Raw genomic sequence first — 60948 nt, 5'->3', positions numbered from 1 at the left:
CACGGTGGCCACCCGCTCCTCTCTCTTGCTCCCCACACCCCCATGTTTCTGCTGTCCTTTCCGCAAGCTTACAGAACCTCCCCGCTCCCAGCCCACCTTAAACCTTCCTCCCGGCTCCCCACCTCTGAGCTGTCCCCTCCTTCCTGCCTCTGACCGTCTTCATTTCCCCTTCTTTCTTCCAGACTCCCGACCAGAGCCCTGACCATGGACCCCTGACGCGGCTCCGACTTTCTGAGTTCAGTGGAGACCTCCCCACCCCCGGCCCTTCCTGCCCCTCCCGCCGCCAGCTTTCAGGCTCCCAGAGGGAGGGGTGGGGAGGGGGTCCTGGGCTCGCGGGGCGGGGGGCATCCATCATGATGCTCAACTCAGACACCATGGAGCTGGACCTGCCCCTCACCCACTCGGAGGCCGAGTCCGGCTTCAGCGACTGTGGGGGCGGGGCGGGCCCCAACGGGGCGGGGCCCGGGGGGCCGCGAGGGGGCCCGGCCCGGGGCCTGGAGCCCGCAGAGCCGGGCCGGAAAGACCTGCAGCACCTGAGCCGCGAGGAGCGCCGGCGCCGGCGGCGCGCCACGGCCAAGTACCGCACGGCCCACGCCACGCGGGAACGGATCCGCGTGGAAGCCTTCAACCTGGCCTTCGCCGAGCTGCGCAAGCTGCTGCCCACGCTGCCCCCGGACAAGAAGCTGTCCAAGATTGAGATCCTGCGCCTGGCCATCTGCTACATCTCCTACCTGAACCACGTGCTGGACGTGTGAACGCCGCCTGCCTCCCCCGGGTCCACGCGTCTGCCCCGCGCCTCGCCGGGGTCCCTGCGCACCCGCTCCCTGCTTAGAACGGCCTCTCCTTCCTGAGCCCCCGCACCTCGGCATGGCATGTACCCACGGCCCCGGGCCCGGGCAGAGTGCCCACATGAAGGCGACTTTCTCTGACTCACCCAGGCCCCCGGAGGGCTCCTCTCTGGGTACCTTCCACGGGTCGTGGTCGAGGCCCCGCTGGTTAGAAATGTTCACTGGGCTGGCGGGTATAGTCTTGGCGTCTCCCCCTTGGCTCGCTGCCTCTCCTACTCCTAGTCCCAAATTTTCAGAGACTTCCCCGACCCCTCCCCAGACCCCAGCTCTGCCTCCCACCCTCGTTCTACCCCGCCCCAGCTTCTCCTGCCCATAGCAGGGAGGGGGCATGGGAACAGGAAGGGGGAAGGCTGGGATTGGAGTGGGGTGGGCTTTTTCTCAAGCATCGCAGTCTAGCCCTGGGAGGCAGGGGCTCGGGGAGTTACCTCTTCTGAGGGGCATCTCAGTAGCTGGGAACTGTGGGAAAACTCCCTGTTTTCTATCTCTTTCCTGAGGCTTAGCTTATACAGACCTCGGTTCTTACTTGGTGGTGAGTGCCTTGCCCTCTCTGAGCTATTTGGCCCTCTCCCTTCCCCTTCCACCCAACCATCCCAGTTTGCTTCTTTCTTGTGTTCAGCTAGAGAAAGGGAAACCTAGATCTTGGGGTAGGGGAGCGTGTCCCCAGACTCAGCCCGGAGTATCTGCAAAAGGCCCAGCAGGGGGTGGGCTGGATCTGCTTCCTCCTTCCCCGCCCACCACAGAGACGTGAGAAACCCCACTCTGTCTGATGCAGGGGTTATGCCCTGTTATTGCCCTCCGGGAAAGCTCAGCTCTTCTGCCCGTGACTTGTTCATTGTATTTTTTTCTCTTTCCTTAAGCTGCCTTTAGCAGGGGAGAGACCCCTACCCCACCCCTCCTTGAGGCCCTCTTGTCCCCACCGCCCCCCACCCCACGTTGCTGAGCCCACCTGCTCACTAGCTGGGGTCAGTGACAGAATGAAGGGCCGGAGAACCCGTGTAGAAGAGATGCAGTCCCACACTTCCCATGTTCCACCTCCCTCACACCAAACTCCTAGCTCTACATGGATGTTATTTATTTACGTATTTATTTATTTATTCATCTATTTATTTACTTATTTATTTATAAATATTACTATTTATTGCCGAGTCGTGCACTTTGGGGTAGAGTGAGGAGGCTCCTGGCAGCCCTCGCCTGGCCTCTCTTACTTCCTCCCTGGTTATTCCCTTCCCTTTCTTGTTCCTCCTGCAACTCCAGGTGTGTGGGGGATCCCTTTCCCTCACCATGCCCGTATCCCCTTCTAGGATCCATCTGTCCTGACACCCTAATCCTCTGGGATGATACCCCCTTTACCCTCCCAGCGCTCCTGGACCCTCCGTCAGCTCCCTTCATCCCCAGGCAATCCCACCCCAGTCCTGCCTGCTTCTTTTCTCTTTCCAGCCCTCCCCAGGATCCTCACTTCTTCCTAAGAACCCCTCCCCAACAGCGGGCCCTCAGGGGCCTGTGTCCCGTGTGTGAGTCCCTCCTGTTGCAGTTCTGATTTCATATACAAGGAAAAATTAAAGTGACCTCATTCTAGCACCAGGTACAGCTGTGGATCATTTGACTGGGTTGGCACGCTGGATTGCAGGTTATGGTAGGGAAGGCATTGAGGGTCCCAAGCTTTGAAGACTTCTTATGGGGTCACGAGAGCTCATTATGGTGGGAAAATTAAAAAAGAAGAGGGATGGCAGAGTGTGCAGAGGAGTGTGTAGCAGGTCCCAGGCTCCTCCACCTAAAGTGGAGTACCTCCATCTTGATACCCATCCAGGGACACTTTCTGACTCTTCTGATGTGCTTCTGCTCCTGCTCTCTGTGGATCAGAGAAGGAGCCGAGTGTCCCAGTGGAACCCGTGTTAAAGGTGTGTCTGTGGGTGCCTGCTGCTGCGCTGTGCAACAATTCACGTCATGGCTATGAATCATTATTGCCTCTGAGCTGGGTCAAAATTCCTTGCAGTCACAGTTCTTGGCCTATTTTGTGTTCCTCAGCTTTTGGATACAGGAAAGAACACAGTGGAGCACCTGGGACCAAGAGGGAAATAGGGGCCGGGATATAAAGGAGAGCTGAAGGAATCTCAGAGGAGTCCGGGGAGCACCTCTAAAGTTACCCTAGAGACGAGGGAACTGGAGTCCAGAGAAGACAAGAGCCCACAGTCAGACAGCTGGTTAGGGGAAGAGAGGAAGTTTAAACCCAGATTGTTTCGTGTCCTATACTGCCAGTACCTCTCTGCTTCTCTGAAATGACCCAGCCTGCCAGGTGGTACTCTAGGGACTCCTATTTTAACAGGAACTTTGATAAACTAGAGAGTATTCAGAGTTGTGTGGTCAAGAAGGCAGCACACACTTCACTTCTGTAAAGCCTGGAAATAGCTTCACAGAAGGAACAGGTGAAAAACCGAGGATATGTGTCTTTACAAGTGTAGAGAAAGTGAATGTTGCTCAGCTGTGTCCAACTTTTGCGACCCCATGGGCTGTAGCCCGCCAGGCTCCTCTGTCCATGGAGTTTTCCAGGCAAGAATACTGGAGTGGGTAGCCATTTCCTTCTCCAAGGGATGTTCCCAACCCAGGGATTGAACCCATAGAACAATCCAGGTCTCATGCATTGCCGGCAGATTCTTTACCGTTTGAGCTACCAGGGGAGCCCTTTACAAGTGTGCATTTAGGGACAATAGGATACCCATCTTCAAATGTTGAAAGAAAAACAAAAACAGACATTCTATGAGGCCCCAGGAGGCAGAATGAAGACCAGCAGATGGAAGTGACAGGAAACAGCCTTCTAACTCCAAAAAACTCTGCAACATCTGGAGCTGTCCAGCAGTGGGAGTGCCTGCCTAAGGAGGAGGAGTGCAAAAAGGCAGAATTACCAGTGAGCCATTTCTGTGGAGAGGAACCACTGGCTAGGTAAACTTGAAGATCCTTTTCAACCATAAGGTCCCAACACTGGGTGGAAAATGCTGGGCTGTTCTTCCGCACCTGATGGGGGCTGCTTTCATCTTGATGGGCAAAGAATGACATCAGAAGCAGGAGCCGTTTGAGTTAGACTCAGGGAGGAACTCCTATAGAGGAAGAGGCTGACATCTTCCCTTCCCATCTGATTTGTATGAAATGCGCTCTGCCTAGAGCCTGGCAAGAGGGAGGGCTGAACAGAGACCTGGGAGAATCTGAGGCCTACAAGGGGCCAGGGTTGGAAGGGAACACAGAATTTGCTGACTCCAACACCCTTGTTTAAAAAGCAAGTAAAATGCAAAGGTGATGGAACTCCACGAGGGTGGATTTAGAACCGGTGTCTTCCATTCCTGGCCCTGAGGGCTTTGTGCTTTCCCCGGCACAGCAACCTCCGTCCCCTGAGCGCCCTGCCTCTCTCTCAACACTTTGTCCTGCTGGAAAGCAGAAGGGGTTACTGGGCCCCTCCCCTCAAGGATCCCCGAGGGCCTGGGGGTGTTGAGAGGGGGCAGCTGCAGCTGTTCTACTGCTAGCTCCGAATTTCTTCAGATAATCAATTGGCCTCGCTGCCTCTCTGCTCCCCGGGACTGGAGATGAAGGAGATGGGAGTGGGAGGGGGAAGGGAGCAGGGGGCCAGGCCCTGGGAGAGGAGACTGTCAGGGAGGTAGAAGTCGCTGGGTGAGGGGGCTAACATTCAGGGAGGAGGGCTGAACGGAAGGTTTTAGAGGAAGCATCTGGGGTCCTCATTTCACAGCCTCCAACGTGCTGTGGGGCCAGTGGGTGCGGAGGGGTGGTTTGGAGGCACCTGGCAAATGGGTCTTACTTACCCCTTCCTCCTGCAGTCCCTTCCCATCCAGCCCCGCCCCGTTCAGCTTTCCAAGGGCTCTTCCATCCCCGGTTTCCTGCAACCTTGACCCGCCCGTGCTGTCCGTCATAATTACTCCCCTCTGCCCCTGTGTCAGTAAACTCCACCCCTGGTGACAGACAGCAGGGCCCCAGGGGTTTGAGAGAATGAAGGGGACCTCTTAGCCATTCCTGCCCTCCTCACCTCACACACACACACACACACACACACACACACGCACGCACGCACACACACACAGACACGCACACGCACGGGCACACACACGCACATACGTGCATGCACACTCACACATGCACACGCACACACGCGCGCACAGACACACGCGAACACACATGCGCACACGCGCACACACACACATGCACACGCACACGTGCGCGCAGACACACGCGCGCGCACAGGCACGCACACACACATACACGCCCGCACACACACATACGCACACACACACATGCACACACACGCGCGCACATGGTGTAGGCGGCCAGGCGTATGGCCCCTTTGTGCCCACACAATGGAGACCTGCCTGTGCCCTTTCATCTGGGCACAGGGCTCCTCTCCCTCTGGCACTCACCTTCCTTCCTTCCCAGTATGGCGCTTGCCTTCTTTGCCTTCTCTTTCTGACTCTTGCTTTCTTATGTCTTTTCCTTAAGCTCTTGAAATCTGATTGAGTGAGGACTGGAGGCAGGAGAAAGAAGCTGACAGGAAGATCACAACCCCTGAATCCTAGTTTACCAGAGAGAAGAAGGAAGGGAGCAGAGGGGGAGCTGGGGAGAAGGGAGGCAGTGTGTTGGCCACAGCAGAACCAGCAACGTTGTGCCGGAGGGGAGAGAAAGCACTGTGTCCTAGCTCCATGTTCAGCTTTTATAATTTGTGCCATACTGAGCAAAGCACATGCCTCCCTGCGCCTCAACTTCCTCATCTGCAACATGGGAAGGTGAGACCTGCCTCGCAGGGATGTTGAATCATCACTGATTCAATGGACATGAATTTGGGCAGACTCCGGGAGATGGTGAGGGATAGGAAAGCCTGGCATGCTGCAGTCCCTGGGGTCGAAGAGTCGGACACGACTTGGCCCCTGAACAACACAGGGGTGTTAGTTAGGAAGATTAAATGCGATCATCCTGGCAGTGCTGAGCGTGAAAAGTGCTCACTTAGGGCACCTCAGGGGCAGTAAGTCAGGGGGCCAACGTGTACTGTTGCGCAGCTTGTGCAGGCACCGAGTGCCGGGCCAGAGACGAGCAGGGGCCGCCAGACCAGCTGTGCCCTCCGTGCCAGTGACGATGCATGCAGCCTCCGAGAGGCGGCCTTGGAATCAAGCTCCTTGTGTGGGCTCCTGGGCATCAGTCAGGAGTCCAACCAAACACTCGGGAGTCCTGACCGCCTTGGAAACCAGGATCGAGTAGAAGGGGAAGGAGACTTGGGGGCGCACTAGAGAGGGGGATCCCTCAGCTGAGGCTTCTCTGGAAAGTTGAGTAGAGCCAGAGTCTGACATCTGCTAACCTGAGGATGGAGACATTGCAGTTGGGGAAAAGATGGAGTGGGTGCTGAGGAAGCTGAAAAGGAGGGCGCCCCGGGTCAGGGAATAGGATCAGACCTGTGTTGGTTGGACCTCTTGCTCCTCTTCCCCTGTTCCTTCACTTAAACAGGTTCCTTTAAGCCAGTGCTGACTATTTCTTGTGGAGCACTGCCCCCTGCTGGCCACATTTCTCCCTCTGGCTGGGAGCTGCTGTGCTGTTGCTTACTTGCTCAGTTTGCGACCCCACGGACGGCACTGCATCCCGCCAGGCTCCTCTGTCCATGGGCATTCTCCAGGCAAGAATGCTGGAGTGGGCTGCCATGCCTTCCTCCAGGGGACCTTCCCAACCCAGGGACCAAACCCAAGTCTCCCACATTGCAGGTGGATTCTTTACTGAGCCACCAGGGAAGCCCTTATAAACACACATATACATGCTGTGCTGTGATTAAGCGTTTATACGTGGGAGCTGCTAAGAAACGGGAAAAGAGGAGGCCATGCTAGACTGGGGACAAAGGATGAAGGAGATGTGGTGGGACCTGCAATCCAAACTACTGTTCTTGCCAGAGGTTTCTGGAAGGTGAATAAGGGTTGATTACTGTCTAGGGATAAATAAAGATAGAAATTCAGAGGTGTTTCATTTATATATAACAGTGAGCTATAATTTTTAAATTGTTTTTTTCCTGTGTCCATTTTTATTCATTTTGTGTGTGTATGTGTGTTTTCTGTCGCTGGGGACGCTTGACTGCTTCTTCGGTGGCTGTATGTGCATATGTCGGTGTGCTTGTTTTTCTGTCATTTTTAATATTGGAATCTAAGTGACAATTGTCAGGTATGGCGCAGAGGCCTGAAGCTGTTTAACTTCCTCTCCTTCCCTCTAGGTTTGACTTCTGCCTCTCAGCTCCATCAGCCTCATGGTTGTTTACAAGTGACAGTCTTCCTGCCCTGCTTTGATTATTCCAAGTAGGAGGGCCTTGTTTTGCTTTAATCTGGGACTGTTGGGTTTCACCTGGTTCCCAGGTGAAGTGAGAGGAGTGAGAGGGAGCTGAGATGAGTACCTCTCCGCCATCCTTACTGGAGATTAAACTCCAGCCTTCTTTTGTAACCTTGTATCTGTCTCCTTCACAAGTCAATCCCATTTAATTCAGTACATTGTCCATTTATTAACTAGCCAATGTGTGCTCGACACTGTTGTAGTTTCTGAAATACAGGCCTACACTCTCCCCACTATCTGCAGGGGAGACCGACATGGAAACATGCATTTCCTGAGGATGAAAAGCCTATGCAAGGAACAGAAGTCAGGATTTATTCAGAGAGAGTGTTGATGAGGAAGGAAGCAGGTAAAATCTGAGCTGGGTTTCAAAGACTGAAGGGGATTTGCCAGATCTATGAAGGTGCTTGCAGAGAATTCTGCAGTGTGTTGCCAGGACCCCCCTTTGCAAATCTCCTCCTTCACTGGACAAAGCGTTCGCCTCGCCAGACTCAGCAGCGTTGACTCACAGCCGTCTCTCCAGAATTGCCTGCGGAGGAGGAAAGCCGTCTTGCTTCAGGCTGCACTCCCTCCCTAGGTGGTGCAGGCAAGTACTGCTTGGTGTGTGGGTTTACGCAGCCCCATTCTGGGGACAGCCATGAAGGGCTAGCCCAGCTTGAGATTCCCCTTGGGATTGCCAGATGCCTCTTCTGCAGTTGCAGTGTATTTCAACTTCTCTTGCAGCTTAATCGAGCCTCTCTTACACCTAACAGGTATTCCCAAGTTCCCTCCGGGAAGCACCCTCCTGCATATACCTCAGTGTGTAAGAATCTCTTTCCCAGGGAACCCTCCCTGAGATAGCGGTATTCCAGGCAGAAGACACTGTAGGTATGAAGGCGTGGAGGCCTGAAGAGTACTTGTGGGCAACAGCACATTATGAGCACTCTGGTATTGCTGGGACTTAAAAACGCAGCGGGTGGGTGCGACAGGAGAGTAATGAATGGCGATGGTGCCTGCTATGCTGGGGAGCGTGTCTTTTGCCACATAGAGATGGGGAAACAGTAAATGCTGTCTCTGAGTGCGTGTTCAGTTGCTTTAGTTGTGTCTGACTCTTTGTGACTCTGTGGGCTGTAGCCCACCAGGCTCCTCTACTCATGGGGTTCTCCAGGCAAAAACACTGGAGTGGGTTGCCATGCCTTCCTCCAAGGGATCTTCCTGACTCTGGGATCAAACACATGTATCCTGTATTGCAGGCAGATTCTTTACCCACTGAGCCACCTGGAAAGCCCAGTAAATGTTGTCTAGTAGGGTGGATAAATGCTGTCAGATTTGCAGTTTAGAAATATCACTTTAAGGACAGTTCTGAAGACAGACAAGCAGGAGTAGGATCTGTGCTGTGAACAGTTTTAGAGGGTCAGCCGAGAGAAAAAGAGAGTCTACTTAGGCAGCAGCAGAGAGAATGGAGAGGACAGATTTAGGAAAGCTGTTTAAATGTAGATTCAATGGGACTTGGTGATTTATGAAATGTGTTAGGTTAGAAGACAGCTCCCAGGTTTCTGGCTTGGGAGCCGGAATGAACGGTGGTACTACCTTCCCAAATAGACGAAATGGAGGAAGAAACTGTTGCAGGTTGTGGTGGGGATGGCGGCAGCAGTGATGACATACTAAGGACACGATGAACAAGAGCTGTTGAGGATGGATTGCCTGGTGGTCGGGGGCTAAGACTCCACCCTCCCAATTCAGGGGGCTCAGGGTCTATCCCTGGTCAGGGAGCTAGATCCCACATGCTGCAGCTAAATGTTTGCATGATACAACTAAGAGGTTCCTGAGTGCTGCAACTAAGACCTGGTGAAGCCAAAGAAATAAGTAGTTAAAAAAAAAAGAGCCATTGAGGAGCTGTCCAGAAAGAAGCTAGTTCTCTGGGTTTGTGACTAAAGAGCTGGACCTCTTTACTAGGATGCCTCCCAGAAATCTCCACCTTCATGACCCTTATTGGTTATGGCCCCCTTATTCTCTCCACCCCTCAACCCAACTTTTCCTTTGGTATTCTTAAATGAATAATGAACCATCCACATGCAATTGCCCTGACTGTCACACTTTTCTTTCCCTCTGCTCCCACCTCCAATCCATCATCAACATCTATCCATTCTGCTTTCTAAAGGAGACTTGGAATTATTTTTGTATTTCCACCAGTACCAGCCCTGCTTTTGTTTGCCTGGACTATGGCAGCTGCTAAGCTGTCTCCTTGCTGCTTGGCTTCCTCTCCTTAAATCCACCCGCCAGACTGCCACCAGTGATCCACCCCCAATGCATATCTAATCAGGACAGTTCTAGACTCAAATCCTTTCACTTCAGTTCAGTCACTCAGTCGTGTCCGACTCTTTGCGACCCCATGAACCACAGCACGCCAGGCCTCCCTGTCCATCACCAACTCCCAGAGTTTACTCAAACTCGTGTCCATCGAATCGGTGATGCCGTCCAGCCATCTCATCCTCTGTCGTCCCCTTCTCCTCCTGCCCTCAATCTTCCCAGCATCAGGGTCTTTTCCAATGAGTCAGCCCTTCACATCAGGTGGCCAAAGTATTGGAGTTTCAGCTTCAGCATCAGTCCTTCCAATGAATACCCAGGACTGATCTCCTTTAGGATGGACTGGTTGGATCTCCTTGCAGTCCAAGGGACTCTCAAGAGTCTTCTCCAACACCACAGTTCAAAAGCATCAATTCTTTGGTGCTCAGCTTTCTTCACAGTCCAACTCTCACATCCATACATGACTACTGGAAAAACCATAGCCTTGACCAGACGGACCTGTGTTGGCAAAGTAATGTCTCTGCTTTTTAATATGCTGTCTAGGTTGGTCATAACTTTCCTTCCAAGGAGTAAACGTCTTTTAATTTCATGACTGCAATCACCATCTGCAGTGATTTTGGAGCCCAGAAAAATAAAGTCAGCCACTGTTTCCATTGTTTCCCCATCTATTTGCCGCAAAGCGATGGGACCGGATGCCATGATTTTAGTTTTCTGAATGTTAAGCTTTAACATTTCACTGTCCTCTTTCACTTTCATCAAGAGGCTCTTTAGTTCTTCACTGTCTGCCATAAGGGTGGTGTCATCTGCATATCTGAGGTTATTGATATTTCTCCCAGCAATTTTGATTCCAACTTGTGCTTCTTCCAGCCCAGTGTTTCTCATGATGTACTCTGCATGTAAGTTAAACAAGCAGGGTGACAATATACAACCTTGACATACTCCTTTTCCTATTTGGAACCAGTCTGCTGTTCCATGTCCAGTTCTAACTGTTGCTTCCTGACCTGCATACAGGTTTCTCAAGAGGCAGGTCAGGTGGTCTGGTATTCCCATCTCTTTCAGAATTTTCCACAGTTTATTGTGATCCACACAGTCAAAGACTTTGGCATAGTCAATAAAGCAGAAGTAGATGTTTTTCTGGAACTCTCTTGTTTTTTGGATGATCCAGCGGATGTTGGCAATTTGATCTCTGGTTCCTCTGCCTTTTCTAAATCCTTTAGTGGCTCCCTATTATTTCTAGCTGACCCATTGGAAAAGACCCCGATGCTGGGAAAGATTGAAGGCAAAAGGAGAAGAGGGCGGCAGAGGATAAGATGATGAGATAGCATCACCAACTCAATGGACATGAATCTGAGCAAACTCTGGGATAGTGAAGGACAGGGAAGCCTGCTGTGTTGCAGTCCACGAACAAAGAGTTGGATGTGATTGAACAACAACAGCATTATTTCTAGAGTAAAATCCAACTTCTTCAACATGGCATGAAAGTCCCTTCACGGTGCAGCTCCTGCAAACCTTTCCACCCCAGCTCTTAATACTACTCCATCCTTCACACTTTGTGCTCTGATGTTCTAAGAAAGTCTCTGACACACTCCACATTGTTCCCAGCTTCTGTGCCTTTGCTCCTGTGGTTCCTCTGCTTACCGCACCTGTGTCTGTCCTACTCATCCTTCAAGACAACAGAGATGTTCTCTCTTCCAGGACACCCCAAACTTGGCTCCTTCTGCTTCCTCTTAGCTTTCAACACATGTTTCTGTGCACTTCTCACTCACCACATTGAAGTGTACTGAGATCATCTACCTACTATCACATGGGTTTTGGTGTGACCTGGAGTGAGTTACTTGAAATCTTCAAATATCTGTATTCTTATTAGAGATAACATGTAAAGCCCTTTACCCCATGCTAATGCATAACAAAGGTCAATAAACAGTGGTTATATTAAGAGAAATTATGCTTTTATTGTTGCTATATTGTCTGAACACTCACCTGTTACCATTTACTTTGAGAATATGTATTCATCTATTCCAGTCCATTTGACTTTTCAAATGAAGTTCTCATAAGTTATTTTCTATACTATTTCCAACCACACACAAGAGTCTACATTTCTTCATACCCTTCATAGTAAAGGATATTATCATTCTTTTTTTATTTTTTCCAACTTTATGGGCAAAAGAAATATGAAATTTTTCTTCAATTAGAATTTTCCTTATCTGAGGTTGATGATAATAATTTCATATGCTTATTAGATGTTTGTGTTTATTCTGTGACTTGCCCGTTCATATCACTGACTTATTGAAAAAAACTTCTTCATTTATGTTTTAAAATTTTTATGCAGTATTTTTCCTTTTACAAATACAATTGAGAATGAGGTGGATGAAACTGGAGCCCATTATACAGAGTGAAGTAAGCCAGAAAGAAAAACACCAATACAGTATACTAACACATATATATGGAATTTATAAAGATGGTAACAATAACCCTACATGCAAGACAGAAAAAGAGACACAGATATATAGAACAGACTTTTGGACTTTATGGGAGAAGGCGAGGGTGGGATGATCTGAGAGAACAGCATCGAAACATGTATATTATCAAGTGTGAAACAGATTGCCAGTCCAGGTTGGATGCATGAGACAAGTGCTCAGGGCTGGTGCACTGGGATGACCCAGAGGGATGGGATGGGGAGGGAGGTGGGAGGGGCGTTCAGGATGGGGAACACATGTAAATCCATGGCTGATTCATGTCAATGTATGGCAAAAACCACTACAATATTGTAAAGTAATTAGCCTCCAACTAATAAAAATAATTGGAAAAAAAATACAATTGAGGACTTCCCTGGTAGTTGAGTGATAAAGAATCCACCTTCTAATGCAGGGGATGCAGTGTGATCCCTGGTTGGGGAACTAAGCTGCTATACTGCAACAGAGACCTGAAGCAGCCAAGTAAATACATAGAGTAAAATAAAGGAACACAACCGATTTTAAGTAAAACAGAAATGTTTCTGCTCTTCTCTTGTTCAACTGCAATAATTTTATCAAATAAATTCCTCAGTTTGTGGCATGCTGAATAATTTGTCCATGCCTGCCTTTTTTTGCGCCCTCTTTTCCCATCCTTGACCCTATTTTCCTTGCCACCCCTCCCATAGGAATCTGCTCATTTATTTAGTGCATGTCTTTGAATCTCCCTTTCATCCCCTTATTAATGAATGAGTGTATCCACGATCAGTGCATTACAGTATTTTGCATGTTTCTATATTTCAGGACAATATTGTGATGTATTATATATCTCATTCTTTTTTTTATTTTTACAGAACATTGTGTTTTAAAATCCTATTCTGCTTTTCTTGTGAGATGGAATTTAAAACTCAATATATGGGCTTCCCTGGTGGCTCAGAAGTAAAAAAATCTGCCTGTAGTGCAGGTGGTGCAGGAGACATGGGTTTGATCCCTGGGTCAGGAAGAGCCCCTGGAGGAAGGCATGGCAACCCACTCCAGTATTTTGCCTGGAGAATCCCATGGACAGAGAAGCCAGGCAGGCTACTGTCCACAGGGTTTCAGAGAGTCTAACACGACTGAAGTAACTGAACATATGTTGAACTAGTTCTTTTTTTATCCGCATATACCATATGCATATTCTATTGATACCATGTATTTATTATATAAGATCTTCCCCCCAGTTTTTTTCTGCAAAGGATATCCTTAAATATATCAGTTATTTATTCTTTGCAGGGTCATTTTTTGTGATTATATCCCTAGGAATGGAACTGGGTTATAGACTGCACACATACTTAATTTTATGAGACACCTCTAAATTGTATTATAAGACGTATCAATGCATCTTCACACCAGCAGCTTGTGATGATCTCTGATTCCTACCACCTCACTAGCATCTGATATTATCCTGCTTGTAAGTTTTGCTGTTCAGGTAGATGTAAAGTGGTAAGTATTGTTTTACTGTTTTGTTTGATTGTTGGGAATTTTCTAATTGATTGTAGGATTATAGGATTGTAAAATCTATAGAGTTATAGATACTATTTTGCCATGCAAAACACTTTTATTTAGTCAAATTTATAGTTGTTTTCTTCTATGGACTCTGTATTTTAGGCCTTGGCCTTCCCTGCCCCAAGATCATAAGATAAAAAAGAAACTCCATGGCTTCCTTCTAGTATTTTTATTATAATTATTGTTTTGGTGTTGCTGCTGTTTACCTTTGGCCCTTCGATCTACCTGGATTTCACTAGATATAAGAAATGAGATAGGAATCCAATTTTGCTTTTTCCCAATGATTAGCTAATTATCCCAATGCCATTTATTGAACAATTCATCTTTTTTTAATTAAAAGAACAATTTTATTTATACCTTTGCAATATTTTTATATATCACTTCTTTTTTTTCAATTTTGAGAATTACTTTTATAATCTGGATAAGTTCTTTATCAAATTTGTGATTTGCAAATACTTCCCCTGAGTCTGTGACTTATCTTTTCACCTGTTAGATGTGTCTTTTGAAAACAAAAGTTCTTAATTTTGGTAAAGTCAATTTATCATTTTATATCTTTTAAGGACCACGTTTTGAATGTCATATCCAAGAGCTTTCTTCCCATCCAAATGTCACAAAGATTTTCTCCTACATTTTCTTCTGGAAGTTTTATGTTTTACATTTAGTTTTGTGATCAACTTTGAATTAATTTTTGTATATGATGCAAGATACGGATTGATGTTCTTTTCCTGGATATGTAGATACCCAAATGCTCTATAGTAAAAAGACTACCCTTTGCATGTTTATCAATGATCAGTTGACCATATGTATGTGGATCTATTTATGAACTCCTTATTCTGTTTCACTGATCTATTTATCTTGTTTTGCCTATGCTATACTGTCTTGATTACTGTAGCTTTATAAAATTGAATTTATATAATATAAATTGCTCAAATTTATTCTTCTTTTTCAAAGTTTTTTTGACTGTTCCAAGTGCTTTGCATTTCTATATAATGTTTAGAATCATATTGTCAATTTACATTAAAAAAAGATTGCTGTGATTTTGTTTGGGATTGCATTGAATATTTAGATCAATTTTGAGAGAACTGAAATATTAACAACACTGAGTCTTCTGATCCATAAACAATGTTTATCTTCCCATTTATTTAGGTCATCTTTAATTCATGGAGAAGGAAATGGCAACCCACTCCAGTATTCTTGCCTGGAAAATCCTATGGATGGAGGAACTTGGTAGGCTACAGTCCATGGGGTCGCAAAGAGTTGGACACAACTGAGCGACTTCACTTCTTTAATTCATCTGAGTTTTTTAATTCATCTAGTTTTCAGTGCACATCTTTTCTCAGACTTATCTTAAATATTTTATATTTTTTGATGCTATTATAAATTATAATTTTAATTTTTTGAGTGTTTTTTGCTAATGTTATGGGCTAAATTGTATCTCGCCCAAGAGTTATGTAAAAATTCTAACCCCCAGTTCCTATGAATGTGAACTTCTTTGGAAATAGACTCTCTACAGATGTAATTAGAGTTAAGATGAGGTCATACTTAAGTAGGGTGGGTCCTTAATCCAACATGGTTGGTGTCCTTATAAAAAGGGGGAAATTTGGACACAAACATACAGCAAGGGAAGATAGTGTAAAAATCCACAGGGAACAGATGGCTATGTGACAACAGAGGTAGAGATTGGAGTGATGCATTTATGAGCCAAGGAACCCATGGCTTGCCAGAAAACAACAAAAGTTAAAAAAAGCAAAGAAGGATTCTCTCCCAGATCCTTCAGAGGAGACATGGACCTGTCAACCCCTTGACATCAGACCTCCAGCTTCCAGAGATGTGTTGCTGTTCAGCTGCTAAGTCACGTCCAGTTCTTTGCTATGCATGGACTGCAGCATGCCAGGCTTCCCTGCCCTTCACTGTCTCCCAGAGTTTGCTTAAACTCATGTCCACTGAGTCAGTGATGCCATCCAACCATCGCATCCTCTCTCACCCACTTCTCCTCTCGCCTTCAATCTTTCCCAGCATCAGGGTCTTTTCCAATGAATCGTCTCTTCACATCAGGTGGCTGAAGTATTGGAGCTTGAGCTTCAGCATCAGTCCTTCCAGTAAATATTTAGGGTTGATTTCTTTTAGGATTGACTGGTTGGATCTTGCAGTCCAAGGGACTTTCAAGAGTCTTCTCCAGCCCCAAAACTCAAAAGCATCAATTCTTTGGCGCTCAGTCTTCTTAAGGGTCCACCTCTCACACCCGTACATGACTACTGGAGAAACCATACCTTTGATTATACGAACCTTTATCAGCAAAGTGATATCTTTGCTTTTTAATATGCTGTCTAGGTTTGTCACAGCTTTCCTTCCAAGGAGCAAGCTTCTTTTAATTTTGTGGCTGCAGTCACCATCCATAGTGATTTTAGAGCCCAAGAAAATAAAATCTGTCATTGCTTCCACTTTTTCCCTTTCTATTTGTCATGAGAAAAGAGTTCCAAAGAATAGCAAGGAGAGATAAGAAGGCCCTCCTAAGTGAACAATGCAAAGAAATAGAGAAAAACAATAGAGTGGGAAAGACTAGAGATCTCTTCAAGATAATTGGAGATATCTAGGGAACATTTCATGCAAGGATGAGAATCATAAAGGACAGAAAGAGTAAGGATCTAATGGAAGCAGAAGAGATTAAGAAGAGGTGGCAAGAATATACAGAAGAACTATACAAAAAAGATCTTAATGACCCAGATCACCACGATGGTGTGGTTACTTACCTAAAACCAAACATCCTGGAGTGTGAAGTCAAGTGGGCCTTAGGAAACATCACTAGGAGCAAAGTTAGTGGAGGTGATGGAATAATAGCTGAGCTATTTCAAATCCTGAAAGATGATGCTGTTAAAGTGCTGCACTCAATAGGCCAGCAAATTTGGGAAACTCCGCAGTGGCCACAGGACAGGAAAAGTCAGTTTTCATTCCAATCCCAAAGAAAGGAAAGGCCAAAGAATGTTCAAACTACTGCACAATTGCACTCATATCACATGCTAGTAAGATTATGCTCAAAATCCTTCAAGCTAAGCTTCAGCAGTACATGAATCAAGAACTTCCAGATGTACTACCTGGATTTGGAAAAGGCAAAGGAACCAGAGATCAAATTGCCAACATTCATTGGATCATCAAAAAAGCAAGAGAGTTCCAGAAAAACATCTACTTCTGCTTGACTGACTATGCTAAACCCTTTGATTGTGTGGATCACAACAAACTGGGGAGGATTCTTAAAGGGATAGGCATACTAGAACACCTTACCTGCCTCCTGAGAAACCCGTGTGCAGGTCAAGAAACAACAGTTAGAATTGGACATGGAACAATGCACTGGTTCAAAATTGGGAAAGGAGTATGACAAGGCTGTATATTGTCACCCTGTGTATTTAACTTATATGCAGAGTGCATCATGTGAAATGTGGGCTGGGTGAAGCACAAGCTGGAATTAAGATTGGCAGGAGAAATATCAACAATTTCAGACAAGCGGATGATACCACTCTAATGGCAGAAGGTGAAGAGGAACTAAAGAGCCTCTTGATGAAAGTGAAAGAGGAGAATGAAAAAGCTGTCTTAAAACTCAACATTCATAAAACGAAGATCGTAGCATCCAGTTCCATCACTTCATGGCAAATAGATGGGGAAAAAGTGGAAACAGTGACAGATTTTATTTTCTTGGGCTCTAAAATCACTATGGATGGTGACTGCAACCACGAAATTAAAAGAAGCTTGCTTCTTGGAAGTAAAGCTATGACAAACCTAGACAGTGTATTAAAAAGCAGAGACATCACTTTGCTGACAAAGTTTTGTATGGTCAAAGCTATGGTTTCTCCAGTAGTCATGTACGGATGTGAGAGGTGGACCATAAAGAAAGTTAACCTCCAAAGCATTGATGCTTTTGAATTGTGGAGCTGGAGAAGACTCTTGAAAGTCCCTTGGACTGCAAGATCAAACCAGTCAATCCTAAAGGAAATCAACCTTGAATATTCATTGGAAGGACTGATGCTGAAGCTGAAGCTCCAATACTTCGGCCACTTGATGTGAAGAGATGATTCACTGGAAAAGACCCTGATGCTGGGAAAGATTGAAGGCCGGAGGAGAAGTGGGTGAGAGAGGATGAGATGGTTGGATGGCATCACTGACTCAATGTACATAAGTTTGAGCAAGCTCCGAGAGATGATGAAGGACAGGGAAGCCTGGCGTGCTGCATTTTATGGGATCAAAAGAGTTGGAAATGACTTAGTAATTGAACACCGACATCTGCATATCTGAGGTTTTTGCTATTTCTCCTGGTAAACTTGATTGTAGCTTGCTTTTTGTTCAGTCCAGCATTTCACATGATATAATCTGCATTTAAGTTAAATAAGCAGGGTGACAATATACAGCCTTGTCATACTCCTTTCCCAATTTTGAACCAGTCCATTGTTCCAGTCCAGGTAGTACATCTGGAAGTTCTTGATTCATGTACTGCTGAAGCTTAGCTTGAAGGATTTTGAGCATAATCTTACTAGCATGTGATATGAGTGCAATTGTGCAGTAGTTTGAACATTCTTTGGCCTTTCCTTTCTTTGGGATTGGAATGAAAACTGACTTTTCCTGTCCTGTGGCCACTGCGGAGTTTCCCAAATTTGCTGGCCTATTGAGTGCAGCACTTTAACAGCATCATCTTTCAGGATTTGAAATAGCTCAGCTATTATTCCATCACCTCCACTAACTTTGCTCCTAGTGATGTTTCCTAAGGCCCACTTGACTTCACACTCCAGGATGTTTGGTTTTAGGTAAGTAACCACACCATCGTGGTGATCTGGGTCATTAAGATCTTTTTTGTATAGTTCTTCTGTATATTCTTGCCACCTCTTCTTAATCTCTTCTGCTTCCATTAGATCCTTACTCTTTCTGTCCTTTATGATTCTCATCCTTGCATGAAATGTTCCCTAGATATCTCCAATTATCTTGAAGAGATCTCTAGTCTTTCCCACTTTATTGTTTTTCTCTATTTCTTTGCATTGTTCATTTAAGAAGGGCTTCTTATCTCTCCTTGCTATTTTCTGGAACTCAGCATTTAGTTGGATAATCTTTCTCTTTCTCCATTGCCTTTGGCTTCTCTTCTTTTCTCAGCTGTTGGTAAAGCCTCCTGAAACAATTATTTGCCTTGCATTTCTTTTTCTTGGAGATGGTTTTGGTTCCTCCTCCTGCACAGTGTTTTGAACGTCTGTCCATAGTTCTTCAGGCCTGCTGTGTACCAGATCTAATCCCTTCAGTCTACTGGTCACCTCCACCATATAATCATAAGGGATTTGAGAACTGTGAGATAATAACTTTCTGCTGTTTCAAACCATCTCAGTTTGTGATATTTTGTTGTTTTGACAGCTTTAGGAAATTCATATAGCTAGCATTCAGAAATGTAATTGATTTTTGCATATTGATTTTATATATTGAAAACTTGCTAAACTTAGTTATTAGTTCTAATAACTTTTTAAAAAGATTTCATTGAATTTTCTTTAAAGATGATTATGTCATTTAAAAAATTATTCATATATTTATTCCTTTATTTATTGACTGGGCTAGGTCTTCATTGCTGCCATGGGCTTTTCTGTAGTTTCAAAGAGTGGGGGCTCCTCTCCACTTGCAGCACATGGGTTTCTCATTGCAGTGACTGCTCTTATGCAGAGCATGGGCTCTAGGTGTGTGGGTTTCAGTAGTTGTGACGCATGCGCTTAGTAGTTGTGGCATACAGGCTCAGTTGTCCCACGGCACGTGTGACCTTCCCAGACCAGGGATCAGACCTGTGCCCCCTCTAAGCTAAGCTAAGTCACGTCAATCGTGTCCGACTCTGTGCGACCCCATTAGACATCAGCCCACCAGGCTCCCCCGTCCCTGGGATTCTCCAGACAAGAACGCTGGACTGGGTTGCCATTTCCTTCTCGAATGCATGAAAGAGAAAAGTGAAAGTGAAGTCGCTCAGTCGTGTCTGACTCTTAGCGTCCCCATGGACCGCAGCCTACCAGGCTCCTCCATCCATGGGATTTTCCAGGCAAAAGTACTGGAGTGGGGTGCTACTGGCAGGCAAATTCTTAACCACTGGACTATCAGGGAAGTCTGATCATGTCACTTCTGAATAAAGACAATCTTACTTCTTCCTTTCCAATCTTTCCAATGCTTTTTGGGTTTTTTTGGCATATTACACTGGCTAGAACCTCCAGCATAATGTTGAACAAAGGTGGGGAGAACATACATCCTTGCCTTTTTCCTGACCATAAGAGAACCAATCTTTGAATATGATGTTACCCATAGTTTTTGTAGATGCCTATTATTGCTCCAAATTTATTAAAAGTTTTTTGAAATTAGAAATTGATATTGAATTGTTGTCAAATTTTTTTTGATAGATATTGAGATGACCATATATTCCCTCTGCCTCCTTTTTAATCTTTTAAAATGTTTTCAATGTCTCAAACGTTAAATCCACCTAGAATTTTTTGGTCCAGATGTATTATCCTTTTTACATGATGTTGGATGTTATTTGTTAAAATTTTGTTAAGGATTCTTTAACTATTTTATATTGGATATTGGTCTGTAGTTTTCTTGTAATTTCTTTGTCTTATTCCAGTGTCAGAGTAATGCTGGCTTTATATAATGACTTGGGAAGTATTCCCTGTTCTACTTTTCTGGAAGAGCTTGTATAAAATTGATATTGTTTCTTTTTGAAATATTTGGTAAAAGTCACCAGTAAAACCATTTACACCTGGTGTTTTCTTTGTGGGAAAGTTTTTAACTACAATTTAATTTCTTTCATAGTTACAGAGTGGTTCAGATGATCTATTTCTTCTTGAGTGAGTTTGACATATTGGTACTTTCAAGAGATTTTTACATTCATCTAAACTGTCAAATTTATTGGCATAGAGCCACCTTAATACTTATTTTCTAATATCCTTTTAACATCTTTAGAATCTGTAGTGATGTCACCTCTTTCATTACTGATATTAGTCATTTGTATTTTTTTTTTCTTGTTTTTCTGATCAGTGTGGCTAGATTTATCTATTTTGCCTGTCTTCTCAGAAAGCTGTTGGTTTCATTGATTTTCTCTATTAATTTTCTATTTTCTATTTCATTGATTTCTGCTTGGTTTTTATTATTTCCTTTCTTTCACTTACTTGGGTCTTAACTTGCACTCTTCACCTAATTTTGTAGAGTGGAAGCTGGTGTCTTTGACTTGAAGCTATTTTCTTTTTATTAGTAGGATGATAAAGCTGTAAATTCCCTTTCAGTACTGCTTTAGATACATCCCACAGATTTGATTATGTCTGTGTTCCTATTTTCATTCAGTTCAAAAATTTTAATTTCTCTTTTGGTTTCTCATTTTATCCATGAATTACTTAGAATTGTGTTACTTAGTTTCCAAATATTTCAAGATTTTCCAGCTATCTTTCTATTATTGATTTATAATTTAATAGTACTGTGGACAGGGAATATATTTTGTACAATCTGATTCCTTTAAAATTTATCAAGCCTATTTTTATGGCCCAAGATATGGTCTATCTTTGAAAGTCTTCCATGTCACTTGAAAAAGAAGATTATTCTGTTGTTGTTGAGTGGAATGTTCTATAAATGTCAATTAGGTCAAGGATGTTGATAGTGATGGTCAAGTCCTTTATATCTTTATTGATTTTCTGTCTTCTTGTCTTATGAGTTGAGAGCTGTATATTGACATTTCTGATTATAACTGTGTCAATTTCTCATTGCGGTTCTATCAGTTTTTGCTTCATGTACTTATTTCTGTTATTAGGCATATAAATGTTTAGACTTATTATGTCTTCTTGATAAATTGACCTCTTTATTATTAAAAAATGATCCTCTTTATTTCTATTAATACCTTTGCCTTTTGGATAAGGGTGAATGTAGTGTAAGGTACATGGGATGAACAAAGGGGATGGAGGCAGGAAAGTATGAATTTGGTTCAGGGAAAAATAGATCATCCAGATGGTCTGAGGAAGAGTGGCAGGAGTAGATGTGGAAGGTACTTGTGCTGTTGCCAGCTTCCTATAGACATCCCCACCCTGATGGCCTGCAGACATTTAAGACACCTGTCACATTATCTACCCTTCAGACCTACTCTCTCAGCAGCTCCTAATTTGATGTGTGGCATCACCATCTTCCTTAACATCTATACCAGAAACCTGAGTCATCTTAAATGCTTCCTCTTTTCTCAGCTCTATGCATCCCACCTGCAGGTTACCTCTGAAAGCTGGACTTTCTCTTCTATCCCCCTACTCTTGCAGCCTGCTTGTTCTGTCTCACTCCTCAACTACTGCATTAGTCTTCCTTCCACTGGTGTCTCCATTTCTAGATTCTTCTTCCTTCCAGTCATCCTTCACTCAACCACTAACTTCCTGAATCCCCTGAAAATGGATGTGAAATTCTATGTGCAATTGCACCCCCCACCCCTCGCCCGGAGAGAGCCTGTAACTTTCACCAAAGTCTCAAAGAGAGCATGGGCCCACAAAAAGCTAAGAGCCATGGCCTTGTAGCTTTGTTTCAAGTGAAACAATGAATGTTCAGTTAATATGGTATGGTTGACAGACTACTGAACAAGAAATCAGGACATTTAGTTTCTAGTTTTGGTGTTGCCATTTAATTAGCTGTATGATTCTGGGACAATGAGTTACCTGCTCGACCCGTTTCCTTATCTGTAAAATACAGAAAGATCCCTTTGACATCAAACATTCTAGTTTATCTCCTCTCATATGCTTCTCCTTTCTGTTTCACTAGACAAACATTTACTGCTGAGTCTCACTGAGCCAAGTTCTGGGTGTAGAAAGATACATTAAGCACGGCTTCTTTCACTCCAGAAGCTCACAGACCAGCAGGACAGAGAGAAAAGTAAATAGAAAATTACCATAGAATGTCGTAAAAGGCAGAGCTCTGGGAGCTCAAAGGAGGTTCTCTGGGGAAGGGAACATCTAATTCTGTTCAGGAAAGTTAAGGAGGAGTCAACGTGGAGATGTGGGGCATCCCTGAAGTCTCCAGTGGTAAAGAATCTGCCTGCCAATGCAGGAGATGTAGGAGACGTGGGTTTGATCCCTGGGTTGGAAGATTCCCCTTGAGAAGGAAATGGCAGCCCACTCCAGGCTGCAAGCGTCGGACACAAATGAGCACACAGCCACAAAAAGAAGACCAAAGCTGAGTCCTGGAGGATATACAGAGTTTTCTAGGCAGAGAGGAGGGGGCCGGGGTTTCAGGAAAAGAAAACAGCATGTAAAGGGAGTAGTTTGTTTTAGTCGCTAAGTCTTTTGTCATACTATGTAAAGGCAGGGGCAGTAACAAAGCCCCAAGCTGGCAGAACAACACTAGAAAATGTGTGTGTTGCAAGTTTGAGATTTGAATACACAAGGAGCAACAGGAGATAAGGCTGGAGGGGGAGACTCAAGGTCCTTACACAGAGTGCCAAGAAGTTTTGACTTCATCTTGTGGACAGTGGGGAGTCACTGAATTGTTTTAAGCAACGGTGGGATAGACTGATTTCTCTTTCAGAAAAATCACACTGGCAACAGAGAGAAAGATAGAGTAGAAGGGAGTGATCCAAGTTTGGAAGTGAGAAAGATCTGAATAAGCCAAGGGACTTAGGATGGGGGAGGGAAGATAATATGTTTCACTTAAACCTATTACATTTAGTGTACCCAAAGAATAGGCAAGTTAAAATGTCCTAGAAATATGAGTTTGATGTTCAGAAGAGAGATCTGGATTTAGGAGCATTAATAAAAGACCCCAATTCTGGGAAGGATTAAAGGCAAAAGGAGAAGGGAGTGGCAGAGGATGAGATGGTTAAATAGCATCATCAGCTCAATGGACATGCATTTGAGCAAACTCCAGGAGATAGTGAAGGACAAGAAAGACTGGTGTGCTGTGTCCATTGGGTCACAGAGAGTTGGACACGACTTAGCGACTGAACGACAACAATAAACAATAAGTAAGTACTGACTGAGGCTAAGAGAGAATGACATTACTTTGGGAGAACATTTAAGGTAAGGAGTCAAGGGGCCAAAGGCTGAATCCTTTGAAATATAGATATGTGAAATCAGGAAAAGGAGAGTTATTGAGAGGAAGGCTGGTTATAAGGAGCTGAAGAGTGAAGGATGGTGGTAAGGAAGCTATTCTTTTTTAAAAATTTTAATTGGAGGATATTTGCTTTACAACATTGTGTTGGCTTCTACCATACAACAACATGAATCAGCCATAAGTATACATACATCCACCACCTCCTGAACGTCCCTCTCACCTCGAACACCATGCCACACCGCTAGGTTGTGGCAGAGCACCAGGATGAGCTCCTGTGTGATAAAGCAACTTCCCATTAACTATCTGTTTTACATATGACAATGTGTGTGTTTCAATGCTACTCTTTCAATTCATTCCATCCTTTCCTTCCCCCACTGTATCTACAATTCTGCTCTGTGTCTGCATCTCTATTCCTGCCGTGCAAGCAGGTTCATCAGTACGATTTTTCTAGATTCCATATGTATGCATTATTAGTTTTTCTCTTTTTGACTTACTTCACTCTGTATAAGAAGCTCTAGGTTTATCCACTTCACTAAAACTGACTCAAATTTGTTCCTTTTTATGACTAATATTCCATTGTATATATGTACTGCATCTTTACCCATTCATCTGTTGATGAATATCTAAGTTGCTTCCATGTCATAGCTATTATAAATAATGCTGCAATGAACACTGGTGCACATATATCTTTTTTGATTATGATTTTCTCAGGGTATAGGGCCAGCAGTGGAATTTCTGGGTTATATGGTAGTTTTATATGAAATAGAAAACTCTATTTAGTTTTATAAGAAATAGAGGAAAACAATAGAATGGGAAGACTAGAGATCTCTTCAAGAACATTAGAGACATGAAATGGGAATATTTCATGCGACGATGGGCACAATAAAGGACAGAAATGGTATGGACCTTACAGAAGCAGAAGATATTAAGAAGAGGTGGCAAGAATACACAGAAGAGCTATACAAAAAAGATCTTCATGACCCAGATAACCACGATGGTGTGATCACTCACCTAGAGCCAGACATCCTGGAATGTGAAGTCAAGTGGGCCTTAGGGTTAATCACTATGGACAAAGTTAGTGAAGGTGATGGAATTCCAGTTGAGCTATTTCAAATCCTAAAAGATGATGCTGTGAAAGTGCTGCACTCAACATGTCAGCAAATTTGGAAAACTCAGCAGTGGCCACAGGACTGAAAAATGTTAGTTTGCATTCCAATCCGAAAGAAGGGCAATGCCTAAGAATGTTCAAACTACCACACAATTGCATTCATCTCACACGCTAGTAAAGTAATGCTCAAAATTCTCCAAGCCAGGCTTCAATAATACATGAACTGTGAATTTCCAGATGTTCAGGCTGGATTTAGAAAAGGCAGAGGAACCATAGATTAAATTGCCAACATCCACTGGATCATCAAAAAAGCAGGAGAGTTCCAGAAAAGCATCTCCTCCTGCTTTATTGATTACGCCAAAGCCCTTGACTGTGTGGATCACAGCAAACTGTGGAAATTCTTCAAGAGATGGGAATACCAGACCACCTGACCTGCCTCCTGAGAAATCTGTATGCAGGTCAAGAAGCAACAGTTAGAACTGGACATGAAACAACAGACTGGTTCCAAATCTGGAAAGGAATCCATCAAGGCTGTATATTGTCACCCTGCTTATTTAACTTATATGCAGAGTGCATCATGCGAAATGCTGGGCTAGATAAAGCACAAGCTGGAATCAAGATTGCCAGCAGAAATATCAATAACCTCAGATACACAGATGACACCACCCTTATGGCAGAAAGTGAAGAGGAACTGAAGAGCCTCTTAATGAAAGTGAAAGAGGAGAGTGGAAAAGCTAGCTTAAAACTCAACATTCAAAAAACTAAGATCATGCCATCCGGTCCCATCCTTTCATGGCAAATAGATGGGGAAATAATGGAACCAGTGACAGACTTTATTTTCTTGAGCTCCAAAATCAGTGCAGATGGCAACTGCAGCCATGAAATTAAAAGATGCTTGCTCCTTGGAAGAAAAGCTGTGACCAACCCAGACAGCATATCAAAAAGCAGAGATATTATTTTGCCAACAGAGGTCCGTCTAGTCAAAGCTATGGTTTTTCCAGTAGTCATGTATGGATGTGAGAGCTGGACTATAAAGAAAGCTGAGCACCAAAGAATTGATGCTTTTGAACTGTGGTGTTGGAGAAGACTCTTGAGAGTCCTTTGGATAGCAAGGAGATCCAACCAGTCCATCCTAAAGGAAATCAGTCCTAAATATTCATTGGAAGAACGGATTCTGAAGCTGAAACTCCAATACTTTGGCCACCTGATGTGAAGAACTGACTCCTTGGAAAAGACCCTGATGCTGGGAAAGATTGAAGGCAGGAGGAGAAGGGGACGACAGAGGATGAGATGGTTGGATGGCCTCACCAACTTGATGGACATGAGTATGAGCAAGTTCCAGGAGATGGTGAAAGACAGGGAAGCCTGGCGTGTTACAGTCCATGGGGTTGCAAAGAGTCAGATATGACTGAGTGACTGAACTGATGGTAGTCTTATTCCTAGTTTTTCAAGAAATCTCCCACTGTTTGCCATAGTGGCTGTATCAGTTTACATTCCCACCAACGTGCAAGAGAGGAATCTACTGTTTAGAAAACACTGGATGATGTGAAAATAAAAGAGAGGGCTGGAGCAAGAAGAGGTTGCAGAGTGGAGGGAGATGTTTTATTTTGCTACTAGAGTTGGAAGTTATAATAGATACAGGAGAGCGTGGCAATAAGGGTTGGAAGTGGGAACGGACAGGATCTAATGAAATATGGAGGGATTAGTCCTAGGCAAGGGAGGTGGGGGCATTTATTGTGCCAAGAAAAGAGGAAGAGTATCACAAAGAGTTTGATTTAGTGGTTCTCACATTAGTATCACTAAGGCAACTTACCTGGGACTTCCCTTATGGTCCAGTGGTTAAGAATCTGCCTGCCAATGCAGAGGACACGGGTTTAATCCCTGGTCTGGGAATATCCCACATGCCATGGGGCAACTAATCTAAGGTTCACAACTACTAAAACTCAAGCACCCTAGAGGCGCATGCTCTGCAACAAGAGAAGCCACCGCAAAGAAAAGCCTGTACACCACAACTAGAGAAAGCCCTCGTGCAGCAACAAATATCCAGAGTAACACACACAAAAAAGTGCTGATAGCCGGGCTACAACCTGGAAGTTTCTGTTTAATTAGTCTGGCATGGGTCCTGGGTATTGGTATGTTTTCAGAGCTTCCCTGGTGATTAAAATCTGCAGTCACGGTTGAGAAACACTGGTTTAATTATAGACAACTTTTAAAACTGGTGATAATAGGATGGGATCTGAGGAAGCTCACACTTGATAAAGATTGGATGAATAGGGAGTAGTAAAGTTTGGGGATACGTGAAGGATAGAGGGGCTTCCCAGGTGGTGCTAGAACCCTCTGGCCAATGCAGGACACAGAGACATGGGCCAATCCCTGGATTGGGAAGATCCCCTTGAGGAGGGCACAGCAACCCACTCCATTTTTCTTGCCTGGAGAATCCCATGGACAGAGGAGCCCGGCGGGCAATGGTCCATAGGGTTGCAAAGACTCGGACACGACTGAAGTGAGTTAGCACACACATGTGCATGTGGAATAGAGAAAGAGAAGCAAAGTTAGAAGGGAAGGAAACTAGTACTAACTTAGTGACTTTTATGTGACATTCATGTGGATATGAATGAGGTTTGGTCCTTGTTCTCAAAGAGATCAGGAGCTTACCTGAAAGAGACTCCTCACAGCAAACCTATTACATCTCACAGTTCTTAATCAGGGCTTATTATTAGTTTTTTTGTTTGTTTCCTTTTTCACTGAAAGTGAAAAAAATCCAGTTATTTCACAATACAAACTGGGTCTGGAAATACTATTGTGAGCACTGAGAATAGCCTTTCTAGGAAAGTGGGTGCTGGGGAGAAAGCACGGGTTAACCTGGGAGATTGAACTGTCCTCAGTTTTATCCACAGGTTACAAAAAGCTGGTGGTTCTGGTCCTGCATTGGGTATATTACTCGGCTTACCTGTACCTGGGAGGTGGCTGATTTTGTTAATCACTGACATTGGAAACCTTTGATGGCCATCCTATATAGGCTGTGAATAACATATCTGGTCAAGATTCTAAGGATTCCTCTTTTGCAGCAGTGAAGCTGGGGAAGGGCCCTACTTTTCACCAGAATTGAAGACCTGGCCTTTGCCACTCTGGTGCGGGCCCTCACTTCCAGGAACAGCTTCCTCTGCACAGAACGCACACACTTCTTCAGAGCTGACCCTTCCTCGGAGAGTGTCCACTGCCATGTCTTGCGCCCTCTGCATCTCTGCTGGAGACTCAAGCTTCCAGGGCTCCGGAGGGGCCTGTGGTTGGCCTGTCCCAACCCTGCTGCCTCAGGTCCATGAGCTGGTAAGGAGTTGAAAGGATTCTTACTGAGGACCCTGGCTTTTGTCTGGATGCCCCTTCCTTAATCAAGATTCACCAAAGCACCAGGAATCCCCGAGGCACATAACAGAATGGGGAAGTTTGGTTGGCATGGACCGGGGCACTATGGCTTTGCAAGGGGGTTCCTTCTGTTACCTTATTAGTTCCATTTTATATGTAGAAGTTGAGGCTTGAAGCAATTAAGAAACTTGCCTATGTGCTCCAAGTCAGGAGCTGTATATTTGGAGTTCAGTCTGCTCCATTCTGCTGTCCTTCAGGCTCCTGACCTCCCTCTGTCACTGTAGGTTGACCTCTTTGGGAATTCCTGGTTGACTGTCACCTCAACATTCTCCTCCCTGCTAAAGAATTAGACTAGTTCCCTTGGGCCCCGAGGAGTATGGGCCTCTTCTTTGGGTCTCCATTTCTTCATTCTGTGAATTAAGGATATGTGAAGTCCAGATGGGTTTCCATCCTAGGGGTTAGGGTGGAGGACAGTTCAAAGAATAGATGCATGGGACATACACACACACCAATCAGATTTAATGTTGGACCTCTCCTCTGTAATCCAGTGGTTTCGTTACAGAGATAAAAGTGAAAGCCCCCAATCTCATCCTCAGAGAGAGAAGAGGGATGGAACTTATTCTAGTTTGATGCCTGATTTCTGTTAATCCTGAAGCTTCATTTGTTGACATCCTGACTCAGGTTTCAAGCTTTAGGTGGGGAGAAACTACAGAGTTATCTGTAATTCTGGCACCGGAAGTCATGCTTCCCATTCTTTGGGCCCTTTTGAGGTCTGTGAAACAGGCTACCATCATGTTGAGCACAGTTCACAGTAAACCTGCTGGATAGTCAGCCGGGGCTGTGGGAGCGAGGGCAGCCTAACCATGTGTCAGAGTACACACTTGCTGCCCAGCCCAGGGGTGTGTGCGGGGTGCTCTGGGCAGAACTGGTAGTACCCTAAGCCTACCTCCCTTTATCCTCCCCCAGCTCTCCTGCCAGCTATCCCCCACACAGCTGGTCATGGGCACCGCCAAAGCCCCCAGCACAGCCCAGGGCCTGGCCCGTGACAGGCACCCAGTAGCTGAGCACTCAGACGCATGCAGGGACTTGGGTACCTGAAATGATGAGTCTGCACATTTCATGTAGTCTTGGTGCTGAGTCACTTGCTGACCTATGATGTGGGAAAGAGGATGAAGAAAGGTAAGTGTTTGGGTAAAGAAGGGAAGTGTGTCCTAAGGCTCTCTTAAGACCTTAAAGAATGACATATTGGAATGGTCACAGTGCAGGGGACAAAGATGACTCTGTTCTCATCTTTGGTCAGGTTAGAATGGATGACCAAAGGGAATGAGATTATGTCTCAAAAAAAATTTCATCAGAGAGGAGAAAAATCCCAAACAAGTCAGGAACAGAGTCTGGGAGTCTCCTACCCTGAGACTTTTAATCACAGGGTTGGGTGAGAAGGTATCAGGATTGGAAGCCAGAGGATGTTGAGAATGTGCAGATACCTTGCCCTGCTGGAGGACAAGTGTGCAAAGGTGCTTTTCAAGTATTACTATTCTAAGTAAGTGGAGAATTACACACAATACTAATGATATTATAATACTTTTGCTTTCACTCACTCCAAGGGCTACATAGACTTCTCACAAACCCAGACTTTTATAATGGGGGTTAATCTCTTTGGGTTCAAAGCTATTATGACCCAACTTCATGAACCTAACTGGTTTTCTGGGATGATGTTGGATACTGGTGATACCCTACAATCCTTGTGTAGTGCTATGAACTCCAGGATATGTGAAACCCCTGGGGACGGGAGCCTTGCCTGCTTGGGGTTAGGGACCCGACAGGCCGACGCATTTTTACACTGGAGGTTTCCTGGGAGAAGGGCCTCTCTCCCCTGCCATCCAAACGCCCCGGCGCCCTCGTCGTCCCTCCCCTCCCCCACTCCCCCAGGGCAGGGTTCCCTTTGTAATTAATCCCAACGCTCAAACCAGAGGGGAGGAAAAAAGTGTTAATGAGAGAGCATCCCAGACTGACTGGGCGGTCGCCGCTCGCAGCTAGAACACCAAGTAATTAAATTATTTTTGGAAGCGGGGGGATATGGTGGTGACATTGTCAGAAAAACTCCCGTATGAATGGGAAGCAGGGAGCGTTCCTCGCCAGTAATTAAAATCAAGGATGACTTTCTCTTCTCGCAGCCCTCGGGGGGTAAAACTCAATCTTTCCACGTCCCAGATTCCACTGGATTTCGTGTAGCCGGGTCTGTGGCCCTAAGAATTGAACATCGCCATCCCCGAGGGTCCGGGGGCTCGGTCTCCCGCAGGTGGGTGGAGGGAAACAGCCCCAGGAGGGGCTGCGGGCTGGGCCCAGGCCAGGAATCGAGGCATCTCCCAGACACCGTCCTGGGCCGGGGTCACAGCCCCGCTGCCGATTCCCAGGATCCTGGGGGGCCGCCGGGCATCTGGAGGCGAAAGGCTGTGGGGGGGAGGCGGCGACTCGGGGAAGAGCCGGGCCGCAGACAATGGGCGCGGTGGCGGGAGGGACGGCGGCTGCGGGAACAGCCGGGAGGCGGCACCCGGGAGCGCGCGCTCCCCCGCCCCCTGCACCCCCTCGGCTCCCGTCCCCTCCCCCCGCCCCCTCCCCCTCCTCCGCGGGCTCCCGATCTGATTCGTGATCCCTGATTCCTTGATCCTTGGTCCCGCCATGGGAGCTTGAGCGCCCCCCATTCCCCTCTGGCCCCCTGCCCCCGGGGCCCTGAGGGGGAGGACGGCGGTCTGGGACGGAAAGGGGGTGACCGGACTCAGGAGCCCCCCTCTACACCCCCCAACGTCCGCGCTGCCCGTCTACGAGCGCGGAGTTCGGAGCGACCCGAACGCTGCGGATACAAAGGCGCCGGGCCGAGCGGGGCGCCGGCCGAGCCCACCCGGCAGTTCGCAGCGGCGGGTGAGTGCCGGGCCGCGGGGGCGCGAGCAAAGTTTGCAAAAAAAAAAAAAAGAAACAGAAAGAGGGACGATCATGCAAGGGGCCAGGGGGTGCCCAGCCCCGGAGCGAGCAGGGTGGCTTATGGGGGAAAGGGGGCGTGGGGTAACCCCCTTCCGGTCCATCCCCCCACTGCACAGCGGAGTGCCCCCCAACTTTGGGGAGAGGAAGGGGCGCTTGGGGAGGGGGCGGAGCCCGGGCCTGGAGAGCCGGGGACTTTCCTGGGCCCGGGGCCGGGGCGGGGGCCTCAGTGTTCCCAGGGGAGCCGGTTGGAGCTGGAGACTTGGGAGTGTGTGTGTTGGAGGTGGAAGGAGAGGCAGTGAAAGGATCGCAGTCTGGAGGTACTGGAAGGCGAGGATGTTTAGGGGTGCATACACACCTCAGGAGTGTGGGGAGGACCCCGGACAGGGATGCGTTCGGGGTGTGAGGTGGAGTCCGGGGAGCCGCCCGAGGAGAGTAGGGGGGCGTGTGTGCGGCTCGAGGATGGGGCTGGAGGCCGGAGACCCCGGCGCTGTACCCCGGGGCCCAGAGGACAGGCGCCGGCATCCTTCTCTCCACTTGTCTTTACCGTCTGAGGGGCTGTGGGCTCTGCACTGGTGAGTTTAGAGGCTTGGTGAAGCATCGGTGTGCGTGATCCTTTTGTTTTTGTGTATGTGTGCGCCTTGACATGCTGCGTGTCCCTGCAGGTGGGCCCCTGGATTTGGCGATGAAGGTGTTTTCCTGTGCCTGAGTGTGTGTGCATGCAAGGAGCAGCTGATCATGCATGTGTGGTGTGCTTGGATATGTATTTATGGGTATACTCGGGGGAAGGGGTGTGTGTCTCTGTGTGTGAACTGGGGAGGGGTTTATGGGAAAGAGGTTCTGAGGAAGGTGGGTGTGTAAGAGCAGAATAGGGTGTACCTGGATAGGTGTGTGTACACCTGTGTACTGGAAAGAGATGTGAGTGAATCTGTGTTCTCTTGTGTACGGCCTGTGTTGACAGATAAGTACCAGCGTGTGCCTGCCTTAGGTGGTGTGTGTGTTTCTGAGTGTGTGTTGGGGGTACTGCCACTTGCCTCTGCAGGCAGATTTTCTTGGCAGGGAGCCCAGAGGGAGGGCTGTCTGGAGGGTTCTGAGGCTTCTTGGACGCCCTGCCCTGCTTTTGAGGGTAGTGCCTTAAGTATCTGAGACCTATGGGTCATCTTATGCGGTACCTGTTTTGGGAAATGGGCTTTTTCTAGAAAAGGTTGTGTGTGTTGTGGGGAATACGGAATAGGGATTTGGGTTGTAGTCCAAGGGGAGTCTGGGGGATTGGAGAAGTCAGGGAAAAGAATCAGAGGGATATCCTTTCATTCCGCCTTATAGGTTGGGTGGTTGTACTTGGAGAGGCCACACTCTTGGCCTCCCAGCCCATGTTCAGCCCCCTCAGGCCCCACCGTCTTGTAAAGCCACCTTAGAGGTCGCTGCTTCAGAGCCCACTCACCCTCCCCTGCCTCTGGGGTCCGACTGGGGATTCTGGTATGGGCTGGAGGCGGGGAAGGAGCACCCCTGGAGGGATGAGACCGAGTCCAAGTCCGGACATCCTCGGCTTTCTGCTGCTCGGGGTTGAGAAGGTGGTCTGGGAGCTCTGGGGAGAGCAGAGGGGGATGTTTTTTCAGGAGTTTGTACAGATTCATTTCACAGTTTTCCCCTTTTTCCTGGTGAGAAGCATGACTGGGATGGAGATGTGATCTGGGGCCAGGTCTGAGGGTGATGGATAAGCGGCTGAACTTGCCAGCAGGGCGCTTGTCCCTGTGTCGGGGAGGGGGCAGGCACCCATTGAGGGCTGCTCTCTCTCTGTTATTATTTCTCTTGGGGGATGAAGGGAAAGGGCGGGCATGCATGCCTTGTTTGCAGATCTCACTCTCAGTCATTTTCCTCTTGCTGCCAGAAGAACTGGTCGAGGCACCCAGTTTTAGAAGCTGAGACGGTGAATGCACAGGCCCGTTAGTTAGGGTCTCTGGGTAATTCCCTAATGGGCGTCCTTAAGGGGCATGTGCAGTTGGAATGTTTGCATTTTAGCCCCCAGGGCTCCCCACCTTTCTTAAGTCCCCGTGATAAGAGCAGTAAGTTAGAAAATGTTGGGACTAGAGGTGGGGCAGAGAAGGAAAAGATTGGATTAAAAAAATGCATGATTGCCCCAAACCTGACACCTATCCATTGGGTAAGGTTCCCAGGGGTGGAACCTTCAAGTGGGGCACTTGAATCTAGGATGGTGTGTTCTGGGGTACCTTGTCTGCTTCTGTCCTCTGATTGAATGCAGGATATAGTATACCGGTGTGTTTGTGGGGGGCGGGGCTCTTCCAAGGAGGAGGACTTGTGGTCAGACCTTAGGAAAGGCCGCCTTTGAAAGTACTTCAGACTGGAACTAGTGGTCGAGTTGGCCCCTCCTCCCCCATTGTCTGGCTCCTTGCCTCTCTCCCCCTAATTCTTCTGGGGCTGACCTCTCTGGTATGCCCCCTCGGTTCCTTCGGCTTCTTCAAGATCTGAGGAAGGGTACCCTTCCCTGGCTCTAGAGCAGGACAGATTTTTATTTGCTCATTTGGTTTCCAAGAGCCCCTTCCAGTCCGGGGGGCATGAACTTGACTTATAGAAGCTTCCAGCAGAACAGGGAAGACATCTGGGACCCCCACCCCCATCCCCTGAGTTTGAGGATCTCCAGTCTTCTTTGCTGTTTTTCCCTGAGCATCTCACGCTGTGAGGCCAAAGTGAAGAGTCCAGCAGAGTTGGCGGGAATTAGGACTTAGAAGTGTTATGACATTGGGCAAGTTCTTAAAACCCATTCCTTAGCCTCTTAGGTGTCTTTATTCACCATCTTCCCACCCCAGATTGGGCCTCCTTCCCCGGGTGTAAGCTTGCTGTTAAATTCTGGTTTTGCTACTTCCTAGATCTGAGAACTTGGATAGAGTAGATAACTTTTGAAGCCTCACCTGTAAAATTGAGTTAATAATAGGCCCTACCTCTTAGGTTTATGAGGATTGTGCGTGTGTGCTAAGTCGCTTCAGTCATGTCCGACTCTTTAGGATCCCACGGACTGCAGCCCACCAGGCTCCTCTGTCCATGGGGATTCTCTAGGCAAGAATCCTGGAGTGGGTTGCCATGCCCTCCTCCAGGGGATCTTCCCCACCCAGGGAATGAACCCGTGGCTCCTGCGACAACTGCACCGCAGGCGGATTCTTCACCTCTGAGCCACCAGGGAAGCCCATTTATGAGGATTAAATGAAGTTATAGAGAGCACTTTGCACAGTGCCTGGCAAGTGATAACTGGAACGGTTCAGGCTCTGATGGATGGTTAGTAAGGGAGTGGGTTCTGGGTTGTGGGGGAGAACTAGACTGTGGTTCTGCACTTCTTCTGGCAGACCGTGTTGGGCACTGCCTACTCTCTGCCAGGCGCTGTGTGAATTACAGGCATGGAAGGGTGAATAAGATGGGCTTTCACAGGGGAGACGTGCATAAACATGCCGATTCACTGTAGCCCCGTGAGTAGTATATGGAGGTGTGTTGAGGAGGCTACCAGAGCATGGAGCAAAAGTGCTTGGTCCAGGTGTGGGTGGCAGGGAGACTTTCCAGAGGAGATGTGCCCTTCATTGGAAGTTTTTGTTGTTGTTCTGTCGCCCAGTCGTGTCTGACTCTTTGTGACCCCATGGACTGTGGCACGCCAGGCTTCTCTGTCCCTCACCATCTCCTGGAGTTTGCCCAAGTTCATGTTCTTTGCATCACTGATGCCATCCAGCTATATCGTCCCTCTTCTCCTTCTGCCTTCAACCTTTCCTAGCATCAGGGACTTTTCCAATGAGTCGTCTTTTCACATCAGGTGACCAAAATACCGGAGCTTCAACTTTAGCATCAGTCCTTCCAGTGACTATTCAGGGTTGATCTCCCTTAAGATTGTCTGGTTTGATCTCCTTGCAGTCCAAGGGACTTTGAGGAGTCTTCTCCAGTACCCAGTTTGAAGGCACCAATTCTTTGACTTTCTGCCTTCTTTATGGTCCAACTCTTACAACTGCACATAACTGTATGTGACCACTGGAAATTTTTTAACTGAGGTGAAATTCACAAAACATAAAATTAGCCAGTTTATTTATTTATTCTGGCTGCACCATGCAACCTGTGGGATCTTAGTTCCCCCATCAGGAATTGAACCTGCATCCTCAGCAGTGAAAGCATGGGAGTCCTAACCACTGGACCACCAGAGGGTTCCCTAAAATTAGCTGTTTTATAGTGAACATTGGTACTTCGTACACCTATAGTGTTGTGCAATCACTGCCTCTATCTGAAAACACTTTCATTATCCCCAAAGGAAACCTGTACCCATTAAGAGATTGCTCCCCGTTCCCTTTCTCCCAGCCCTTGGCAAATACCAATCTGCATTCTATCTCTATGGATTTACCTATTTAAGATATTTCATGTAAATGGAATGGTGCAATGTGTGACCTTTTGTGTCAGACTTCCTTCACTTAACATAATTTTTTTGTGGTTGAATCATATTCCACTGTGTGGTTCAAACTGTTATTCAGTGGTTAAGCCATGTCCAACTCTTTGCAACTGTGTGGAATGCAGCATGCCAGACTTCCCTGTCCTTCACTATCTCCCAGAGTTTGCTCAAACTCATGTCCATTGAGTTGTTGATGCTATCCAACCATCTCATCCTCTGTTGCCGCCTTCTCCTCCTGCTGTCAATCTTTTCCAGCATCAGGGTCGTTTTCACTGAGTTGGCTCTTTAAGTCAGGTAGCCAAAGTATTGGGGCTTCATCTTCAACATCAGTCCTTCCAGTGAAAATTCAGGGTTAGCCTTGAGGGTCAACCTTAGCTGGATTTAAAGGATGAGTTAGGCAAGCAGGGAGGGACTTGGGAGGGCGCTGCAGGTAGAGGCTGAGCATGAGCAGGAAGGAGCAGGGGTTCCAGTGAGCCACATGCAGCTGGTGTTCCTGGATCTTGAAGTGTTAACTGGGGATTTGGCCTCAGTTTTCCTGCCTATGAAACGAAGTCTTGTGTGGTGGGTGGGGTTGGAGGTATTAGGGAGAGGAGAGGCTGGGATGATACTGCCTGTTCTCAGAGTCTGGGTCGCAGATGGGACTTTTTAAAACTTGCTTTCTTTCTTCCTTCCTGGGCTGCTCCCTCCTGTATGCATCTGCCGTCATCCCTGTGGGTACCCATCTTCTTGTTTTATTGGGCATTGACTTCCCCTCTCTCTTAATTGACCTGAAATTTCTCTCATACTCTCCAGGTGGGTAACCCTGTGCATGGGGAGATTTTGATAGCAGAGATGAAGGAAATGGCCTGGGAGTAAATCCTACACACACCCATTCCCCAGAAGCCTTCCCTTTTTTAATCCTATCTTTTGCTGATCTGACCTGGGCAGCCTTCTGTCACCTTTTCTCCTGTGATCTGGAGGGAGATGAGGTGGGCCAGGAAGAGTCTCTCCCATCGTTCTCTCCACCCTGCTTGGTGCAGAGTAGAGGCCTTGTATGGCCTCTACTTAATTTCCAAGAGTACTTTGGAAATTAGGTGTTGCTGTGCCTGTCTGATGCCCCTGGCAAGGCTGGTAATTACAGACATGACAGCTGGGAACGGGTTTGGGAGAAGCGGCTTAGAATCCGCAGAGCTGAGGATATCCTGGTAATCAGGGTGGGGCAGTCAGAGGGGAGAGTGGGAAGAAGCTGGGGGCTTGAGTCGGGCGGCAGGCTTGGGGGCCCCTTCTTCTACCACTCCACACACAACTGGGCTTAGCAGCTGCAGGAGAGAAGGAGGTGATTAGAGCCCAGGCCCTGCCTCACTCTACATGTGGAAGGAGGGAGGGGAAGAGAGAGGCTGGGTGATCCAGGAGCCTCGGAGGAAAGAGGCAGAGAGTGGGGTGAGGGGTTTTGGCTGCTCTCTCAGACCTGGGTGTGGTCTAGGTTAGAGAGCGGCCGTCATATGGGGGCTGAGGCCACCATGGTAGCCAAAGTGTTGGTTCCATGTTATTCTGGGTGGGGTCTCGCTTCTCACAGTGAGGTTTTGGGAACAGGGAGTGAGTGAAAGGAATTGGCTGTTCACCCTCTATTGGAGAAAGAGGTGGGAAAACTAACATTTTATTGAGCATCTATTATGTGCTTGACTCTGTGATATTCTGCATACATTATTTCGTTGAATCCTCAACCTTCTGAAGTTGTCGCCATTATCCCCATTTTGCAGATGAGAAAACTGAGGTTTAGAGAGGTCCGGGGACTCATCTAAGATTACATAGCTCCTCAGAGGCTGTGCCAGGTCTGTCTGAGGTCATTGCTCTTCCATTTCCCAAAGTGCTCGTTCCACCTTTCCATCCTCTCATTTCATTTGTTCTGGTTTGCTCATTATTGCCCTTATTCTTGAACTTGAATAATTTCCCTGTCTCCTGAAAAGCAGACATGAGTCCAGCTGTCAGCCTGAGATGTAAAGGAAGTCTGTCCTTAGAGACGGTGTCAGTCTGCTGGAAGAATGGGGTCTCCCAGGTGGAGCACCTCGTTGGCATAGCCTGGGGCAGGCCTGCTGCCTCGGGGGCTGGCCTCTTCCCCGCTGCTGGGTCACTTCACACGTGGGGGCTCCAGCACCATGATCCGTGGAGTCTTGTTTCGTTTGGAAGGGCCTGGCTCTCCCTGGAGAGTTTTCTAGCAACCCTAACAGTATTGCTCAGACCCCAGAGAGTTTCACCAGAGAGTTCCTGGCTCCCCTACTCTGGTTAGAAGAGAGGGTGTGTCTGTGTAGGGAGTCTGGGGAGGGGCTCTGGCCTTTTAAGGTGAGGGGGGCGCGCAGGAGCAGGTGCTGAGCCCGAGGAGTTGCGACTGCAGTAACTTAAAAAGCAACCGAGTATGAACAGAAACACTCATTTTGTCACCTGCTTTACTCCAGGATTGGGGTGGCAGATGCAAGGGTTGGGGCATGTTGAGGCTCCTCAGAAAGAGTGAAAACCTCAGGCTGTGGGTTTGTCAAGATGGAGGACTTGGTTGGTGCTTGGGCCTTTCAGCTGGCTCGGATTTCCTAGATAAGAACTGGCTGATTTACCAGATCAGAGGCCCTGGAGTGAAGCAGGAGGAAAAGGTTTGCAGAATGGGGAGACCCAGGTCTGCCTCCCCGGCCCCGAGTCACCTTTCGTCTCACACCCTACTGCTTTTGCCACACAAACTGGCCTTTGTTGGCGTGTCCCCACGTCACAACTCTTCCCATCCACATGCAGACCTAAAGGTGGCTGACTTCTCATCCTGAGAAACCGCTTTCTGTTCCCCCTGACGCCACCCCGAGGCGGCGGCTGGGTGAGCAGGCTTTGTGGGTCTCAGGGTCAGGGACAGTTGGGGCCCACCTCGGAGAGGAGGCTGAGAAGAGGGCGAGGCGTTTTTGTTTTCCCGTGAGGGTGGGAGCGTGTAGTGTCCAGGAAGGCGGCCTCTGGGTCAGCCCAGCTTGTCTGCCTCCCATGCCCACCTTCTCCTGTCCCTGAGGACAGCTCACGGCGCCCGTTTTCCTGCCTGACTCTTCCACAACTTCCTGATGGGCACGCAGGGCTTGGTCCTCTGCTCCAGCTTAGGGAGGAAGTTCTGAGCCTGGTGGGTGGGAAGGAGGGGGCTGCTCATGGGTGAGAATTAAACAGAGGACCCAGCCACCTAGAAGCCCTGGTTCCCTTCTCACCAGCTCAGCATCCGACTCCCTTCTGGCCTGCCCCTGGGAGAGATGCCAAAGGGATTACTCACCCTTTCTGCCCTGTGCTCCATCCGCCCACCCAGCGCTCCCTTCCAGACGGACTGGGAATGGGGCTGGGGGAGTCGGGGAACGGACCGCTGTGGTGCGTGTGCAACATACGTGTGCTTGTGTGCAGTGCGTTGGGAGCAGGGACTCTGAGCACTGGGGTGGGGGTGGGGGCGCTGGCGAGAAAGCGGAGCAGGTCTCTACAGAACCTGCCTGGCCAGGGTGGGTGGAGCTGGGTGGGGCAGTCAGGAGCCATTCCAGGTTTCCGAGGGGGAATCCGAGTGTGGGGGTGCACGTGCATGTATCTGTGTTCAAGTGTGTTTGTGGCCTTGGAGGGTACTCAGAATCCCCCTTGCTTTAGATAGAGGAAAGTGAGGGAAATAGATGGAGAAAGGCCTGCCTCTGGCCCCCCCAGCTCCATTTCAGCTAGAACAGCAGCTCAGGTATCCTGGCCAGGAGCCCAGTCTGAGGCTCCCCGCCCCGCTCCCCGGCAGGCCCCGTGCACTGGGGTCTGGTGGTGAACAGCCGCATGGGCTGTCTGGGTGACCCAGGCATGGGCCTTCCCTGCTCCTCAGCCAGGGAGGAGAGGGACCCTGCCCCCTGCCCCCGGGCTCTCAGGATGGTGAGCTCACGTCTGGGGCTGTCCTGGGAGAGTGCCGGGTTTACAGGGCGGGGGCCGGGCTCGGCGCCAGCTTTTGGACTCCTGGGTCCAGCTCTTTCTTACCCCTCGGCCCACTGAGGTCCACCTGTTCCCTCTGGCCTCCTGGACGGTGTTGTCACTTAAGGGCATTGGTGATGTTTTCCAGGGTACAGGAGTGAGGGTGGGGGTGAAACCGCTTTTCTGGTCTAGGGCTTGGGGCTGGTCCTGGCCCACTCTGTGCCTTAGCTGTTTTGGGGGTAGAGAGAGCCCAGCATGGGCCTTCTGGGATGGAGGGCTTGTCCCTGGTGCACGGCTAGATGGGAATGAGGAGGAGACGTGGAGATCCTCAGTCAGGAGTGGTCGGTGGGTGGGGAAGGGAAGTACCTCTCTAGGGCCAGGGGCTCCTCAGTCTCAGCTGTCTCAGCAAGCTGAGGCCCGTCCAGACTCTGTCCTTGTGTCACCGGAGAGAAGAGGGGACAGGGCAGGAGCCAGTGAGTTCTCTCCTGTCCTGGCCACCTTCTAGTCTTGGCTGTTTCAAGAACCAGAGTCTGGAAGGACTGCCAGGGAGGGGCCTGGTCTCACTCTGAGAGGAGCGTGCCTGAGTCACGGTGTCAGTGAGGTCTTTCTAACAAAGAGGCCAGAAAGGGCTGCCGCAGAGGTAGCACCAGGAGCTAGCGCCCTTCTTCCTCTGGGCCCTGCCTTTTCATCTGTAAAACTTGGGGTCGCACCTTGGAAGGCCTCTTCTGTGTTAGTGCTGGAGCCTGCCGAGAGTTGGGTGGGTCAGTCCACTGTTTCCTCCTGTGGTGGGTGGGGGTGAGCATGGGGAATGATGCGGGCACAGTCAGAGGCCCTGGCACTTCCCTCTCCTCTGTGGGAGTGTGTTAGGGGCTGCCTCCCCCATCCCAACGTCAGACATCTCCTGTCTCCACCAGTGTCTGAACAGGGTGGCCTGGATTGAGCATGCCCGTGAGACTCGGGGCGGTGTGGCCAAGGGGGAGAACCAGCTGGACAGTCAGTTGTGACTTGGAATTTGCCCTGCCTCACACTAGCTGATGTCTTGGCAAGGGGCTCGGTCTCTATGGACAGACATCTAGCTCCTTGGATACCGAGCTGGGAGGCGGGACTTCTGGAGGGTGGGCATCCAGTGTTTTGGGTGGAACTCACATTGATATCCTTGGACACTGAGGCTGTGGTGGGTGATGCTTAGGGAGCCATGAGGCTGGGGGCCCACATGACCATGCCTCCCATGGGTTTTAGTGGGGAAGGGGGGTGCACGGTACATGCAGTAAGACCTAGGTTCTTGTGTAGGGATCAGAGACTTTTTAAAAAAATTGAAGTGTAGTTGATCTGCACTGTTGTGTTAATGCCAGATGTGCAGCACAGTGATGCAGTCTTTTTGAAGGCTACGGGAACCAGAGACATTTCGTGGGCAAGGGTCCACAGACTCCTCTGCAGCAGGGGTCTGAAGGGGTGATCACGTCCATCTCCTTGCATCCAGGCAGGACCACCCTTCCCCTGTCCTGGGCTGAGGAGAGGAAGGCCATTTGTTTAAAAGATGGTCCGATCAGAGTGCTGCCCCTGGCAGAGGAGAACTTTTGGCCTCCTTTCCTCTTTTATTCTGAAGTCCTCTGCAGGTGCCTTCCCTTGCAGCCCTGCTCTGGAACTCCCAGCCTGTCCTCTGAGTGCATGTCTGTGTTCTGTCCCCTCCCCACCGTCTTCTCTGCCTGGTGGCCCTGCCCCTACCGCGCTTTCCCCCAGCCCCATCGGGGTCCTCCTCACTGAAAGCAGCTGGGACCGGGTGTACGGTGGCTGAGAGCAGGGGAACGAGCTGGTGACCACAGCCGCCTGGTCCTCAGCCTGCGCCTGGTCAGAGGATGCCCGAGTCTGGGTCCAAGGTCTCATCCACCCAGGCTGCTCCTGCGAGCGGGCAGTGGGGAGGGCCTAGTCTTGGTCTGCCTTTTGGCCAACACCAGGCCCTCCCATGCCTCCCAGTGTACCCAGGGCCCTACGCCCTTTGCCTGTTGCCAGGTTCCGAGTGTATTTTCTCCAAAGGCCTCTGATTGTTTCCTGAAGAAACCTGATCCCAGAGCTTATACAAAAGCTGGGGCCGCCAGAGGAGAAACCCCATTCTCTCTCTCTGTCCCTAGCCCCCCCCACCTCCATAACCTCTCTCTCGCTTTGGATGCTGGGTATGGGTTCCAAGACCTGGCTGCCATCACCTAGGCAACAGGGGGCTTTGGTTGCCATGGTGATCATTGTGGGAGAAGCTGGGCAGTGGGGACAAAAGCCCCCACGTTTCCCCCCCTGGTCCTCACCCCAGTCCTCATGGGATGATACTGAGACACATTCCATTAATTTTATTTCTGAAAGGCCTTTGGAGGGGAGAAGGGTCTCCTTTTTGTGACAGACTTTCTCTTCCTTCCCTCACTCCTCTCTGGCCTGTTTTTAACCCCAGATAATCCATGGTTGGCTTGAGCAGGGGACCGAGTCACTGTGTTTATGTGTCTGAGGTAGGGTTGGGGACCTGGTGAAAAGCAACGGAACACATTCCCTTTTACAGCCTCCCACCCTTTAAACCAGGGCACTCCCTGCCCTGGACGAAGTCCGGACTTCCCTCCTGGTCCGTCGTGCCGCCCATATTTCCACTTGTTGATCCCATCCAGTGATCCCCTCCCCCACTCTCTTCCCTGGGAATGCTGCCCACCCGGGAGACCCTCCAAACCCCTGATTCCTGGGTCCGATTAAACAAGGGGAACTTCTGTCCTTCTCGTTTCTCATAAAGTCCTTCCCCATAGCCTCTCCAGTGCTTGGGTTAATTCCTGGGGTGCTCCAGGAGACAGCAGGCAAAGGTCTCAGAAGCTGGGTTCATTTTTGGCCACTCTGTTTGGCAGGGGAGGGAGCAGCATGTTTGGGTGCTTTCTGAGGACCTTGAGTTGGGTTGGTAGGGGTGGGAGAAGCAGGCCAGGGGAGCCAGGTTTATGTTGGGTCTTTAATCAGCAGCTGGGAGGAAGGTAGGGAGCTCTAGGCTGGAACAGTTTAGAACAAAGGGTTGGGAGGGGACTGGCACCCTGTCTGGTTTGAAATTTATCTGTAGGGGAAGCACAATGGCATCAGCTTCCCTCCTGGGTGTGTTTGAAGTGGTGGTTCTGATCTGCTCTGTGTGTGTGTGTGTGTGTGTGTGTGAGTGAGTGTGTGTGTGACTTTAGTTGTACAAGCAGCAAGATTTATTTATACCACCTCTTTCCCAAGTCTCAGAGGAAGTGTCTGGGGATTGGAGCAGGAGTGACTCTGAAGTCAGAGTGTATTAATTGCTTAACTTATTACTTGCTGAACAGTTTGTTAAAGTACTTCTTTTATCTCCAGTATATTTAACAACAACCCCATGAGGTGTTGATGTAAAACATCATTTCCCCTGTTTTACCAATGAGCCTACCAGGCTGCCAAGCGCAGCGAAGTTAAGTAACTTGCGCATGATCACACAGCTCCTCAGTGGGAGAGTTAGGTTTTAAACTGATACTCGGGTGCAAATCCCATGCTCTTTTTGCTGTTGACTTCTCTGGCAGACGTGAGAATTCAGGCTCGGGAGACGGAGAGTCTGGGTTATGGTGTCTCTGTCTAGACTCAAGTCCATGGCAGCCCTTTTCCTCTTTATTTCTCCACCTCTCTCACCCTGTCACCCACTTGTTCTCTTCGAACCTCCTGGTGAAATTGAGTTTGTAGGAGGACTAGGAAGAACGGGCTGAGCCACAACATGAGAGATACAGGCAATGTGTCTGAACTGTATCAGGGACTAGACCAGGAGAATGGGCTCTGGGGAGATGGGGTAGAGCAGTCCAGCATAATTTGCAGATAAGAAGGTGAATAGGGCCTTGTTTGTGGCAAAGGTTTCTAGAAGGGTTTAGGGTGGGTGGGTTAAGATATTGTTGTCTGCATTGCCCGAGTGTGTCTTTGTTACATACTTGTCTTGATATGGGGCTATAGACAAACATCACCAGGCCATGGAGTGTCTCCACATACCTTTGTGAGGAAGATAAATGAATGGAGGTAGCATTTATTTCATCTCCCTACAGTGTTTGCAGTTTCCCCGAGAGTCAGGCGGTATCAGTTACTAGCCGTGTGCCAATGGAAAGCTGGTGGATACAAGTCTGTATCAATCATAGTTCTTATTCTCAAGTTACTGATGGTTCAGCTCGGTTGGAGAAAAGTTAACAACTACATAAAGCAAATTCATTTCAGTTCTTAGCATAATTGACCTCGTGGCAGCACTTGACCTGGCTGATTTTATTCCCACCTTGAAGCAGTAATTCTTGGCTGCATGAGAGCCCACTCTTCTGGTCTTCTTGCTCCTCTGGCCTCATGGCCTCAGCCCCTTTGCCTCTTCTGTGTCCTCGGACATGTTTACATGTTGGGGTTCTCAGGGACCCCCTGTTTAACCCTCTCACTGGGTGATTCCATCCAGTCCCTTGACCTTGCACACCATCCATACCTCCAGCTCAGACTCTTTTCTGACTCTAGCTCCTCTGACGCTCAGCTGCTTGTTTAACTGCCTGTCTCAGAGCCATGAACTCAGCATGCCAGAAGCCAAACTCGCCAGTTCCTCCCCAGTCTTCCCACCTGGTAATGGCACTACCAGCTCCTCTCACGCTCAGGCCAGAGATCTTGATGCTCCCCTCCCCCTCAGCCAGTCCAATTAAGGCCTGCTGGTCCTACCCAACGTATGTCATGAATGTGACCATTTCACACCTCCTCTGCTTCTCTGCCCCATCGCTGCAGTCACCTCCTTCCTTGTCTCCCTACTTCTGCCTTCCCTTCTTTCCAGTCTCTGTCTGGAGAGCTAAAACCCTTCCCAGGCTTCCCACTGAATTAACCCAGCTCTTCCCCCAACCCGGGGCTTCCCTGGTGCTCAGCAGTGAAGAATCCACCTGCGGTGCAGGAGTCACAGGAGACGTGAGTTTGATCCCTGGATCGGGACGATGCCCTGGAGGAGGGCATGACAACCCACTCCAGTGTTCTTGCCTGGAGACTTCCATGGACAGAGGAGCCTGGTGGGCTATAGTCCATGGGCTCGAAAAGAGTCTGACGTGACTGAGCAACTTAGCATGCACGCACACTTTCCCTGACCCAGAGCCCTGGCCATCTCTTCAGCCTCACCTTCCATTGCCTCTCCCTCCCTCACACCCGGCTCCACTGGGCCACCCAACCCTGTTGCCTTTGGCCTTCCTGTGGGTGGCTGTCTGCTCTGCAGGCTTTCCCCTCTGCTCTACCTGCTTAGCCCTGGGCTCCTTCAGACTTGGTGGTTGTTTCCTCAGATTTTCCAGAACCACTCAGTTTAAAGGAGCCCTGCTCCCCAGACTTGTCTGTCATACTGTCCTCACCCTTCTCCTTTCATCACTGATGTAGCTAGTTGTTTATATGCACCTGTTTACATTCACCAACCCTGCTGGGCTGTGAATCCGGGGTTTCTTCCCCACTGTACTCACAGTTTGCAGGGGATATGGTTTCTAGACGGGGCCTAAGCAAGAGGTGATGACTCAGCGAGTGAAGGTGGGAAATAACTGCTCAGTGCCCAGGGGTGTAACATTGGGTGCTGAGGGAGAAGGGGGCTTCTGTGAAGGGGTCGGGGCTTCTGTGAAGGGGGCTTCTGTGAAGGTTGTGAGGTGGTAAGCAGGGTTGGGTGAGAGTTAGGGAGGATGAGAGAAGGAGAGGTCTTTCTCCTCTGCTGAACTGGAAGGTGAAAGTGTAGAAGAAAGATGCTGCCCCTCGGTCCACAGCGGTCAGATAAGCTGCTGACATTGCCTGGTTCGGGATGTCAGGTTTTTAGAGAATGGTTTCTGCTTACCTTCCCCTCCCGCCCCTCACCACCTGACTTGTAGTTTACATTCTTCACCCTGGCCATGTGAGCACATTTATGCTTGCTCACAAGTCAGGCCACTCACAGACACAGACACAGACACAGACACACACACACAGCCTTAAGGGGGACAGCCAGCTTAACCTCACAGTAACTGTGGGTATGTTTGACGTACATGCCGGGGAGACAACGCCAAGAGAAGCAGCGGTAGGCAGCCCCCTGTGGGCACTCAGACATTAAGAATGGGAGGAGATGAGAGGCCTGGGGTAGCCTCTGGACTGACGCTAGCTGCCTCCAGCTGCTGTCTACACTGGGCCGGCCAGCTGGCCTGGCCTGAACCCACGTTCTCCAGAGTTCCTGGCTGAGGATAGGAAAGTGCTGCCCAGTTCTCCCCTGCGGGGGTCCAGGGTTGGGTCATTCTGGGTGGCCTTTGCTGTCATCTTCCCCCAGCCTGGGCTACAGCCTGGGGGTGCTCTTGCTAGCAGGCAGGACAGGAGGAACTGGGCCACTGGACAGAGCAGGAGCCTGGGGGGCCGTTCTCAGGTGGGAGCGAGGCTCCCCTGAGCTTCAGCGGCTGCTTCCTGGGCATGGCCTCCCTCTCTGCTCCAGCCCCACCCTGACCAGCTGCTTCCTTTCCTCAGGAGCGCCGCTTGATTTTCTCCGAGACAAGCCCACCTGTCCAGCAAGATAGAGTCCCTCAGGGTGACGGTTGACTTCCTGAAGGTGCCCCTTGGCCTGAAGAAGCCGGTCCTGAAGGAGGTGGCAGGGGCGCCCCCCAGAAGGCCCCCGCCTGTGGCCCTGGAGCGCTACAAGGCGCGGCGTTCGGACGCCATGGACACCGAGTCCCAGTACTCGGGCTACTCCTACAAGTCTGGCCACTCCCGCAGCTCCCGCAAGCACAGGTGGGTGTGCACGGGGTGGGCGCGCGGGGTGGGCGCGCCACAGGGCTGGCGGGCTGCAGCCGGCCGCTGAGAAACTCGGGTCCTCCCCGTGACCTTCCGTGCCTGTCCCCCTGGCCTTCTGCTGCAGGGACCGCCGGGACCGACACCGCTCTAAGAGCCGCGACGGGAGCCGGGCGGACAAGTCGGTGACGATCCAGGCTCCGGGGGAGCCCCTGCTGGACAATGAGTCCACAAGAGGGGATGAGCGGGTGAGCGTCAGGGGCTGAGGTCTGGACCAGGTGTTTCCACTCGGATCCCCGGAGAAGCCGGAGGTCCATCCAAAAGGGGAAGGGACTGGAAACCTGGCCTCTTTTGACGGAGAGAGGAGGGCATTTTGGGTCATACTTCTGCTAAGGGTCGCAAGGTAGGACCTGTCTCAGTAGAATTCTGTACAATCTTGGTAGAGTTCAGAGATCCCTTTGGAAGCAGCAGCGGCTTTCATCTTTTACGACCCATGTGACCTGGGCTGTGTAATGGGAATTGCCTCTCCTCTGGGCTCATGCCAGCCAGTTAGGGGACTGGGAATCTGGAGTGGGAGGTCGGTGGTGGGTGGGGGCTAGAGGTGTGGCAGCACGGTTTCCCTTGGGCACTCTGGTGCCCTCTGGTGTCGGACTGTAGAATAGCACCCGCTGGTCAGAGGGAGGAGTTGATGGAGGAGGAGGAGGAAGTGGACTTGGGGAGATGGGAGGGGTTTTTGGCTGGTTGCTCCCGCCTCTCTGGCCCACTGTGTGCCCCTGGGAGGGAGGGCAGGAGGCAGCGCCCAGGGCTAGAAGAGGGAAGAGGCAGGATTTGGGATGACTGAGGTGGTCCATTCATCATTCCCCCTTTCTTCTTGGGAGCATCTTAGGGAGCTGGAGACCTCATGAGACATCTCTATGACTGACCCTGGGGCTTCCTGGGGCTTGGAAGCAGATCAGTACCTGAGGGAGATGATCTTTCTCCCTCTTTCCCAATCCCGATTTCTCCCAGAGACCTGGCCTCCTGAGTTCTTGAAGTGAGCCTGATCAGCTCTTCTGTTGTTGGGGGGTGTGCCCAGGCTCTTGAAACTTGGAGCACAGGTGTCGGTATAGTGGTTGTGGTTACTCACAGGTTCCCTGAGCTAAGACAGGCAGTGCCTCCACTTTCCGCCGTCTGTTCAGGCTCCCCTTTCCGTGGGGAAATGCCCATGTGGTGGGCATTCAGATGGGCCAGAAGAGCCAGCCAGGCAGAGCAGAGACCCCAAGTGGCCCTGAGTCTGCGCCATGCCTTGCATGGCTTGCACCAGTCTCTCACCTTCCTCATCCCTTCCTCTCGGTGTCCTCTTCCCTCCCCCATGCTGCCTTGGTCAGGCCACTCCCTTAACCAGATACTCAAGTGGCTCTCTGTACTCTGAGGATAGGTACCTATTGCCTACCCTGACCTTGGGCTTCCCAGGTAGTGCTAGCGGTAAAGAACCCACCTGCCAATGCAGGAGATGTAAGAGACTCAGGTTTGATCCCGAGGTTGGGAAGATTCCCTGGAGGAGGGCATGGCAACCCACTCCAGTATTCTTGCTTGGAGAACCCCATGGAGAGGAGCCTGATGGGCTATAGTCCATACGGTTGCAAAGAGTTGGACATGGCTGAAGTGACTTAGCATGGCACAGCATGGTACATCCTGGCCTTGCGAGTGGGTTGCTTGAGCCTGCTTGCTTTGCCTGGAGAGTCTGGACCTCAGGTGCCATTCTCGGACTGAGCAGCTCCCTGGCATCTCTCTTGGACCCTCTGTTCTGAGGGTGCATGTGCAGGTGTTTCCCGGTTGGCTGACGGCATGAAGCTCCCCGAGGGCCCAGGTCTCAGATGTGCCATCCCTGCAGAGGCCAGACTTGGGCACGCAGGGAAAGTGTTAGTCTCTCTGCTGGGTCCGACTCTTTGTGACTCATGGACTGTAGCCCGCCAGGCTCCTCTGACAGTGTTGATTACCCTCTTCTCTCCTCTGCTTGCTTGCTGTCTGTCTTCTTCCGCCTCACCTCTTCTCCCGTGTCCCTGCCTCCTCCTCCTCCTCCTCCTCTTCCCCATCACCACGGCCCCTCCGGCCGTAGGACGACAACTGGGGGGAGACGACCACGGTGGTGACGGGGACCTCGGAGCACAGCATCTCCCACGATGACCTCACGCGCATCGCCAAGGACATGGAAGACAGCGTCCCCCTGGACTGCTCCCGGCACCTGGGCGTGGCGGCGGGGGCTACGCTGGCCCTGCTCTCTTTCCTCACGCCTCTGGCTTTCCTGCTGCTGCCCCCACTGCTGTGGCGGGAGGAGCTGGAGCCGTGCGGGACGGCCTGCGAAGGCCTCTTCATCTCCGTGGCCTTCAAGCTGCTCATCCTGCTGCTGGGCAGCTGGGCCCTGTTCTTCCGCCGGCCCAAGGCCTCTCTGCCCCGCGTCTTCGTGCTGCGCGCCCTGCTCATGGTGCTCGTCTTCCTGCTCGTCGTGTCCTACTGGCTCTTCTACGGCGTTCGCATCCTGGACGCCCGCGAGCGCAGCTACCAGGGCGTGGTGCAGTTTGCCGTGTCCCTGGTGGACGCCCTGCTCTTTGTGCACTATCTGGCCGTGGTCCTGCTGGAGCTGCGCCAGCTGCAGCCGCAGTTCACGCTCAAGGTCGTGCGCTCCACGGACGGGGCCAGCCGCTTCTACAACGTGGGCCACCTCAGGTACAGGCGCCTGGGGCAGGCGGCGGGCCTGGGGCGGGGCGGAGGGGACTGCAGGGCCTGGGGCGGCGTGGTGTGATGGTGGGGCCGGAGGTGACGCGCTCGGAAGGCTGGGTGGGAAGTTGTGTGCTCCGCCCATTCTAGGTTTTTAACAGTGCTTGCTACTTGATGGGATCATGTTGAGGGTCCTGGAGCAGATAGGGTGGGAGTTAGGAGTTGGGAGTGAACAGATGAACAGGGATCAGGGATCGGGGATCTTACAGAGGGATGGACCAAAGAGGAGAAAGGTGTGATTCTTTGGAATCACTGCGTTTCTAGCTCTTTGGAGGCACAGCCTCTTGAGGGCACTCAGTGAGCGGTCACTGAGATGAGCTGGCCAGAGGAAGGGCCCCCCAGGGAAAAGATAACAGGGAGGTTCTTCGGCTCCCTAAACGTGGGAGCAGGATGCCCCCCCGGCCACCCAGATTGTCCTTAGTCCTGCAGGGAATCTTGAGGGGAATGCTGGAGGGGAGGAGGTGACCCCTGGCTGGGGATCCTGGCCCACTGCCCTTTCGCCCCGGGCTTCAGCACGGCAGGGAAGGAGTAGCAGGCCCAGCCCTGGGGAAGGCTTAGGAGCTTGGTGAGTAGACCGCAGGCCCCGAGCCAGGCTTCTTGGAAGCAGCTTGTCCCTGCCCTCTGTCCTCTCCGGCCCCACCGACCTGCCCTGATGTGTTCCCCCCTGCGACCCTTGTCTGTCCTCTCCGCCCCCCTCCTGCCGTCTCCCCCACAGCATTCAGCGTGTGGCAGTGTGGATCCTGGAGAAGTATTACCATGACTTCCCTGTCTACAACCCTGCCCTCCTCAACCTGCCCAAGTCCGTCCTGGCCAAGAAAGTGTCTGGCTTCAAGGTGTATTCCCTCGGAGAGGGTGAGCGGCCCTGCTCTTCGGCCTCCCGGTCTCCTCCCGTTGCTCCTTCACCCTTCCTCCCGTGCTTTCTCCTTCCGCAGCCTGCATCCCAGCCCGTCCTGTTCTGTCGCCTCCTCCCCGCCAGGGGGCTGTCTTAGCTGCTGATTCTCCTCTGTTTCCCTCTCTGCTGCGGTGTGTCCCCTTCCCCAGGCCCCGCTGTGTCTGCGCCTCAGCCCTGGCTCGGGGAGCTCGGGAGGCACCCGCGCGGGACTCCTGCTCTCTGGCGCCCCCTTGCGGCCTTTCTGTGGGCCTCTCCCAGACGTCGTGGCCAGGAGGGATGGGGACGGGAGGTGTTCCTGGGGGGTGGTCCAGCTTCCTCCGAACGTGTCGGGGGGCTGGCCCCAGACTTCCTGGAGTGGGAATCAAGGCGGCGCTCTGAAGGGACCAACCTCTCTCTCTCCTGCTTCTGCACAGAAAACAGTACCAACAACTCCACGGGTCAGTCCCGAGCTGTGATCGCAGCGGCGGCCCGCAGGCGGGACAACAGCCACAACGAGTACTACTACGAGGAGGCCGAGCACGAGCGGAGGGTGCGCAAGCGGAGGGCCAGGTGGGTCTCGGGGAGGGGCGGGGCCGCTGGGGAGGGGAAGACCGCCTGGCTTCTGTAGCCGATGATGATGTGGTTGGCATGTGTGTGTTCGTTTTCTGTTGCTGCCTTAATAAGTCACCATGAACTGGGTGCTCTGAAACAACTCACATCTATTGTCGTGCAGTCCCGAGAGTCAGGTTCAGGTGAGCTGAACCCTCAACTCAGGGTTCTCGGGCTGAAATCAAGAACAAATCTAGTTTTAGCCCGAGTCCCCTTCCAAGCTCACTGGTTGCTGGCAGAATCAATTCCTGGTCACCTGGACCCATAGGCAGTTTTGCTTGAGGCCAGCAAGACCAGGTCTCTGGCCAGAAGCCGGAGAGAACTCCACTTCAAAGGGCTTGTGATGAAATTAGGTCTGCGGGGTAACCTCCTTATTTTAAAGTCAGCCGACTTGGCACTTTGATTACCTCTGCAGAACATACCAAGATTATTGGATAACCAGGGATGGGGATCTGGTGGAGGTGGATGGGGCCTTCGAGTTCTGCCTGCACAGTGAGGCGGGGCCGTTAAGCCCGTGAGCCTCCCCGGCAATGGCAGGGACCGAGGCGAGAACAGCCCTCCTTCCAGTAAATCTTGGAGGCTTGCTCAGCAGATGGTACATTTTTACCTGCAAAAATGAGGTTCTAGTGCCTATATCTTGGTAAATTCTTGAACACTGTCCTCATGCTTCCTTTTTTCATGTTCACATTGTCATGTGAATGCTGTTCATGCCTGAAGATTCTTTCTTGGTGTCGACTGCTTGCCAGGGCCCGCCTTCATCTGTTGGTATTTCTACAGGGGAGGAACAGAGGGTCTTGGGACTCTGCCTTTCCTCACACATGACCTCCAGGCTTCGAAGGAGGAAGGGAGCCCTGACCCTGTTCCTTTTTTTTTTTTTTCTTTTTTTAGTTTTTAAAAAGGTTTATTTTAATTGGAGGAAGATTGCTTTATAAGTTGTGTTGGTGTCGGCTGTACAACAGTGCAAATCAGCCATCAGTTCAGTTCAGTCGCTCAGTCGTGTCCGACTCTTTGCGACCCCATGAACCACAGCACGCCAGGCTTCCCTGTCCACCACCAACTCCCGGAGCTTGCTCAAACTCATGTCCATCGAGTCGGTGATGCCATCCGACCATCTCATCCTCTGTCATCCCCTTCTCCTCCTGCCTTCAATCTTTCTCAGCATCAGGGTCTTTTCTAGTGAGTCAGGTGGCCAAAAGTATTGGAGTTTCAGGTGTACTGGAGTTTCAGCTTCAGCATCTTCTAGTGAATTCATTCACCTTCTAGTGAATATTCAGGACTGATTTCCTTTATGATTGACTGGTGTGATCTCCTTAAGGGACTTTCAAGAGTCTTCTCTGACACCACAGTTCAGAAGCATCAATTCTTCAGTGCTCGGCTTTATAGTTCAACTCTCACATCCATACATGACTACTGGAAAAAATAGCTTTGACTTATACGGACCTTTGTTGGCAAAGGTAATGTCTCTGCTCTTTAATATGCTGTCTAGGTTGGTCATAGGGACATGGGTTTGGGTGGACTCCGGGAGTTGGTGATGGACAGGGAGGCCTGGCGTGCTGCAGTTCATGGGGTCGCAAAGAGTCAGACACGACTGAGTGACTGAACTGAACTGAACTGAGGTTGGTCATAGCTTTTCTTTCAAGGAGCAAGTGTCCTTTAATTTCTTGGCTGCAGTTACCATCTGCAATGATTTTGGAGCCCAAGAAAATAAAATCTGTCACTGTTTTCATTGTTTTCCCATCTATTTGCTATGAAGTGATGGGACCAGATGCCATGATCTTAGTTTTCTGAATGTTGAGTTTTAAGCCAGCTTTTTCATTCTCCTCTTTCACTTTCATTGAGGCTCTTTAGTTCCTCTTCAGTTTCTGCTATAAAGTGATTTCTGATTTCTGTCAGAAAATGCAGAAAGTGGCGGAGATCAGCCATAATTATGCATATACCACCTCCCTCCTCACTCCCTACCTAGCCTACCCCTCTAAGTCATCAGGCTGGATTTGCTGTGTTATGCAGCAGCTTCTCACCAGCTCTCTGTTTTACGCATGGTAGTATGTATATGTCAGTGCTGCTTTTTCTGCTCGTCCCATTCTTTCCTTTCTCCAGTGTGTCTATAAGCTCATTCTCTGTATCTGCATCTTCATTCCTTCCCTGCAAATAGATTCATCAATACCGTTTTCTAGATTCCATATATATGCATTAATATACTTTATTTGTTTTTCTCTTCCTGACTTACTTCACTCTGTATAACAGGCTCTAGGTTATACAGAGTTATAACTCATTAGAACTGACTCAAATTCATTCTGTTTTATGGCTGAGTAATTTTCCATTATAGATATATATAAACACACACACACACACACACACACACCACATCTTCTTTATCCATTCATCTTTTGATGGACAAATAGGTGACTTCCATGTCCTAGTTATTGTATGTACTAGTATGTACTATGAACATTGGGGTGCATGTGTCTTTTTGAATTATGGTTTTCTTAGGGTATTCACCCAGTAGTGGGATTGCTGGATCATATGGTAGTTTTATTCCTAATTTTTTAAGCCATCTCCATACAGTTCTCTGTAGTGGCTGTATTACTTTACATTCCCACCAATAGTGCAAGAGGGTTCCCTTTCCTCCAGCATCTGATCCTGTTTTTACATGAGGCTGCAGTAGATGGAAGATTAGCAGCCCCATTTCTGTGATATTGCAGCAAGTCTCCAGTTGCCATGGGAAGGAAGCTGGAAAAGTTCCCTGCCTCCTCTGCCTTCTGCCTTGACCATGATTTCTGGATCTCCTGGGCTGCTGCTACCGTAGGGGACCCTTTCCTTCCCCATTACCTTGGTTGTAACCAAGAGGAAACTTTTCCTCTTGGTTCACCTAAGACAAAGGGATCTTTTCTAAAGGAACTTTACTGAGACACTCAGGGAGGCAAAAGAATAAACAGAGATACAGCAGAATTACACAGATCCACATGTGTACTTGGCCCAGAATCCTATCCTAAGCTACTTGAAGTCCCCAGGTTCCTGGGTTTCCCCGATCCCGGTGTTTACATGCCTCTATACTTTTAATGTAAATGGGCTGCTTTTTCCTGTTTCCCTCTTACTAACATATTTTTGAGATTCACCCTGTCTGTATATCTAGTTTGTTGGATCTTATTGCTGTCTAATACTCAGAGAATACTTTCAACATCTTGCCCAGTCATTTGCCTATTTTTTTTTTTTCCATTTTGATGAATAAGTAGTATCCTTTTAACATTTAATTTTCTTACTACTGTCTAGTAACAACTTCATCTTTTTTCAGCCTTTCAGGTCTCTTATGAATTATTTTTTCACTTCTTTGCCCATTTTCTATTCTGTTCTTACCTTTTCCTTCTCGATTTGTGGCACATTTTTTTTGCCTTACCTTTGCCCACCCCAGGTGTTAATTAATGTTGCTCATGCTATCACGGTTGAATAGACATGTGTGATTTTGATGTAGTTATATCTAATAATGTTTCACGCACTGAAGTGCAGTTCAGGGGGGCTCTTAATTAAAAAGGCTTTTTCTAGGGTTCCATCCATAGTTGTCACTCTCTTTGACACTTGATTGTCCTCTATGGGTCCCTGGCTGGGCTCACTGAGCTCTACAGCTGTTTCCTATTTGTAGAGGGGTGAAGACCCTCTGCCTCCCACCCATATGCATGCATTCTCATATGCACACACACAGTCTCCAAAGCCTGGTTCTTGAGTCCAGATGAGAGCCTATAGCTTCAGGCAGAGCACAAAGGCCTGACCTCTCTCAGGCTGCTGGAGGGCTGAAGCTGGGGGGAAGATGAGAGGTGGGAGTCTGGTCCACACCCCTTGTCTCCCCCAGGCTTGTGGTGGCAGTGGAGGAGGCCTTCACTCACATTAAGCGGCTGCAAGAAGAGGAGCAGAAGAACCCCAGGGAGGTGATGGACCCCCGGGAGGCAGCCCAGGCCATCTTCGCATCCATGGCCCGGGCCATGCAGAAGTACCTTCGCACCACCAAGCAGCAGCCTTACCACACCATGGAGAGTATCCTACAGCACCTCGAGTTCTGCATCACGCACGACATGACGCCCAAGGTAGGCCCACCTGCCCCAACATCCTTTCTCTCTCCCTCCCTCTGGCCTCCTCCCTTCTGCTTCCTCTCCCTTCTTCTTTCACTTCCTTCCCTGACCTCCATCCCTCTCCTGTCCCTGCCTCCTTACAGTTTCTCATCCCTACTCCATCTGCTCCATCTCCGAATGGGGTAGCTTTCTTAGGTGCTGAGAAGAGGGAGTTTGGGGACCATTTGGGGAATAACTGAGACCTATTTCTCATCTCTGTAGAGGTTCCAGAATTTTCAGATCCAAACTCCCACCAGATGTTGTTTGCTCTATGCTCTTTTTGAGCCAGTTCCACCGTCCAGTTCTATGGCCAGCTTCCCAGAATTGCCTCCCTTGAGCCATCTCTGGGAAACAGGTCACTACAGATGTTGCATTTCAACTGTGATGCCTCTAGCTTTCTGCTGGTGCAGCCCTGCTGAGTGCTACCCGCTCGAGCAGAAGGGAGAGGAAAGAGTACAATGGAGGGCTTTCCCAGGTCATAGCAGGTACCTGGGAAGAGCAGGGGGTGTGGGGGTCAGGAGAGCCAATCCCAGACCTGACCCTGCTGAGCCATGCCACCTCTGTGGGCTCCCGCTCCTGCATTGATAAACCAGGGTCCCAGGCAGATGATCTCAGGCTGTTTTCTGCTCTAGCATTCTGAGATTGTTAGCATAGAGTGAGCTTGGGACATTTTGGTGGTCTTTGGAAGCTTTACCCCCAGAGGGGTAAAGGGGACGCGGGTAGGTGGGAGGGAAAACTTCCTGAGACGTCCTCTCTCGCCTCTTCAGGCCTTCCTGGAGCGGTACCTGGCGGCTGGACCCACCATCCAGTATCACAAGGAACGCTGGCTGGCCAAACAGTGGACACTTGTGAGCGAGGAGCCGGTCACCAACGGGCTCAAGGATGGCATTGTTTTCCTCTTGAAACGCCAGGACTTCAGCCTGGTGGTCAGCACCAAGAAGGTCCCATTCTTCAAACTCTCCGAGGAATTTGTGGACCCCAAGTCGCACAAGTTTGTCATGAGGCTGCAGTCTGAGACCTCAGTGTGACTGCGCAGCAGCAGGGGGACTGGGAGACGCGGGGGGCTCCTGAGGGCGGCAGCGGGGGCTTGGTTCTCAGGCCCTGCCACGTTCCTGCCACCCTTCTTCCTCTTGCTCTAGCCGTTTTTTTTACTTGAATTACCCTCCCCCCCCCAACCTGGCTCCTCCCCTTTCCTTGTTTACCCCGTGTGAACCTGGAGAGACACCTGCTGTCAACAGTACCTGGGAAGTTCCCCTCCCTTCTCCCACCCCCTCGGTTTCGTATCACCCCGGGCCCTGCAGGAATCAGTGCCTCTCTCCCTCTCCTTCCCCAGCAACAGTCTCTTCTGGAAGGGCCTGGCAGAGCCCCACTCGAACCCAGGTTCTTATAGCAGTTCTCTCCAGTGGTTTCCCCAAAGGATTTCTCTGGGGGGGCGGGGGGCGCAGATCTGACTCCAGAGAGCCACAGTGCCAAACCCCCCGGGCAGCGCTGCCCTCAGCCTCCTGGTGGCAGATGGACCTGCTCCCCCGTTCGCTCACCCCATCTGAGCAAACCCGGAATACTTAAGCAGGGATCCCCCTATGTCCTCCCACACAATCCGAGTTGGAGCCTCCCCACTCAGGGTTGTTTGCTTCCAGCTCTTCGAACCTCTTCCCCATCCACATATTCAGAGCAGGGGAAGTTCATGGGCCCTGGGGGGCAAGTACCTTTCTTCCACGGGGTCTTTCCTAGGCAGCCCCTTGGGGAAGGTCGGGAGAGAGCCCTGTGAACATCGCTGACCACTACCCTCTGAACTGCCCACACCTTTGCTCCCACCGTGCTGGGGTGGGTCTCCCCCTTCCTGGTGAAGGATGCCACGTAGACTTCTGTAGAAAATTAGTGGCTTGGCTGGACCCTGACCCACCCCAGTGGTCTCAGACAAATGTTTTTCTTTTCTTCACCAGCCACCCCCCATTTTGCTGTCTCTTCTCTCGGCTCCAGAGACCTGTTGCCTCATCTCTTTTTGGGGGGGTAGCCAGCAGCTCCCTCCTCATCCCCTGCCTTAAAGTCCACTTCTTTGCCTCAGGGGTCTCTTCTCCTTGGCTGGCCAGGGTCTCCCCAGTTCCCTGTTTGCCTGGTTTTCTGGGCTCTGGTCTCCCTCTGTAATGGGATGAGGGACCAAGATTGCTGCCTTTGCTGGGTACTTAGCCCCTCACCCCATTTAGCTTCCGAAGTCTTTGCACCCAATCTGAATTCTTGAGAGTTTCACTCTCATTTTGAGCAAAAGTTGCTGGCCTTCTAATACTTAATTTCCCTGTAAATCTGAGCCTTGAAATCAGACATCCCTAAATTATGTAGTTTTAGCCAAGGGGAATAGAACTAAGGAGTACTCACATACCTCCAGCCAGCACCCAGGTTGGGGAGTGTCCTCGTGGCCCGGTTGGAGCAGTCCCCTGGGCCAGTCCTCAGAATAACTCACAATGCCCCTCTGTAGGCCCATCTCTCCCCTGGAAATCTCATTGGTTCTTGGCTTGCAGGGGGCACCCTGGGATAAGATCCCTGTTGGTCTCCTACCAGGGAGGCTTCCTCTCTGTATTGGCGACTCTGGGCATGATGGAGCCTGGGGATTGTTTGTCCTGCCGTCCTTTCTGAAAAAGCACATCTGTCCACACACCGCTTCCTCGAGAAGCACTTCAGCCAGTGCTTACCTTGTCTGCACACGGGTGGGCTACACGGCTGACTTAAGCAGGGCCTGGAGGGCAGCCTTGGGCTGGGGCTGTGGGTTTGAAGATAAGCCCGAGTGATACACACCCTGTGCTGGGGGTCCTGGGAAGGTTTTTTTTTTTTTTTCCTTCTCTTCAAAGACCTGGTTTCAGAGGAATCCCTTCTGGATCACATTTCTAAATACCTCACTATCCTGGAAAACGGGGCCTGGATGGTGACTGGGGTCACTGCCGTTGTGGGCAGGAGTGGGATGTGGTGTGGTTTGGGGAAGAGTTGGTTGGGAGAAGGGAAAGTATCTGTGATCATAGTTGCTGCCCTAGATGAGGGGTGGGGGAGTGTTTATTTTAAGAACCTGCCATGTTTTTTAATCACTGTGATTTTTTCATTCCTTTTAACTAAAACAAAAAGACATTTCCCCCCACCCCGACTCTCTCTCTAAGCACTAAGGGCTGTAACTGAGACTGGTCGTGTTTTGGTCCTTTGCGTCAGAACTGTGGTATCTTCGTCTTCTTTGATTACTGTTACTGTTATTTTTTAAAATGTCAGGATGAACTGTCATGTGTGTGGCTGTGTTTGTCTTTTGCTTCTCCTGTGTGGGAAGTTGTCTGCATACTGTGAACTGAGGTGGGGTCTGTAGCTGCCTCGGTCCCTCTGACCAGCGTCCCCCACTCTGTCCCATCACAGGCTGGACTTTCTCACCCTTCCCTCGTGGGGGCGTGCCCACCCATCACCACCCCACCCCGCACACCGTCATCAAGGATGCTGTGGCTGCGTCTCTCCCGTGCTTCTCTGTGACCCCATGGCATCCTAGCTCATCCCCGCCACACCTCCCAGGCCTTGGTTTTTACCACCGGGGAAGGCCGGTCCTCCTTCCCTCCACACCAGGATGCTGTGCCTCGGTCCTTCACCTACCTCGCCACTCTGCCGCTGTCCCCATCGGCCCCGGTCTCTTACACTACTCTGCGTGCTATTTCTGATCTTGTTCATTTCCCTTTTGCCTCTCTTTTTTCTCCCCCCCACCCCCATTTCAGCCCTCTCCTTTTCACTTCCCCCTCCCCACCTCAGTCCTGTTGCCAACCCTGTTTGCAATACCTGTGATGAGACATTGGGATCCCTTCTCGTCTGAAACAGCTGTTTCCCAGAGTTGAAGCTTCCCTCCTTCTCTTCTGGGCCTGGATGAGCTCCCTTTGGCCTTCTGTGGTGTCTGTCAGTCTGTCTTCTCTTTCCTCTGCCATCCCCACGGGGCAGCATCTGCTGATGGAGTTGGTCCCGGTGTGTGAGTGTTGTGATTTGTTCTTTTGTGTGTGCAAGGAAGGGGGCTTTTTGACTTCCTTCCAAGTGAGATTGTAAATGTAGAATTTTCCACTGTTGGATCTAGATTTTTTTCCCCCCTTTTTTTGGGTTACAGAGCTGAGACCTTGTGCATGCATGTAGAAAGTTGTAAAATGTAAATTTTTTTTTTTTTAATATATAAAAAGCTTGTTTTTACAGTTTGCAGTGGATCTAAACATTATGGCAATTTTAGGGATTTTTTTTTTTTTTCTTAAACATAGGAATTAAAACTGTACAAAATTTTTTTTTATATATATAAAATAAAGACATTTGACTTTTGTGGGGGCATTCTGTTGTTTTTTTTTTCTCTTTTTTTTTAAACAAGAGTGAAAAGAGCCTGAGAGGGTCAGGAAGCAGTGAATGTATGTTCCTTGTTAGGGAGTGGGCGGGCCAGGAGGGGGCAGTGTGAGCTCGTTGCTGCTCCACCCTTCTCAGGATGAATGAAAAAGGAAGCTGCTTATTCTGAACTCTGATTCTGAGAAGAGAAACACTTGGGAACTTGAAGACTTAGCTGTTCTCTGGGGTGGTTGTCAAGATAAGGAGGAGGGAAAGATTCCTTTCTGGGTAGATTCATAGGAATTTCAGAGAACAGTTGATGATTTCATTCAATAGTGATAGCTCCTTACATGTTATTAAGAAATATTCCTGAAGTGTATCTCATGTTTCATCACCTTATTTCTACCAGTATCTCTCTAAGCTTTCAGATACTGTACAAAAGAATATTCTAGCAGGAGTCATTTATTTAAAATGGGAATGTTCAGTTGACACTGTGCTTGTAATCAAGCCCTGGAATTATTGTTGAGAGATGAGGGGCTTTCTCTCAGCTCTACCCAGACGCAAGCTTCTCTGTGACTTTGGGCAAAATGCTTAGCACAGAAAATTCTAAGGTTACAAATAAACAAACCAACAAATGTAAACATCCTTGTGTGACGTTAACCCATTTACTACTAGATATTGTCTTCTTCTCCCCTGCCCCATCCTTTGCCATGGTCTGAGGATGCAAGGACCAGAGTCTTGTCCTTGTTCTGGAGGAAGATCCAAGCTACAGGGAGGTGACAAGCCAGATAACCTAACGCAAGGCTGTGAGGCCTGTTCACACGCAGAGCACAGGTTACCCTAGCAGGTTTCCAAGGAGCTCAGAGAGCGTGCCTTTAAGAAATTTAAGTAATTTAAGAACCAACATCAGTTAACACCACTTTCTGGAGGGGAGGGATTTCTTTACTTTGTTCGTATTCCTAGCATCTATGCCAGTTCTTCACGTACAGTCAGTGTTCGGTTAAAAAGTGTACTGAATGAATAAAGAATTATAAGAACTAGTGATGCAGTGTGTGTGCTGTGTGCTCACTCACTGTGTCTGACTCTTGTGCCACTCCATGGATTCTTGGGGCTCAGGTAGCTCGCCTGGCTCTTGTGTCCATGGAATTTTCCAGGCAAGAATCCTGGGGTGGGTTGCCATTTCCTCCTCCAGGGTATCTTCCTGACCCAGGGATTGAACCCCCACCTCCTGCAGCTCCCACATTGCAGGCAGATTCTTTACTGCTGAAGCACCAGGGAATAAGGACATATAAAAAGGATCATATATTTACTTCTCCCTTTAAAACTGCAGTCAGGTCTCATGTGAGAATGAGTTAAAAAAATTTCTGGACTTCCCTGGTGGTTCAGTGGTCAAGAATCCTGCCAATGCAGGGGACATGATTCAATCCCTGGTCTGGAAAGATTCCACATGCGACTAAGCCTGTGTGCCCCACCTGCTGAAACCCATGTGCTCTAGAGCCTGTGTGCAGCATGAAAGACCCAACACAGCCAAAACAGCAAAAATAAATGTAAAAAAAAATTTAAAAACTTCCCTTGAAACTATATCCCCCCATTCTCATAGCTCTGCCCTTCTGTAACTAGGCTTTTAATTTCACATACTGTTTTCATCTCAAAGCCAGCTTTTGACTTACTGTGACCAAATTTCTACCTTACCATGCCTCTGAAATTATTCTTGTTTTTAAATTCTTTTTAGTAAATGTCTATTCAATGACTATGACATTCCCAGCCTGGGACTAAAGGTTGGTAAGAGTGGATATGTTCCTGGCTTCGCTGAATCCATCTTTGTGGATCCTGGAGGAGTCTACTTAACCTCATGAGCCTCTTTCTCTAATGCCAGCCCTAGGAATTAACAGATTTAAGTCCAGATTGCAATATTTAATCTATGGAATTGTATTTTCTCTTGGGGTTTTCTGAAAGCAAAGGTGCTTTCAGATAATCCCACTTATTGGTCATGTAACAAAGAGTATTTGTAACTTAGCTGAAAAGACACATTCTTTTTTTTTAATGGAAGTACTGCATCTATCACTGAAGTTAGGAACTCACCTCGGTGGATAGTCAGGATCTTGCCTGGGACTTCTTTCCATAGTTGCTCAGAGGTGGTTTTCCATATGAATCATTAGATCTATTTCTTAACAATTCTGTATTAATTTTTTTGGTTTAGATCAGTTTAATGGCTTCTACAGAACT

The 60948-nt window shown here is 49.3% G+C and overlaps 3 protein-coding genes across 3 annotated transcripts; 2 read left to right on the top strand and 1 right to left on the bottom strand.

The window, feature by feature from the left end:
- Positions 1-353: 353 nt before the first annotated feature.
- Positions 354-755, top strand: NHLH1 (nescient helix-loop-helix 1). The gene has a single exon (XM_065925431.1). The coding sequence runs from the start codon at positions 354-356 to the stop codon at positions 753-755; it is 402 nt and encodes a 133-aa protein (XP_065781503.1).
- Positions 756-30742: 29987 nt separating this feature from the next.
- VANGL2 (VANGL planar cell polarity protein 2) lies at positions 30743-57297 on the top strand. Its single transcript, XM_065925418.1, has 8 exons — positions 30743-30932; positions 45814-46074; positions 46202-46322; positions 48173-48780; positions 49547-49683; positions 50137-50272; positions 54156-54387; positions 55179-57297. The coding sequence occupies exons 2-8, from the start codon at positions 46004-46006 to the stop codon at positions 55437-55439; spliced, it is 1566 nt and encodes a 521-aa protein (XP_065781490.1). The 5' UTR covers positions 30743-30932; positions 45814-46003; the 3' UTR covers positions 55440-57297.
- On the bottom strand, positions 30804-31514 carry LOC136172320 (uncharacterized). Its single transcript, XM_065941624.1, has one exon. It carries the CDS (start codon positions 31512-31514, stop codon positions 30804-30806), a length of 711 nt encoding a protein of 236 aa, XP_065797696.1.
- Positions 57298-60948: the final 3651 nt, after the last annotated feature.

The sequence above is a fragment of the Muntiacus reevesi genome, chromosome 1 (genome assembly GCF_963930625.1).
Source record: "Muntiacus reevesi chromosome 1, mMunRee1.1, whole genome shotgun sequence".
Taxonomy (NCBI): Eukaryota; Metazoa; Chordata; class Mammalia; order Artiodactyla; family Cervidae; genus Muntiacus; species Muntiacus reevesi.
Note: the sequence above shows the minus strand (reverse complement) of the source record. Positions and strands in the feature narration are given on the sequence as shown.

Bases quoted from the DNA above. Each gene is read 5' to 3' on its own strand.
- NHLH1 (XM_065925431.1), top strand. From the start codon at position 354: ATGATGCTCAACTCAGACACCATGGAGCTGGACCTGCCCCTCACCCAC.
- LOC136172320 (XM_065941624.1), bottom strand. From the start codon at position 31,514: ATGCCGGCGCCTGTCCTCTGGGCCCCGGGGTACAGCGCCGGGGTCTCC.
- VANGL2 (XM_065925418.1), top strand. From the start codon at position 46,004: ATGGACACCGAGTCCCAGTACTCGGGCTACTCCTACAAGTCTGGCCAC. The intron at 49,684-50,136 runs GTGAGCGGCCCT...GCTTCTGCACAG, and splicing joins GGTGTATTCCCTCGGAGAGG to AAAACAGTACCAACAACTCC. The intron at 54,388-55,178 runs GTAGGCCCACCT...TCGCCTCTTCAG, and splicing joins CGCACGACATGACGCCCAAG to GCCTTCCTGGAGCGGTACCT.